Raw genomic sequence first — 72,089 nt, 5'->3', positions numbered from 1 at the left:
GACACTAGACCCCACCCCCCAGCACACACAGATTCCCAGGCACTCACAGCACCTGCTCTTAGCTTCAGCAGGCAAACACCACAGGGTCCTTGTGCTCTCTTGGTGTAAACACAGTTCACCCTCTTATACAGAAGAGGCTGTGTGGAAGATGAGATCTGTGTGTTTGGGTAATATCACAAAGAGGAGCTCGGTGTGTGGGGGGATATGATAAAGAGGAGCTCTAGGTATGGGGGATATGATGGAAAGGAACTGTGTGGGTGAGGGGAATATGACGAAGAGGAGCTGTGTGTGGAGGAAAATATGATGACGAGAAGCTGTGTGTGCGGAAATATGACGGAGAGTAACTGTCTGGGGAAATATTTTGTGCTGGAAGTGCACTGATGGGCAATTATTTGTTCAGGGGAGCAGCATGGTATATATCTATATTTATAGGGCAGTATAATGATACTTTTATGGTTGGCATGTGCTGCTCAAGATGGAGAAGAGGGAAGTCTGCAGAGACTACCACTGTGCATTCAATGTCTTCATGGCGTATGTGCTAAAAATGGATGTGAATGATCAGTATAATTTAATTTTCCAGGTCAGTACGAGTATGCAGATGTCAAACAAGTACAGTTTCTTTTATTTAAGTGGTGAAAAAAAGTCCAAAATTTGCATAAAAATGTTTTTTTTTTGGCTTTTATTGCCATTTTCCGAGAGATGTAACGTTTTCATTTTTTGGCATCTAGGGCTGTGTGAGGGCTTTTCCTTTTGTGCCCTTAGCTGACAAAAAATGTAATTCTGGCGTTTCTATTTCTTTGGTTTCCACTGTTTACAGATTGGATTAATTTATTTTATATTTTGATAGATCGGACATTTCTGAACACAGAGATTCCAAATAATATATATAATATATATATATATATATAATTTTATTTTAAACTAGACAAAATGAGGGTTAATTAATCTTTTACGGTTTATTACAATTTTTCATAATTTTTCATATTTTTTAAAACTTTTTTAATGTTAACTTTATTTCATAGTTCCCTTAAGAAACTTGAATCTACGATTGTTCAATTGCCTTTACTATACATAGCAGTGCTTCAGCACACAATGGCCTTCATAATGACATGAATAGGGGTCTTCAGCAGATCCCTAGTTGTCATCATATTTCATCAGCGCCCCACAATCACATGATATGGGCTCCGATGGGCAGGATTAATGCTGAACTCCCGTTCAGCACTTGTTAAATCTCACTGTCAGTAATTAACAGTGGCATTTAATTGGTGAACAGCCACGGGAGAAAAGCACTGCTTCACCCATGACTGTTAAATGCACATGATCACTGATTAGATGAGTCATCATTTGTTGAGCCCACATCAAAGACAGGGGCACAACAGGTGATGTAAATATATGTATTTTAAAGGGGTTAAAATTGATTTCTGTTGCGCATATTTCTTGCTCCACTGATGGACCACAATGCATAGACTGGCAGTGGGTATCTTGATCCAAACTTCCAGCTTTCTGTATGTCTATGAGGCTGTTTGCTCATGTCAAGTAGCCCACAGCCAACAGTCCAGTCATTGCAGTCCATGTATGGAGCGTGAAATGTGTTTGTCTGAAACAGGGTCAAGTCTGGGGCTATAGACCTACTTTGGCTGTGGCACACCATATGGAGCCAAAGATCACACAACATCAGCATAATGTAAGACGTAAATGCCGCCTAGCTGTTACCTAAAAGTTCCAGCAATGCATAAGTAATCATTTACATTTCAGTTTCTTTTGGACCTTCATTAGACTATATCACTTAGATACTAAAAATCAGGTAAGAACACATAACTGTTCTGTGGTCTGTTCATGGTAAAAGACAGAAAGAGGCACTCCTCCTCCTCAAAATTTGTATCCTCTTATATTACAATCATATTACATATCACTGTGTAGTTAACAAATGCGCATTTTGCCTTTCTACCCAGGTAATTCTCTTTTCCATTAGGTCTATGATACCACATGATTAGAAACTGACTAGCTGAATCCTTCTATGCGCTATGTAGAAACAGGAAGTGTCTTTTCCCTGCATGAGTCATTAATCTCTTCAACACCTGACTCAGGTGCTCTGCTCCTTTACCCTGCCAGGGACTTTGCAGTTAGTAGAATTGTAGTTCTATGATAACTCTTGCAGGGAAAAGAGACTTCCTGATTCTACATTGAACTTAGAAGAATTTCGCAAGTTATTTTTGATCCTGGAAAAGGGAAGAATTAACTGTGCAGAAGGGCAAAATGAGCAATTGTGAGTATAGAGTACTATACAATATAATGATTGCAATAAATTAAGGCCTGTTTCACTTACATTTTTGGTGGCCGTTGAAATCCGCTAAAATGGCGGAAAACGGATCCGCCTGGGTACGGATTACATCGTGTGCCACCGGTCTGCTATGGTTCACGGATCCACAGCCTGAAAAATTTAAAGGAGCCGGGACGTCATCCATCGCTGCCTCTATCGCGGGATCCCGGGGGCATTATCGCGGGAGTAGGGAGAGCGTAATTCTCGCAGGTATCATCGCGGGATTTTGCACAGAGGTATCGGTGTATAGCTGGTGGACGACATTCCCGGAGGAGAGAGAGAGAGATTTTCTTCCAGCAGCCAGACAAGATTCAGGGATAAAAAGGGAAAATGCGGATCTGCAGAGCAAAAAAACCGTTACAGGCTCCGTTCAGTGATCTCAGTGGACGCCAAAATTTTGGCGGATCCGCACAAATATGGACGCAACGGACGATCATCAGTCAAAATCCGCCCACAATGCAAGACAATAGGTAAAAAAATGGATCCGCAAAGAAAAATGGTGGATCTGTTTTTTTGGCAAAACGGCGGATTTTGACTGATGGTGACAAACGGAAGTGTGAAACAGGCCTAAGAGAAAATAAATATTGATGTGTATGCTTCTTTAAAGGTTTTTTCAGAGACTTAATATTGGATGACTTAGACTCTCACTGATGTCATATGATCTTTTCTGGGATGACACTTAGCATCCCCCACCAATTAGCTGAAATCTGCTCTGAAAGGATATACATTTTGATGGTATATAGCAACTACATTCATAGCTTAGTGGTCGCTGTTGGTTACTACACGTTATAACTTAATTAAGTCAATGAGATATAGTGCAGTACATAGCAGCAGTCACTAAGCAATGTACGTGGCTGAAGTGCACCTCCCCACACATAGCTTCCATCCTGGGCAGCATGGTGGCTCAGTGGATAGCACTGCAGCACTGGAGTTCTGGTTTCAAATTCCACCCATGACAACATCTGCAAGGAGTTTGTTTGTTCTCCCCGTGTTTGCGTGGGTTTCCTCCTGGTACTCCAGTTTCCTCCCACATTCCAAAAGACACAAACAGTTAGAGAATTTAGACTGTGAGCCCCATCGGGGACAGTGATGATAATGTGTGAAAACTGTAAAGTGCTGCGGAATATGTTAGCGCTATATAAAGATTATTATTATATTACTATTTTTATCCTGCCACTGATGTAGCAGATTTCAGCTGATAGGTTGGGATGCTAGGTGTTAGACACTGCCACTTATCTCATATCGATAACATAATATAAGTCAAGTCCTGGACAACTCATTGAAATGTTCAATATATGTGTAGTACTGTCTATTTAGAAAATCTTTGTTAACCTCGTTGTGCCAGTTATTGAGAAATTGCACATTTGCAGTAAAATATATGATACTCCAGAAGTCACTGACATCTATATATTTTATTCTTCCTGGATGCATGTGAGGAACTCTGAAGTCCAGTGTTTCATAGATAGTAAATTAAATAACGATTAATTAACAAGTCTGTAAAGTGAAAGTACATCATTTTAGGCCTGTTTCACATGTCAGTGGCTCTGGTATGTGTAGTGACAGTTTTCTCACGTACCAGAGACACTGATACACGTAGACCCATTCAAATGAATGGGTCTATGCAGATGTCAGCGTGTTTTCACTGTCCGTGTGTTCGTGTGCAAAACACGCAGACATGTCTATTTTGACCCGGACACATGGGCCACAACACGTGCATTACACGTGCACACGGAGAACAGTGCACACTGTTATCCGTGAGCACGGACGGCCACCGGAGAAGTAGCTCTACTGTTCCCATGCATGTGGTGCTGAACGCGGCTGTTATTCTCCCTGCTCTGCCGGCATCAGTGCGAGCAGGGAAGAATGAATTAAAAAAAAATGATGTGGGGTCCCCCTTATATTTTGAATCAATCCGGCAAAACTAACAGGTGCGGGCTGCTATTTTCAGTCTGGTAAGGGGCCATGAACATGGGGGCCCCCACAGCCTAAAAACAGCAGCCCGCAGCTGCCCAGAAAAGACGCATCTATTAAATGCACCTATTCTGGAGCTATGTCAGGTTCTTCCCACTTGCCCTGTAGCGGTGGCAAGTGGGGTAATAAGGGGTTAATGTCACCGTTCTATTGTAAGGTGACATTAAGCCCGGTTTAGTAATGGAGAGGTGTCAATAGGACACCTATGCATTTCTAATCCTATAGTAAGTAAAGGGTTAAAAAACACACAAACATAATAAGAATAAAGTCTTTCAATGAAATAATACAACACACTTTTTTTTTCCATCTTTACTATACTGCTAATCCCATCTTGAATCCCTCGATTTCCTGTAAAAAACTAAAACAAAAACAAACAATATACCAGACCTGTCCAGCGCTCAGTCAAGTCCCATGGTGTAAATCCATATCTGGGGGTTAATCACTTTACAGCCAGAGCGGTGCTAATATGACCACTTGGGCTGTAAACTACCGGGGGAATGAATGGGAAGCAGCTCGCACAGGCTCATTGACTAGCGGTGACATCACTGAGTCTGTGTTCACTGCCCGCATGAACTCCTGTGACCCCAGCACTGTGGGAAAATGTGTTTATTTAGCCCTTTTCTTACTATAGGATTATAGAATTAGTAATGGATAGGTGTTTTCTTGACTCCTCTGCATTACTAAGTTGGGCTTAATTTCACTTTACAATAGCAAGGTGACATTAACCCCTTATTACCCCACTTGCAACCACTACAGGGCAAGTGGGAAGAACCCGACAAAGCTCCAGAATAGGCGCATTTAACCCTAGCATGAGTGATGTAAAAAATCTACACTTTTACATTACGGGGGCCTTTTAGGTCCCCAAGCAAATCATATGGATAAATTTACATAAATAACTTTTACAAGTTTATTTCAAAATTGCAAAATAAGATATGAATAATGCACAGCAATTTAATTATAATTTTTTTCAGAAAGCACCAAGAAACATTTTTTTTCCAAATTTCAAACAAAGACATGAAAAACACACAAAGGTATATATGTAGGGGAAGTGGACTGACATACGGGCCTGTCTGCAGCAGGAAGGGTTAATGTGCAATATGCTGGACATGGACTGCTGTATGTGAAGGAGGGGACAGTTAGACAGGAGGGATGTTGTAGTACAGGGTTTTTGCCATTAGAGGGAGACCAAGGACAGCAGAAATTAAGGAAGGTGTAGTACTGTAGTTTGGCCACAAGATGGGAGCAGTGAGAGCAGGGCTTAACATCAGCTTATGGCTACGAAACTGCACAGTCATGGGGGGTGGGGTTACAAGAGCTCTAGGGGAAATTCCCAAGGAGGGGGATAAAAGGAAGACAGAGAGTTCTATAAGTGGTCAGGCTAGGGAGAGGAGCTTAGGAGTAGAGAAGACCCAAGGAGGAGAAGGATAGTGAAGAAGCTTCAGAGGGGACTGACAGCTGAGACAGTCAGGGGGGTGGCCCTGACAAGCGAAGCCTCAGACGGAGAGAGCCTGGGGGTACCACAAGATGGACAAACTCGGGCAGGTGAAGCGCTGTAGTGGTAGGCCAAGGGCAGCTGCAGTGAAAGAGCCGCGAGGGCCGTCATACAGAAGCAAGGAGGAAGCGAAGGTACCCGGGCCTGTGTGAGGAGAGTGTCAAGCTGCTGCTGTATGTTGCTGTGGTCGTCGTGAGGATGGCCAATAAAAGAGGACTTGTTGGACACAACTCTGTCTCTGTCTCGAGTCTGTTTGCGGCAAGCAGTGAACCACTCCCCAGTCAGCTCACCTCCCTACATATAAATCTAGAGTAAACTAGCTGCAGCTACATTTCTTTTCTAACTTTGTCTTTTCAATTTGACTGGTTTTCCAAGCAATTTTCACATGTTATCTTTTCTGTAGAATGTTCTTTACAGACATTTTTCTCACAAGTGGTACAATATCGCTGTTTTCCTCTATAAGTTTCTTGGACAAATGAAACAACGCTTTAGTTTTCTTTCTCCTGGCCTTGGAACATCCTGAAACTGTACAGCACACTGTTTCATTGCTTCTTTAGATTGCATTGGCAAGCATTTCATGTTGCTTCGCTCCATCATGTGAGGCATTACAAGTTCATGGCAAAGGTCCTTCAAGAATAGGTGTCTCCTGTCCTTCCTCATATCATCACAGGTCCTTCAGCAAATAGATCAGTGTATACTGTCCTCAGTACTCTCTACACTGCTCATTACTGTGTTCAGAAGAACCTGAGATGATGTCATGGCCTTATCACTCCCTCCTGAAATCATGACATCCTCGCATGGCAAGATCCAGCCCCCCGGCACCTCCACCAGCAACCCTAACTACAAATAAAGTAACTTGAGACACAAACACTGCTGAGTACTTGACAAAAATAGCAGGGGCCTAAAAGGCCCCCTTTCCGTACAGATGTGGTTTTCCCCGAAAAACATTGTTATACCAAAATGCCTATCAAAAAAATAACATGAACAACTGGATATTACCAACAACGACATACTTGAGGAATACCTAGAGTTTGAAAATTCTATCTAAAGTAATTTTGCAGATAGTAGCAAAAAAGTAAGCACAGGGGCCTTAAAGGCCCCCGCTACGCATTGTAGGGTTAATAGATGCGCCTTTTCTGGGCAGCTGCAGGCTGCTACGTGTAACAGAGCAGAACCAGCTCCTTCAGCAGGCAAAATACAAATATCCCCTTAAGAAGTTTCGTCTTTGAAGGTCTTTTCAGGTACAACACTCATTATTTTGTTAGACATTGGAGTTGTGTTTTTCAAATCGAGAGTTTTAAATACAATTTATAGAGAAAAATTGTTAGACAGTGCAAATTTAACCCCTGAACCCCCGGAGCTTTTTTCGGCTTTGCATTTTCGTTTTTCGCTCCCCTCCTTCCCAAAGCCATAACTTTTTATTTTTCCGTCAATATGGCCATGTAAGGGCTTATTTTTTGCGGGATGAGTTGTGCTTTTGAAAAACACCATTGGTTTTACCATGTCGTGTAATAAAAAATGTTAAACAAATTCCAAGTGTGGTGAAATTGCAAAAAAAAGTGCAATCCCACACTTGTTTTATGTTTGGCTTTCTTACTAGGTTCACTAAATGCTAAAACTGACTGACCAATATGATTCTCCAGGTCATTACGAGGTCATATGCACCAAACAGGTCTAGGTTCTTTTTTATCTAAGTGGTGAAAAAAATACCAAACTTGGCTAAAAAAAAAATGTGTCATTTTCCGATGCCCGTAATGTCTCCATTTTCGTGATCTGAGGTTGTTTGAGGGCTTATTATTTGTGTGCTGGGCTGACATTTTTAATGATACCATTTTGGTGCAGATACGATCTTTTGATCGCCCGTTATTGATTTTTAATGCAATGTTGCAGGGACCAAAAAAGCGTAATTCTGTTTTTTTTACTTTTTTTTATCACTACGCTGTTCAGCAATCAGGTTAATCCTTTTTTTTATTGATAGATCGGGCGATTATGAACGCTGCAATACCAAATATGTCTATGTTTGATTTTATTTTATTGTTTTATTTTGAATGGGGTGAAAGGGGGGTGATTTTATATTTTTTTATTTTTAAACATATTTTTTTTAACTTTTGTCATGCTTCAATAGTCTCCATGGGAGACTAGAAGCTGCCACAACCCGATCGGCTCTGCTGCATAGAGGTGATGATCAGATAGCCTCTATATAGCAGATATACTCACTATGGCCGCCGACCACTGGGTGGCACTCACAGCAAGCCGGCACTGACAACTAGAGTTGAGCGAAACGGGTCTAAAAAATTCAAAAGTCGCCGACTTTTGGCAAAGTCGGGTTTCATGAAATGAAACCCGACCCTAGGATGAGGTCGGCCACGAGGTCGGCGACTTACGCGCCAAAGTCGCGTTTCAAAAGTTTGTTTTGCGCTCTTTTTCAGCCAATCAGGATCCACGGACACTGTGGGCAACGTGATGACATAGGCACGGGTCACCACCATCTTTCAGAAGGGCATGCAAGTGATTGGCTTGCTTTGGTGGGCGTCACAGGGGGTATAAAAGGGCGTACACGCCGACCGCCATCTTACTTCTGCCGATCTTAGCATAGGGAGAGATTGCTGCTGATTCTGTAGGGAGAGCGTTAGGCAGGGAAGAAGACAAAAAAACTGCTTCTGCTGCTAGCGATTTGGCCTGCACAACACACCAGTCACTGTGTGTGCAGTGCAAGGGGAGGCTATATAGTGGTGTATCAGTGGTGTTGGTTGTTGGGCTGCCTTCTAAGGCTTCCTGACAGGCTGGCATTGCTGTTTACCCACTGCTCCGCAAACTGCTCTTTTAAAAGCAATCCAATCTCCCTTATCCTCTAGTCACTTTGGTCACAGCTGCGCCATCGAGCCTGTCACATAGCGCTCAGATATTCAATGGGCCTCAAACTGCTTAAGCAATCCCAATTTTTTTTTTTTGTCCTGCTGAGAAGAAAAAAAAACTGCTTCTGCTGCTGATAGCAATTTGGCCTGCACAACACACCAGTCACTGTGTGTGCAGTGCAAGGGGAGGCTATATAGTGGTGTATCAGTGGTGTTGGTTGTTGGGCTGCCTTTTAAGGCTTCCTGACAGGCTGGCATTGCTGTTTACCCACTGCTCCGCAAACTGCTTTTTTAAAAGCAATCCAATCTCCCTTATCCTCTAGTCACTTTGGTCACAGCTGTGCCATCGAGCCTGTCACATAGCGCTCAGATATTCATTGGGCCTCACACAATCCAAAAGTGTCCAGTGTCCAAAAGTGTGTGCACACATTCAAAATCTCCCTTATCCTCTAGTCACTTTTGTCACAGCAGTGCCATCGAGCCTGTCACATAGCGCTGAGATATCAGTGGGCCTCACACAATCCAAAAGTGTCCAGTGTCCAAAAGTGTGTGCAGATATTCAAAATCTCCCTTATCCTCTAGTCACTTAGGTCACAGCAGTGCCATCGAGCCTGTCACATAGCGCTGAGATAACAGTGGGCCTCACACAATCCAAAAGTGTCCACTGTCCAAAAGTGTGTGCAGATATTCAAAATCTCCCTCATCCTCTAGTCACTTTTGTCACAGCAGTGCCATCGAGCCTGTCACATAGCGCTGAGATATCAGTGGGCCTCACACAATCCAAAAGTGTCCAGTGTCCAAAAGTGTGTGCAGATATTCAAAATCTCCCTTATCCTCTAGTCACTTTTGTCACAGCAGTGCCATCGAGCCTGTCACATAGCGCTGAGATATCAGTGGGCCTCACACAATCCAAAAGTGTCCAGTGTCCAAAAGTGTGTGCAGATATTCAAAATCTCCCTTATCCTCTAGTCACTTTTGTCACAGCAGTGCCATCGAGCCTGTCACATAGCGCTCAGATATCAGTGGGCCTCACACAATCCAAAAGTGTCCAGTGTCCAAAAGTGTGTGCACACATTCAAAATCTCCCTTATCCTCTAGTCACTTTTGTCACAGCAGTGCCATCGAGCCTGTCACATAGCGCTGAGATATCAGTGGGCCTCACACAATCCAAAAGTGTCCAGTGTCCAAAAGTGTGTGCAGATATTCAAAATCTCCCTTATCCTCTAGTCACTTTTGTCACAGCAGTGCCATCGAGCCTGTCACATAGCGCTGAGATATCAGTGGGCCTCACACAAACCAAAAGTGTCCAGTGTCCAAAAGTGTGTGCAGATATTCAAAATCTCCCTTATCCTCTAGTCACTTAGGTCACAGCAGTGCCATCGAGCCTGTCACATAGCGCTGAGATAACAGTGGGCCTCACACAATCCAAAAGTGTCCACTGTCCAAAAGTGTGTGCAGATATTCAAAATCTCCCTTATCCTCTAGTCACTTTTGTCACAGCAGTGCCATCGAGCCTGTCACATAGCGCTGAGATATCAGTGGGCCTCACACAATCCAAAAGTGTCCAGTGTCCAAAAGTGTGTGCAGATATTCAAAATCTCCCTTATCCTCTAGTCACTTAGGTCACAGCAGTGCCATCGAGCCTGTCACATAGCGCTGAGATAACAGTGGGCCTCACACAATCCAAAAGTATCCACTGTCCAAAAGTGTGTGCAGATATTCAAAATCTCCCTTATCCTCTAGTCACTTTTGTCACAGCAGTGCCATCGAGCCTGTCACATAGCGCTGAGATATCAGTGGGCCTCACACAATCCAAAAGTGTCCAGTGTCCAAAAGTGTGTGCAGATATTCAAAATCTCCCTTATCCTCTAGTCACTTTTGTCACAGCAGTGCCATCGAGCCTGTCACATAGCGCTGAGATATCAGTGGGCCTCACACAATCCAAAAGTGTCCAGTGTCCAAAAGTGTGTGCAGATATTCAAAATCTCCCTTATCCTCTAGTCACTTTTGTCACAGCAGTGCCATCGAGCCTGTCACATAGCGCTCAGATATCAGTGGGCCTCACACAATCCAAAAGTGTCCAGTGTCCAAAAGTGTGTGCAGATATTCAAAATCTCCCCTGTCCTATAGACACCTTGTACCTTGTTTTACATTACTATATAGTTTGTTGGATTTTGTCTACATTTCTACCAAAAATGAGGAAGGCTGGTGGAAGAGGCCGTGGAATTGGGCGGGGGTTGGCAGCTGGTAATGATGGTGTTGGTGGTGGATCTGATGGTAGTGGCAAGAGCAAAATAGGACCGAATGCAGGAGGTGCTGACCCTGCGTCATCGTCTGGCTACATAAGGCCTCGAACGCTTAGTTTTCTAGGAGTTGGCAAACCGCTTTTAAAGCCAGAGCATCAGGAAAAAGTTTTGTCTTACATTGCTGACTCAGCCTCCTGCTCTATCGCTTCCTCTTCTTCAGTTGTAAAAAGTAAAAGCACTGAGTCGTCATTGGAGGCTCATGTTCATGAACCACACCTTTCCTTGTGTCCTTCACCCCAACCAAGATTGAAGGATGACGCAGGCCATACTACTGATTACTCCATGGAGCTGTTTTCACATACCATGCCTGGATTATCAAGTGAAATGGTGAATTACCCAGGCCAAGATGAATCTGACATGGAGTGCACTGATGCACAGCTGCTGATGGATGATTCTGCTGGTACATTCACTCAGAGCACTACATTGTCCTCGCAGTGTACAGAGCCAGATTCTGACCCTGATGAGACTCAGGTGCCCCTTCCCGCACACTATACCACCATACACGGTGACACAGAGGAAGGTGCACATGACATAGAAGAGGAGGTGATGGATGACCCAGTTGTTGACCCAGATTGGCATCCATTGGGGGAAGAGGGTGCTGCTTCCAATAGCTCAGATGAGGAGCATCCACAGCAGACATCGACATCGCAACAGCTGTTATCTGGCAGGCCCGGAGCACTCCAAAGACAGGTTCCAAACATCAAAAGAGTTGCTGGACAGCTTGTCCAGAGGGTTAAAAGATCACAGCGTGCTAGGCCGCAAAATGTCTGCCAAAGTAGGAAGAGTGCAGTGTGGCACTTTTTTGAACAAAATCCTCATGATCAGGCCAAGGTTATCTGTAAGAAGTGCGCAAAGACCTTTAGCCGAGGGAAAAATCTGAAAAATTTGAATACCAGTTGCATGCTTAGACATTTAAACACCATGCACTTGCAAGCATGGACACAACACCAAACCTCAAGTGCCACATGTGCAACTGATCACAACGAAGGTAGTCAGCAACGCTACATTGTTTCCCCCACTGTAAGCCCACCGGTTAGCACAGCAGCAAATGTTGAGGTGTCGTTGCAAGACCACAGCAGTCAGGGAATCCCACTGTTATATCAACGAAAGACTGATTCTAGGCCATCAGAAAGAACACCAACTCCATCACCATCATCAACCCTCTCTCAGTCCGCCCTGTCCACCGCTACTTCCACCATATGCAGCTATCAAGTCCAGCTCACCCTCCCAGACACTATGAGTAGGTCAAGAAAGTACTCAGTCTCTCATCCACGTACACTGGGTTTGAACGCCCACATTGCCAAACTAATCTCGTTTGAGATGATGCCCTTTCGGTTGGTGGAAAGCACAGCTTTCCGCAAACTCATGGCCTATGCAGTACCACACTATGACCTACCCAGTCACCACTTCTTCTCTCGCAAAGCCATCCCAGCCCTCCACCATCATGTGAAAGACCACATTGTCCATGCACTCAAGCAGTCAGTGAGCGGAAAGGTGCACCTCACAACTGATGCATGGTCCAGTCGGCATGGCCAGGGCCGTTACGTGTCCATCACTGCGCACTGGGTTAATGTGGTGGATGCAGGGTCCACAGGGGACAGCGGTGGTGGGACAGTGCTGCCTAGCCCACGGTATAGGAAACAGTTGGCTGTAGGCGTTCGACCCTCCTCCTCCTCCTCCAGAAGCGAAAGCTCGTCCACAGAGCGCAGTCGTTCGAGCACTCCATCTGCAGCTGCCACTGTTGCACACGATGTGTCCCCCTATCGAGCAGCTAGTGGAAAGCGTCAGCAGGCTGTGTTGCAGATGATGTGTTTGGGCGACAGACACACCGCCGAGGTGCTGGCCGAGTACTTGAAGCGACATACTGAATCATGGCTGGGCAGTGTACATCTTGAGGCAGGCAAGGTAGTTAGTGATAACGGCCGTAATTTTGTGGCAGCCATAGCCCTTTCAAAACTCAGCCACATACCTTGCTTGGCTCACACCTTGAACCTGGTGGTGCAGTGCTTCCTCAAAAATTATCCGGAGTTAACAGCCCTGCTCCATAAGGTGCGAAGACTGTGCGCGCACATCCGCCGGTCGCCTGTACACTCCGTTCATATGCAGAAGCTGCAGCGATTGCTCCACCTTCCCAACCACCGCCTCATTATCGACATTGCAACAAGGTGGAACTCCACCCTGCACATGGTGGAGCGGCTGTACGAGCAGAGGCAGGCCATAATGCATTTGTGGGAGGATACACGGCCAGGCACTTTGAGAGCAGACATGGAGTTGACAGGTGTGCAGTGGTCGAAGCTGAAAGACCTTTGTAAAGTCCTTCAATGTTTTGAGGAATGCACACGGCTGGTAAGCGCAGACGACGCCATCCTAAGCATGAGCATCCCACTTATGTGTCTGCTCATGCAAACTTTGACGCACCTTAAGGAGCAGGCGTCTGCAGCCAATGTTGATGAGGAGGAAGAGGAGGAGGGAATCCTTGATGACATTCAGCCATTGTCTGCTCAGGGACCTCTCCTGGACGAGGTGGAGGAAGAAGAGGAGGATGATGATGGGGATGATTACTTAGGGGAGGAGGATGCATCTCGTGGGGCAAGTGAAAATGTTGGCGTGGCAAGGTCTGGTACAGGGTTTGTGCGTGACTGGAGGGATGTGGATTTGCCAGAAAGTGCTCCTCCACCCAGCACTCGCAGTGCATCATTGACACCGGGAACATTGGCCCACATGTCAGATTATGCCTTGCGGATCCTAAAAAGGGACCCCCGCATTGCCAAAATGATGAACGATGACGACTACTGGTTGGCCAGCATCCTGGATCCACGCTATAAAGGCAAATTACAAAACATCATGCCACAGGAGAACCTTGACCTAATATTGGCTAATAAACAAGCAACTCTGGTAAATCGGTTGCTTGAGGCATTCCCAGCACACAGCAGCGGTGATGGTTCTCACACGAGCCGTACGGGCCGGGGGCAGCTTGGCAGAGGTGTTCGTGGTGCACACAGCAGAAGTGGCGTTGGAGACAGGGGTTTCATGACAATGTTGTGGACTGATTTTTCAAATACCGCTCACACAACTGGTAATACAGCATCGATGGAAAGTGACAGGAGACAGCAGTTGTCAACTATGGTTACAAACTACTTTTCCTCCCATATCGATGTTCTCCCACACAGGTCATTCCCCTTTGACTATTGGGCCGCTAAACTGGACACCTGGCCTGAATTGGCCCAATATGCCTTACAGGAGCTCGCTTGCCCAGCTGCAAGTGTGCTATCGGAAAGAGTCTTCAGTGCAGCTGGATCAATCCTGACAGAAAAAAGGACCCGTCTGTCAACCCAAAATGTGGATGATCTAACCTTCATTAAAATGAACCACGCATGGGTTTCCAAGGATTTTGTCCCACCTTCCCCTGATGACACATAGGGTGACAGAAAAATGGCTTGCTTTGGTCCACCTCTTCCTGGTACTTCACCTATTTCGCCTTTTGCATCAGCTGAATGTCCAACATCAACATATGCCACTTTCTAAAACTCCCTAACTGTGCTGCCTCCCCCCCCATGGCCGGAGTCACCACCTAGCGCACGACACCGTGCGAGTGCCGTTGCCCTGGACAGGTGGGTAGGCCGACTCTTGGGCGCGGGCACTGGCACAGGGTCCCTCATAGTGCAATCAAGTGTCTCTGACGGTGGTGGTGCACACCCGCCGTCAGACACACCACTGTACTATGAGGGGCCCAGTGCCAGTACCGACGCCCATGAGTGGGCCCCCTTGCTTGGGCAGGGCCCCAGCATTTGCAATCTTTACCTCTCCCTGCTCCTCCGCTGTGTAATCTGGGCCGTCAAATCCATACTGTGCCTGACACCGTCTGAGCCTGCCTCCTGATGTATAGACATATATTTTGAATGTGTACGCTATCCATACATGTTATCCGGGGATACGGTACCCTTTCTAACCTTTGTGCAATCACGTGCAATCCATACTGGGCCTAACACCGTCTGAGCCTGCCTCATGCTGTATAGACATATATTTTGAATGTGTACGCTATCCATACATGTTATCCGGTGATACGGTACCCTTTCTAACCTTTGTGCAATCACGTGCAATCCATACTGGGCCTAACACCGTCTGAGCCTGCCTCATGCTGTATAGACATATATTTTGAATGTGTACGCTATCCATACATGTTATCCGGTGATACGGTACACTTTCTAAGCTTTGTGCAATCACATGCAATCCATACTGGGCCTAACACCGTCTGAGCCTGCCTCCTGAGACATATATTTTGAATGTGTACGCTATCCATACATGTTATCTGGGGATACGGTACCCTTTCTCACCTTTGTGCAATCACGTGTAATCCATACTGGGCGTGAGAACGGCTGGCGAGCTGTTAAGCAAGCTACAGCACCTGTCCAGACAAGTACAGGGATTCCCTAGCGAGGAGACTTATTTGATTGTTTTCAATGTTGGGACAGCAATTTTTGGGGAGCATTATACTCTGGAGAATGATAGATGGGGCCCACCATACACTGGAACATTCCAAAGGTGGACATCAGACACTGGAGCAGCATTTACAGGGCCCATTATACACTAGAGCATTAGAAATGGGGCCCATTATGTTTGGAGCATTATTTGGGCCCATAAGACAGTGGAGCTTCATCCATGGGGACCATCATATACTGTAGCATTATGTGGAGCTCATCAAATACTGTTTCAAACATTATATGGGACCAATGATTCTGTATGGAGAAATAGATGGGCCTCGTCATGAGATGTAAAAAGTGAGGTATTTTTCATTGGATTATACCGCTATTTCTCTGCCGTATCGGAGCATGATGAGTTGTGGTATGTGTTAAAGGGGCGCTCTTTCGCCCAGGGCACATGAAAACCTGGAGCCAGCCCTCCCCCCCCCACAGTTTGTAGCCAAATAACCCCCATTTTTCAGTGCGTAACTTGTATTATGAAGTTAATTAAGGTTGACAAGCTTAAGAAAGAAGAATTGATGCTTTTGGCATTCAAATGGGCACTGTAGGTGTGTTTCCTGTCCTCCTCTCACTGCCGACTTTTATTCCCCATTGACTTACATTGGGTTTCGTGTTTCGGGACGACCCCGACTTTTCCCTATAATCGGACGATCTTGCTCGACCCGACTTTTGGAAAAGTCGGGTTTCACGAAACGAAACGCGACCCTAAAAAACCAAAAGTCGCTCAACTCTACTGACAACCATAGAGGTCCCCAGGATAGCACCAGTTGTCATGCTAACACACCGGTGACCCACAATCACGCGATGCGGGTCACCGGTGGGCGTATTTCTGACATGATTGCCGGAAGGGCTTGTTGAATGCCACTATCAGAGTTTGACAGTGGCATTTAACGGGTTAATAGCCATAGGTGGATCGTGATTCCACCTGCAGCTATTCCAGGCACATGTCAGCTGTTCAAAACAACTGACATGTCCTGGGAAAGATGTGGGCTCACCGCCGGAGTCCATATCAAAGGAAGAGAGTCTGACATCAGCGTACTATTACACCTGATGTTGGAAAGGGGTTAAATTAGGCATTCTTAAATGAAACAAAATTATCAAAGTGGTTAATTCAGTTTGACAAATCTGTCTAATTTTATGACTGGCTGATCTAAGTTTACACTACCTATTAGTTTGCTTACTTTGTGCCAGAAATGCGCACTACAATTATGGTGCATGATGTTGCACATTGGTTTATAAGGTTTTTCTATTAAATCACCATGCTTTTCAATGAGGCCAAGCATGTTCTCAGCTATGATGCAAAAAGCATCTAAAACACATTATAAATGTGAATCAAAATGAACACATCCAGCCCATGAATGGCAGCTTCTCGAGACTCACATCCAAAGATGGATGCGTTTGTTTTGATTTACTTGTCCTGTGCGAGCCTGTGTTTGGCTCTTTCACTTGGATCCACCCGACGCAAGCTGCAAGCCCTGTCCATTGAAAAGTATCCCAGAGGATTTTTTTGAGGATACACAGTCTAAAGCCATCAGGTGAGTGCATGAAGTTGTGTACCCATCAAAGACTAATATATATTGTGTTTACGCACTTAGGGCACTGCATTTTGTTTGTTCTTCTCTCCCAAACAGGTTTTTTTTTTCTTTTCGTACATTATAAATGTGGTGTGAGTCATGACAGACAGTTTTTGCCACAAATTATGTCACACGGTCGTCGATTCTCTCATGTGAGGGATTCGAGCCGATTAAGCTAATGTCACTCGGATCAACTATGTCAGAGTGACACCTTAGGCCAGTTTCACACGTCAGTGGCTCCGGTACGTGTAGTGACAGTTTTCTCACGTACCGGAGACACTGACACACGTAGACACATTCTAATGAATGTGTCTATGCAGATGTCAGCGTGTTTTCACGGACCGTGTGTCCGTGTGCAAAATACGCTGACATGTCCGTTTTTGTGCAACAGCACGGATCACACGGACCCATACAAGTCAATGGGTCCGTGTAAACACATACCGCACACGGATGGCGTCCATGTGCTGTCCGTGTGCATTTTCCAAAATATAGGGTTAAAGATTAAACTAATTGTATCAATACCAGCTAGGTGTCTAGACATTGTCTGCAAAAAAGTTGGCTCACAGTCTGGACAGTATTTGGAGTGAGGTGAAGTTGGACTCTTCTCATAGTGGTTGGAAGTTTGTTGTTTGGTCATTTTTCACAAAATTATGGCCCTACGTGTGGACACAGAACAGCTTATACGTCTGGTGGAGCAACATCCCGAACTTTGGGACACTCGATCTGACGGATACCATGACAGGCTGGCTATAGAACGTGCTTGGTTTGCTGTAGCTGAACAGCTCTACCCCAGACCTGGTTGGGTGACATATTCACCAGCCAAGCAGGCAAAGTTTGGTAAGTTACCCCATAGATCTTCCTTTTTAACAATCACATTCCAAAATGTTTTCATATGACCATATTTAACATGGTTATTTAGATTTGCAAGGTGACATGTGTAGCAAAAACACACATTAGATTAATATTTTGTGCATTTGTCTCTTGAATCATATCATATATATTACATTTAGTCCTAGGTTTAGAGTTTGATCCCTCTATGTAATATACAAATTCATCATTAACCATTCTTGGTGAAAATGTTAAAAACATGCAGTGTGTGTCTGTGGCAGTATTTTTGTGTTGCTCACTAGCTTCATGTCTGTCACACTTGTTTTAGGGATCCTACATTTGTAAAAAAAAAAAAGCATTTACCTTGCTAAATCAATGGCTACTTGTCAGACATGTGTTAACAATGTGAAGTTTTGTACTCTTCCATGGGCTAACAATAGTGTTATATCATATTTAACAGTCTGTACTGTATAAAACCATATCTGTACAGATGTCTCACATTTTGGGGGCTTTGGCCTAACTAGGCTGCCATATTTAGCCATGTGTGAATTTCCAGAGCAAATTGTAAAAAAAATTAGCCTTGCAAGTGTAAACTAGATGTGTATTTCCTGAAGGAAGTACAGATAGTGGTTTGAAATGGTGCCTGGGCTGCCCCTTTAAGAGAGACTTGCCTGCTGCCCCTGCAAGACTTTCAACTCAGGATCCGTTTTAAATGTGGGTGCCTCTCAGGGGTCACTTTGGCCTCAGGGTCTGATTTGGTGGGTGGGGCCCCTCAGGATCCGATTCGGTGGCCTGGGCTCCTCAGGATTTGAATTAGTGGCCGGGATTCCTCAGGGTCCAATTTTGTGGGTGGGGCCCCTCAGGGTCTAATTTTGTGGGTGTGGCCCCTCAAGGTCCGATTTTGTGGTGGCCCCTCAGGGTCTGATTTTATGGGTGGGGCCCCTCAGGGTCCGATTTTGTGGGTGGGGCCCCTCATGGTCCGATTTTGTGACCGGGGCACCTCGGGGTACGATTTTGTGGCCGGGGCCCCTCAGGGTCTGATTTTATGGCCGGGGCCCCTCAGGGTCTGATTTTATGGCCGGGGCCCCTCAGGGTCTGATTTTGTGGGTGGGGCCCCTCAGGGTCCGATTTTGTGGCCGGGGCCCCTCAGGGTCCGATTTTGTGGCCGGGGCCCCTCAGGGTCCGATTTTGTGGCCGGGGCCCCTCAGGGTCCGATTTTGTGGCCGGGGCCCCTCAGGGTCCGATTTTGTGGCCGGGGCCTCTCAGGGTCCGATTTTGTGGCCGGGGCCCCTCAGGGTCCGATTTTGTGGGTGGGGCCCCTCAGGGTCCGATTTTGTGGGTGGGGCCCCTCTGGGTCCGATTTGGTGGGCGGGGCCACTCTGGGTCCGATTTTGTGGCCGGGGCCCCTCAGGGTCCGATTTTGTGGCCGGGGCCCCTCAGGGTCCGATTTTGTGGCCGGGGCCCCTCAGGGTCCGATTTTGTGGCCGGGGCCCCTCAGGGTCCGATTTTGTGGCCGGGGCCTCTCAGGGTCCGATTTTGTGGCCGGGGCCTCTCAGGGTCCGATTTTGTGGGTGGGGCCCCTCAGGGTCTGATTTGGTGGGCGGGGCCACTCTGGGTCTGATTTGGTGGGCGGGGCCACTCTGGGTCTGATTTGGTGGGCGGGGCCACTCTGGGTCTGATTTGGTGGGCGGGGCCACTCTGGGTCTGATTTGGTGGGCGGGGCCACTCTGGGTCTGATTTGGTGGGCGGGGCCACTCTGGGTCTGATTTGGTGGGCGGGGCCACTCTGGGTCCGATTTGGTGGGCGGGGCCACTCTGGGTCCGATTTGGTGGGTGGGGCCACTCTGGGTCCGATTTTGTGGGCGGGGCCCCTTACGGTCTGATTTTGTGGGCGGGGCCCCTCAGGGTCCGCTTTGGTTGGCGGGGCCACTCTGGGTCCGCTTTGGTGGGCGGGGCCACTCTGGGTCCGATTTGGTGGGCGGGGCCACTCTGGGTCCGATTTGGTTGCCGGGGCCACTCTGGGTCCGATTTGGTTGCCAGGGTGGCTCAGCCTCCTTTTTGTAGGCCAGGGTCTATCAGCCTCCGATTTGGAGCCTTGGGTCACTCAGCTTTCGATTTAGCGCACCGACCCTTTAAGACTTATTTTGGTGCGCCGGCTCTTTAAGAATCACTTTGGCGCGTCGGCCCTTTAAGAGCCAGGGTGGCTCACTGGGCTTCTAAATCCACTTTGGCGCCCATTCTCTCTCAGGGGCATGCGTCATGTGATGAAGCTAGATTTGCATTTGTGCTGTGGGTTTTGCTTTAAGAGCTGATATTATGTGGCAGAAGCTCTGTCTTGGAGAGGTCATGTGACGTTCGTAGGCGTTGGCATAGTAACTGGGTGTGCCTGCACATATCAATGAGCTCAACTGCCATTTCAATCGCCTCAGGGCATGTTTTAAGCTTCCCATTGAAAAGCATTGGAGACAGTGCATTCCAATGACGGGAAAAAAATTTTTCAAACGCAAATTGCGCAAAAACTACAAATCCGATCGACACGAAAAATACTTAGCACACCTCTCATGGACGCTGGCTTCGAAACGACACCTCAACAGAGTCTGTGCGTGTAGCGGTTCGGGCTGTATTAATTGCGGAAATCAACTGAATAATAAGAAGAACTAGATGTGTATTTCCTGAAGGAAGTACAGATAGTGGTTTGAAATGGTACCCGGCTGCCCCTTTAAGAGACTTGCCTGCTGCCCCTGCAAGACTTTCAACTCAGGATCTGTTTTAACTGTGGGTGCCTCTCAGGGGCCACTTTGGCCTCAGGGTCTGATTTGGTGGGTGGGGCTCCTCAGGATCTGATTCCTTGGCCTGGGCTCCTCAGAGCTTGAATTGTTGGCCGGGATCCCTCAGGCTCCTATTTTGTGGGTGTGGCCCCTCAGGGTCCGATTTTGTGGGTGTGGCCCCTCAAGGTCAGATTTTGTGGGTGTGGCTCCTCAGGGTCCGATTTTGTGGGTGGGGCCCCTCAGGGTCCAATATTGTGAGTGGGGCCCCTCAGGGTCCGATTTTGTGGTTGGGGCCCCTCAGGGTCCGTTTTTGTGGGTTGGGCCCCTCGGGGTCCGATTTTATGGGTTGGGCCCCTCGGGGTCCGATTTTGTGTCCGGGGGCCCCACAGGGTCCGATTTTGTGTCCGGGGGCCCCACAGGGTCCGATTTTGTGTCCAGGGGCCCCTCAGGGTCCGATTTTGTGGTTGGGACCTCTCAGGGTCTGATTTTGTGGTTGGGACCTCTCAGGGTCTGATTTTGTGGTTGGGGCTCCTCAGGGTCCGATTTTGTGGCCGGGGCGTCTCAGGGTCTGATTTTGTGGTTTTGGCCCCTCAGGGTCCGATTTTGTGGGTGGGGCCACTCAGGGTCCGATTTGGTGGGTGGGGCCACTCTGGGTCCGTTTTTTGGGGCGGGGCTACTCAGGGTCCGATTTGGTGGGTGGGGCCACTCTGGGTCCGTTTTTTGGGGCGGGGCCACTCAGGGTCCGATTTGGTGGGCGGGGCCCCTCAGGGTCCGATTTGGTGGGCGGGGCCCCTCAGGGTCCGATTTGGTGGGCGGGGCCCCTCAGGGTCCAATTTGGTGGGCGGGGCCCCTCAGGGTCCGATTTGGTGGGCAGGGCCCCTCAGGGTCCAATTTGGTGGGCGGGGCCTCTCAGGGTCCGATTTTGTGGCCGGGGCGTCTCAGGGTCTGATTTTGTGGTTGGGGCCCCTCAGGGTCCGATTTTGTGGGTGGGGCCACTCAGGGTCCGATTTTGTGGGTGGGGCCACTCAGGGTCCGATTTGGTGGGCGGGGCCCCTCAGGGTCCGATTTGGTGGGCGGGGCCCCTCAGGGTCCAATTTGGTGGGCGGGGCCTCTCAGGGTCCAATTTTCTGGCCGGGGCCCCTCAGGGTCCGATTTTGTGAGCTGGGCCCCTCAGGGTCCGATTTTCTGGCCGGGGCCCCTCAGGGTCCGATTTTGTGGTTGGGGCCCCTCAGGGTCCGATTTTGTGGTTGGGGCCCCTCGGTCCGATTTTGTGGTTGGGGCCCCTCAGGGTCCGATTTTGTGGCCGGGGCCCCTCAGGGTCCGATTTTGTGGCTGGGGCCCATCAGGGTCCGATTTTGTGGCCGAGGCCCCTCAGGGTCCGATTTTCTTGGGGGCCCCTCAGGGTCTGATTTTGTGGCAGGGGTCAATCAGCCTTCGATTTGGAGGCCGGGGTCGATCAGCCTTCGATTTGGAGGCCGGGGTCGATCAGCCTCCGATTTGGAGCCTGGGGTCACTCAGCTTTCGATTTGGCGTGTTGGCCCTTTAAGACTCATTTCGGTGCACCTGTCCTTTAACAATCACTTTGGCGCGTCGGCCCTTTAAGAGCTAGTTTGACTCACTGGGCTTCTTCTAAATCAACTTTGGCGCACATTCTCTCTCAGGGGCATGCGTCATGTGATGAAGCTAGATTTGCATTTGTGCTGTGGGTTTCGCTTTAAGAGCTGATATTATGTGGCAGAAGCTCTGTCCTTGGGGCGTCATGTGACGTTCGTAGGCGTTGGCATAGTAACTGGGTCTGCCTGCGCATATCAATGAGCTCAACTGCCATTTCAATCGCCTCAGGGCACGTTTTGCCATTTCCCATTGAAAAGCATTGGACACAGTGCATTCCAATGACGGGAAAAAAATTTTCAAACGCAAATTGCGCAAAAACTACAAATCCGATCGACACGAAAAATACTTAGCACACCTCTCATGGACGCTGGCTTCGAAACGACACCTCAACGGCGTCTGTGCGTGTAGCGGTTCGTGCTGTATTAATTGCCATAGTCAACACCTACCTTCATGTTTTCCAAAATTACCACAATGTAACTAGTTAGTTGATTTGGTGTTTGTTGTCAATTATTTAGATTTATGCCACAATGTCTTTTCTCCTAGGATGTATGACAACCTGGATGACTCAGATGATTCGCCCACCCCAGACAGATCATTGGCATGTACCTCAGCCTCGGAGACCGAACCCCCAGTGGACCCTACTCCACCAACACAGCCTGAACAGGTGTCTGATGCCGGTGAAGCCTCCACTAATGCTGCTGAGGAAAGCACACAACAATCTGGTGAAGCAACATCACAAGAAGTAGCCCCAGTGCCACAGGCAGCATCAACACAATCAGCCCCAGCACCACAGGCAGGATCAACAGCCAATGTCCCTCGCTATCTTGCCCACACTCTCAGAGATCGATGAAACAGGCGACATGAAGACACGTGAATGTTGCCTGAGCTGATTGATGCACGAGTTTTAACCATCATGAATTCCTTGACACTCAAAAATTCAGTAGAGCGGCTTTGTAGGTCCCTCTCCCCCTGCCTAGCAAAAGTTCCTGAAGAACGGCAGGAACGTATACAGGCTGCTATATTGACACTCATTGCTGCATGTCAGGGAGTGCAGGAACCCAACCATGTTCTAGGGCCCATAGAACAATGGCGAGCTGGCCAGCTTCCCATACAAATGGCATCTGATACCAACATCAGAGATGTGCCAAATGTTGGAACACTATCCTCACAGGCCGAACCTATCACAGCAACACAACAAGCTGAGAGCATGGGTGCATCCATTCCTTTGCCTCCAGCTCCTTCCTCAAGCCAACATTATGGCCCAATGTCCGGCCCTTATTCTGACCCTCCTGCTCCTTCCTCGAGCCAACATTATGGCCAAATGTCTGGCCCTTATTCTGGCCCTCCTCCTTCCTCAAGCCAATATTATGGCCAAGTGTCCGGCCCTTATTCTGGCCCTCCTGCCTCGAGCCAACATTATGGCCCAATGTCCGGCCCTTATTCTGGCCCTCCCTGTTCCTGCCTCTAGCCAATGATATGGCCAAATTGGCGGCCATGCTTCTGGGTCTTTAGCTCCTGCCTCAAGACATTCTTTGCAAAAAAGGTCTCGCAGTTTTTTGGTTCCTCCTTCCCGTGCCTCCAGACATCATTATGTCCAAGGGTCTGCCCCCACCAGCACCTACAGCCAACAATCTCAAAACGTGCCTTCCATCATCTCTGTGGGGGATAGTAGTGCTGTTAGTTTTGCCCATCCACAGCCCTATTCTCTACCAACAAGGCAGCAGACACCTGTGTTTGAGCATTTTGTTACACACAGCCATTTGACAAGAGGTGAAAATACTACATCACAATCCTATGCCACCCAGATATCTGAGTCAGAAAGTACTTCAGTTCAACCACAACATGTCCAGTCGTCCTTTTTAGGAGTGTCTTTAGAACCACAACCTTATCCACCATCTCCATCTGTTTTCCCTACAATGTTCACATCCACACCTCATCAAACACCAACACTCCTGGGCCAATTGTCTAAAAGTCAAATGGACACACACTCTGCCAGCCCAGAATATGAAAGCACACTCAATCCCAGTGACGAGTCTTTCCCTTGTAACTAATCTTGCTTAATATGTTGAGTACCCAAAAAATGCAGCTAGAACAACATTCCCAAAAATTATAAAGGTGCTTTGTTCTAATAGGCCATCACATTGAGTTTTTGGCTCCTGTATAGCCTTTCATTATCTGTAATAGTTTGGATATCGGCCTAAATGTTTGGTATATGTCTGGGTGTGTGTGGGTTTGCACCCTTTTTTTTGGGGGGGGGATGGAGGTTGGAGGTGAGACTCTTGTTGTATTGTAAGCTAAACACATAGCTTTCTATTTTTTCATTTTGGAATGGAAAACACATTTTGAAGCCATATGTTGGAACCAAAAATAAACAATTTGTTTAATTGTTCCTATGTGTTTTGTTTTATTTTTACAAATGAATCTGTTACATCAAACAGGCATCAAAACATTCACATTTAGTACATAGTTTATTGTGTAAAAACTAAAATGTAATGGCACACAGCAATTGCTAACAATGTAGATATAGCCGATCATCTTTATTAAATATGTGTACGTTTTGTTCACATGGCCAATAATATACATTACTGGAAATATACTATAATTAAAGAAGAACACAAGGTTTGTAGGTTTTTTATAATTAAAGAAAGTACAATCATGGGCACACAGTTTGCTCACACTTTGTCAGACTGTTACGGCTCATTCACACTAGTGTCAACTTGTGAAATACTACACAAATCCTAATGTATTGGCATTTACACCTATGTTGAGCAATGATAAATTCAGACACTATTATTTAGCTAGCTCGCATTGGCTTAGGATACTAATGAAAACAAGTTTCAGCGTGCTGCTATAGTAATTTTTAAGAAGATGACAAGACACAATAGAACTCCCTGGCTTAAACAAGTTCAGCAATCCAACACTTACATTAGGCGAGTGCTGTTGGTAATGGACACACCAACTGCATTGTGAAAGGTGGCAAATCATGTGATGCAGATAGTAAGCACAATGACAGCTGGCAATATCAATGAGATATATGTATGTATCGTATTTGCATACATACAATAATATATATATATATATACACATATTTTTATCATAGAAAAACATATGCTGACACAATACATACATAGATGTGTATATTTTCAACACTCACAAGGCAATCATTACTCTGGCGGGTTGGGTGCTAGAACATCAGGAGATGACAGGATAGAAGACATGCTTTGCACACAGTTCAAATATTTTTCATGTGCAGATATATATATATGTCACAGACTCAAGTGTGCAAAACTATTGAGCTTGGGAAAAGGCAATTTCTTTTGTAATTATCAATGTTAGTATGTATGTTCAAGCTGATCATCCTGTGTCACACTAACATTCCATACCACACACAATGCTTCAGGGTGGTCTTTATTTTTGCAGACACATTCTTTCTTGCTGCCAAAACATACTTTCCTACAAGTAAACATTAGCCTAAACCAAGACATAAATGAACCAAAATGAGGTATTAGTTATTTGGTATAGTTAACCATAAGACTTTGAGAAGGCCATGTATCTGTTACTAACATAAAATTTAAGGCCGCAACCAACATCAAGGGTCCTAATTGTCTTGTGAGTCCATAACAAAATTATTAGCCAAATGGCACAAAAATTTCATAAAGACACTTAGAAAATTCAGACATATGTAAAGCTAACATTAGTTGTTCAGCTCAGTTTGCCATGGCACACTACCCTCTGGTGTTATAAAATAATCAGTAAAAAGATTCCTGACTTGAAGGCCAGACTGAGCAACTTGGGTAGCATGCTGGCCTTCCTCTGGTAATGTCCCATTTACCACTCTCTCCTCATCCAAATCATCCAAGGATGGTTCTTGTTTTCTTGAAAAATTATGCAAAATCACAGCTGCCTTTATGACTGCCTGGACATTGTCTGGATGCATCTGGATTTGTGTTTCAAAGATACGCCATTTACTAGTAAAGATCCCAAAAGCACACTCAACCAATCGATGTGCTCTCATGAGTCGCATGTTAAAAATTCGCCTACGGGTGTCCAAACTTCGACGTGGAAATGGGCGAAGAGCATGCCTGGACAGTGCAAAACCCTCATCAGCAACCATAATAAATGGTGCAGGTGGGGATGAGGCTCCAGGAAGCACACATGGTTGGGGAATATTAAAATTTTGCGCAGCAAGATGACTATCTAATCTGGAATATCGAAAGATGCGAGCATCAGATGCACTCCCTGTATGTCCCAATATCAGCAATTACAAAGCAGTATTTGCTGTCAGCTACAGCCAGCATCACTACAGAAAAATATTTTTTGTAATTAAAGTAACGAGACCCTGATTTTGGGGGCTTCTTCACACGAATGTGTTTACCATCAAGGGCACCTATGCAATTAGGGAACTCTGTGGCTTTCATGAACCCCTGGGCAATTCTTACCCAGTCTTGTGTGGTTGGCTGAGGCATGAATCGGCTCTTCAGCTTGTCCCATATGAGCTCACAGGTTGAGCGCACAATCCCGGATATGGTTGACGTTCCAAGGAGGAACTCAAAATGGAAGAAAATGAATTGCCAGTAGCCAGGAATCTGTTCACAAAACAATAGTTTAGGTGTCTAACAATAAGAAAAAGGTACAGAATATGATGGAAAGGAAAACTGTCAGGATCCTGACAGCGCCGGCGTACAGCCTCCGCTGAGCAGGGACTCACCCGCACTGTAGGGACCCCTGAGGACAAGAACAGCTGGAAAGTTCAGATGCACAGGACCTGAACGCTGAAGTTTTAGCAAGCAGGCACAGGACCTACGGTCATGTGAACATTAAATAGCCGCCCTCTGCCAGAGAGAGGCAGAAACAATTAACTCCCTGTCTGACCAGGACGGGCCAAAGCAAAACCCTGTCCTGGATCATGACAAAAACAATACTAACATAGTGAAGCTCAGACAGCACATATAATTATAACAGATATGTTGAATAAAATCTAAAGAACAACCAAGAAGGAAGCACATACAGTTTTGGCTAAAGGTTGTGCAACCAAGTATTAGGCTGAGGGTGCCAATACTTTTGTCTGGCCCATTTTTGGAGTTTTGTGTGAAATGATCAATGTTTTGCTTTTTGCGTCATTCTCTTTTGTGTTTTTTCATTTAAGACAAATTAAATGAAGATAATAATACCAAAGAATTTGTGTTTGCAATCATTTTCAGGAAGAAACAGTATTAGCTGACAAAATTGCAGGGGTGTCAATACTTTTGGCCACAACTGTAGGTGTAAGTTAGAATAGCCAGGTCAGAAATTTGGCATGTTACTAGTTTGGTTGAGGGTAATAGGATTAGGTTAATAGTAATACGTCATAGCCAAATTGTTTTTTGGCCTGTAGTTGTAGGAGAATGTTAAGCAAGACATGTATAGCATAGCGTTGACAGACTGCATTAACGCTACCCCCATAATGCGATCGCGTTATGTGATCCCGCTAGCACAGATGCTTCATCTGCGCTAGCAGTGACGGACCCTCAGACGCTGCAGACCGCGTCCAAAGGTACGTCACAGAATGACGGCACATTGCTAACGCATGCCGCTTATAACATGCGTTAGCGATGCGCTTGTCTATAGGAGTGTATGGGTGCATTAACGTATCCGTTACATAGCATTAATGCCGCTATGTAACGATGCGTTAAACGCAGCACCCGAACACTATGTGAACCCAGCCTTAGTGGTTGGGTGAAGCCATTTATTGGCAAACTACTATGTTTTCTCTTTTTAAATCATAATGCCAACCCAAAACATCCAAATGACCCTGATCAAATGTTTACATACCCTGGTGATTTTAGCCCGATAATATGCACAGAAGTTGATACAAATGGGTTTGAATGGCTACTAAAGGTAACATTCTCACCTGTGACAAATGCCAGGAAAATTGTTCAGGATGCAAAGAAAAACCCACAAATAACATCAGCTGAAATACTGGACTCTCTAAAAACTACCAGTGTGGCTGTTTCAAGATGCACAATAAGGAGACACTTGAAGAAAAATGGGCTGCATGGTCGATTTGCCAGAGGAAAGCCAAATGACCCTGATCAAAAGTTCACATACCCCTTTTCTTAATACCAGGTATAGCCACTTCTAATGTAACATCTATAGGTACTGTCACACTTAGCGATGTACCAGCGATCCCGACCAGCGATATGACGCGGTCAGGATCGCTGGTATATCACTAAGTGGTCGCTAGTGAGCTGCCACACAGGCAGATCTCACCAGCGACATCGCTGGGGACGGGGGTCGCTACTTACCTGTCACACCAGGCGATCCTGCGTCCTCCCGCCCGGCTCCACGCGTCGCTCGTCCTCACAGCAGGAAGCGCCGCAGGAAGCTGACGATGAGAAACAGTCCTGAACGTTCTCGCGTGATCAGCGATAACCAGCGGGGGAGCGGGTCAGAGGTAAGTATCAGACACAGAGATTTCGCTAGCAATATCGCTATAATGTCACTAGTTATAGCGATATTGCTAGCGATATCTCTTAGTGTGACATGCCCTTATGTCAGCTTGAAGTCTTTTGTGGTAGTTGTGGATGAGGTTCTTTATTTTCTCAGATGGTAAAGCTGTCCACTCTTCTTGGTAAAAAGCATCCAGTTCCAGTAAATTCCTGGTCTGTCTAGCATGAACTGTGCTTGAGATCTCCCCAGAGTGGCTCAATGATATTGAGGTCAGGAGACTGAGAGGGTCACACCAGAACTTTCACTTTGTTCTGCTGTAACCATTGACAGGTCAACTTGGCCTTGTGTTTTGGATCGTTGTCATGTTGGAACCAGTACGACCCATACGCAGCTTCCTGGCTGATGATTGAAAATTTGCCTTCAGTATTTGCTGATGACATGCTACATTCATCTTTCCTTCAACTTTGACCAATGCACTTCCAGACACAACTTAAAAATGTGTTTTATTGCTGCTGAAGCAGTGCTTAGGAAACATGAAGAGATCTATTGGCTTATCTTTTAAAGGACTACACAATCATAATAATGATTGGGAAGTTTAAAGTATCTGGCAGGTTCCCTTTAAAAGTTAAAAATGAAACAACAAATAGTTGCAGTAGGATAACTGAAGATATAATTAAAACCAGCCAAATAACTAAACATGTGCGTAGTTATAAATTTATAGTTTGAGCATTGAAATGTCTCATTTCTGTATATTTTTGCATTGCTTGACAGGGAAAAAAAACTGTTCTGATTAAATAAGTACTTTATTCTTTTGTATTAAATGACTTTCAGCTCTCACTCATAATGGTAATTATATCTTTATAGAGTTGAGCGACTTTTGCTTTTTTAGGGTCGCGTTTCATTTCGTGAAACCCGACTTTTCCAAAAGTCGGGTCGAGCAAGATCGTCCGATTATAGGGAAAAGTCGGGGTCATCCCGAAACACGAAACCCAATGTAAGTCAATGGGGAATAAAAGTCGGCAGTGAGAGGAGGACAGGAAACACACCTACAGTGCCCATTTGAATGCCAAAAGCATCAATTCTTCTTACTTAAGCTTGTCAACCTTAATTAACTTCATAATACAAGTTACGCACTGAAAAATGGGGGTTATTTGGCTAAATTTGTGGGGGGGGAGGGCTGGCTGCAGGTTTTCATGTGCCCTGGGCGAAAGAGCGCCCCTTTAACACATACCACAACTCATCATGCTCCGATACGGCAGAGAAATAGCGGTATAGTACAATGAAAAATACCTCACTTTTTACATCTCATGACGAGGCCCATCTATTTCTCCATACAAAATCATTGGTCCCATATAATGTTTGAAACAGTATATGATGAGCTCCACATAATGCTACAGTATATGTTGGTCCCCATGGATGAAGCTCCACTGTCTTATGGGCCCAAATAATGCTCCAAACATAATGGGCCCCATTTCTAATGCTCTAGTGTATAATGGGCCCTGTAAATGCTGCTCCAGTGTCTGATGTCCACCTTTGGAATGTTCCAGTGTATGGTGGGCCCCATCTATCATTCTCCAGAGTATAGTGCTCCCCAAAAATTGCTGTCCCAACATTGAAAGCAATCAAATAAGTCTCCTCGCTAGGGAATCCCTGTACTTGTCTGGACAGGTGCTGTAGCCTGCTTAACAGCTCGCCAGCCGTTCTCACGCCCAGTATGGATTGCACGTGATTGCACAAAGGTTAGAAAGGGTACCGTATCCCTGGATAACATGTATGGATAGCGTACACATTCAAAATATATGTCTATACAGCATGAGGCAGGCTCAGACGGTGTTAGGCCCAGTATGGATTGCACGTCATTGCACAAAGGTTAGAAGGGGTACCGTATCCCCGGATAACATGTATGGATAGCGTACACATTCAAAATATATGTCTATACAGCATGAGGCAGGCTCAGACGGTGTTTGGCCCAGTATGGATTGCACGTCATTGCACAAAGGTTAGAAAGGGTACCGTATCCCAGGATAACATGTATGGATAGCGTACACATTCAAAATATATGTATATACAGCATGAGGCAGGCTCAGACGGTGTTAGGCCCAGTATGGATTGCACGTCATTGCACAAAGGTTAGAAGGGGTACCGTATCCCCGGATAACATGTATGGATAGCGTACACATTCACAATATATGTCTATACAGCATGAGGCAGGCTCAGACGGTGTTTGGCCCAGTATGGATTGCACGTCATTGCACAAAGGTTAGAAGAGGTACCGTATCCCCGGATAACATGTATGGATAGCGTACACATTCAAAATATATGTCTATACAGCATGAGGCAGGCTCAGACGGTGTTAGGCCCAGTATGGATTGCACGTCATTGCACAAAGGTTAGAAAGGGTACCGTATCCCTGGATAACATGTATGGATAGCGTACACATTCAAAATATATGTCTATACAGCATGAGGCAGGCTCAGACGGTGTTAGGCCCAGTATGGATTGCACGTCATTGCACAAAGGTTAGAAGGGGTACTGTATCCCTGGATAACATGTATGGATAGTGTACACATTCAAAATATATGTTTATACAGCATGAGGCAGGCTCAGACGGTGTTAGGCCCAGTATGGATTGCACGTCATTGCACAAAGGTTAGAAGGGGTACCGTATCCTCGGATAACATGAATGGATAGCGTACACATTCAAAATATATGTCTATACAGCATGAGGCAGGCTCTGACGGTGTTAGGCCCAGTATGGATTGCACGTCATTGCACAAAGGTTAGAAAGGGTACCGTATCCCTGGATAACATGTATGGATAGCGTACACATTCAAAATATATGTCTATACAGCATGAGGCAGGCTCAGACGGTGTTAGGCCCAGTATGGATTGCACGTCATTGCACAAAGGTTAGAAGGGGTACCGTATCCCCGGATAACATGTATGGATAGCGTACACATTCAAAATATATGTCTATACAGCATGAGGCAGGCTCAGACGGTGTTAGGCCCAGTATGGATTGCACGTCATTGCACAAAGGTTAGAAGGGGTACCGTATCCCCGGATAACATGTATGGATAGCGCACACATTCAAAATATATGTCTATACAGCATGAGGCAGGCTCAGACGGTGTTTGGCCCAGTATGGATTGCACGTCATTGCACAAAGGTTAGAAGGGGTACCGTATCCACGGATAACATGTATGGATAGCGTACACATTCAAAATATATGTCTATACAGCATGAGGCAGGCTCAGACGGTGTTAGGCCCAGTATGGATTGCACGTCATTGCACAAAGGTTAGAAGGGGTACCGTATCCCCGGATAACATGTATGGATAGCGTACACATTCAAAATATATGTCTATACAGCATGAGGCAGGCTCAGACGGTGTTAGGCCCAGTATGGATTGCACGTCATTGCACAAAGGTTAGAAAGGGTACCGTATCCCTGGATAACATGTATGGATAGCGTACACATTCAAAATATATGTCTATACAGCATGAGGCAGGCTCAGACGGTGTTAGGCCCAGTATGGATTGCACGTCATTGCACAAAGGTTAGAAGGGGTACCGTATACCCGGATAACATGTATGGATAGTGTACACATTCAAAATATATGTCTATACAGCATGAGGCAGGCTCAGACGGTGTTAGGCCCAGTATGGATTGCACGTCATTCCACAAAGGTTAGAAAGGGTACCGTATCCCTGGATAACATGTATGGATAGCGTACACATTCAAAATATATGTCTATACAGCATGAGGCAGGCTCAGACGGTGTTAGGCCCAGTATGGATTGCACGTCATTGCAAAAAGGTTAGAAGGGGTACTGTATCCCCGGATAACATGTATGGATAGCGTACACATTCAAAATATATGTCTATACAGCATGAAGCAGGCTCAGACGGTGTTAGGCCCAGTATGGATTGCACGTCATTGCACAAAGGTTAGAAAGGGTACTGTATCCCTGGATAACATGTATGGATAGCGTACACATTCAAAATATATGTCTATACAGCATGAGGCAGGCTCAGACGGTGTTAGGCCCAGTATGGATTGCACGTCATTGCACAAAGGTTAGAAGGGGTACCGTATCCCCGGATAACATGTATGGATAGCGTACACATTCAAAATATATGTCTATACAGCATGAGGCAGGCTCAGACGGTGTTAGGCCCAGTGTGGATTGCACATCATTGCACAAAGGTTAGAAGGGGTACCGTATCCCCGGATAACATGTATGGATAGTGTACACATTCAAAATATATGTCTATACATCATGAGGCAGGCTCAGACGGTGTTAGGCCCAGTATGGATTGCACGTCATTGCACAAAGGTTAGAAAGGGTACCGTATCCCTGGATAACATGTATGGATAGCGTACACATTCAAAATATATGTCTATACAGCATGAGGCAGGCTCAGACGGTGTTAGGCCCAGTATGGATTGCACGTCATTGCACAAAGGTTAGAAGGGGTACCGTATCCCCGGATAACATGTATGGATAGCGTACACATTCAAAATATATGTCTATACAGCATGAGGCAGGCTCAGACGGTGTTAGGCCCAGTATGGATTGCACGTCATTGCACAAAGGTTAGAAGGGGTACCGTATCCCCGGATAACATGTATGGATAGCGTACACATTCAAAATATATGTCTCAGGAGGCAGGCTCAGACGGTGTCAGGCACAGTATGGATTTGACGGCCCAGATTACACAGCGGAGGAGCAGGGAGAGGTAAAGATTGCAAATGCTGGGGCCCTGGCCAAGCAAGGGGGGCCCACTCGTGGGCGTCGGTACTGGCACTGGGCCCCTCATAGTACAGCGGTGTGACTGACGGCGGGTGTGCACCACCGCCGTCAGAGACACTTGATTGCACTATGAGGGACCCTGTGCCAGTGCCCGCGCCCAAGAGTCGGCCTACCCACCTGTCCAGGGCTACGGCACTCGCACGGTGTCGTGCGCTAGGTGGTGACCCCGGCCATGGGGGGGGAGGCAGCACAGTTAGGGAGTTTTAGAAAGTGGCATATGTTGATGTTGGACATTCAACTGATGCAAAAGGCGAAATAGGTGAAGTACCAGGAAGAGGTGGACCAAAGCAAGCCATTTTTCTGTCACCCTATGTGTCATCAGGGGAAGGTGGGACAAAATCCTTGGAAACCCATGCGTGGTTCATTTTAATGAAGGTTAGATCATCCACATTTTGGGTTGACAGACGGGTCCTTTTTTCTGTCAGGATTGATCCAGCTGCACTGAAGACTCTTTCCGATAGCACACTTGCAGCTGGGCAAGCGAGCTCCTGTAAGGCATATTGGGCCAATTCAGGCCAGGTGTCCAGTTTAGCGGCCCAATAGTCAAAGGGGAATGACCTGTGTGGGAGAACATCGATATGGGAGGAAAAGTAGTTTGTAACCATAGTTGACAACTGCTGTCTCCTGTCACTTTCCATCGATGCAGTATTACCAGTTGTGTGAGCGGTATTTGAAAAATCAGTCCACAACATTGTCATGAAACCCCTGTCTCCAAAGCCACTTCTGCTGTGTGCACCACGAACACCTCTGCCAAGCTGCCCCCGGCCCGTACGGCTCGTGTGAGAACCATCACCGCTGCTGTGTGCTGGGAATGCCTCAAGCAACCGATTTACCAGAGTTGCTTGTTTATTAGCCAATATTAGGTCAAGGTTCTCCTGTGGCATGATGTTTTGTAATTTGCCTTTATAGCGTGGATCCAGGATGCTGGCCAACCAGTAGTCGTCATCGTTCATCATTTTGGCAATGCGGGGGTCCCTTTTTAGGATCCGCAAGGCATAATCTGACATGTGGGCCAATGTTCCCGGTGTCAATGATGCACTGCGAGTGCTGGGTGGAGGAGCACTTTCTGGCAAATCCACATCCCTCCAGTCACGCACAAACCCTGTACCACACCTTGCCACGCCAACATTTTCACTTGCCCCACGAGATGCATCCTCCTCCCCTAAGTAATCATCCCCATCATCCTCCTCCTCCTCCTCTTCTTCCTCCACCTCGTCCAGGAGAGGTCCCTGAGCAGACAATGGCTGAATGTCATCAAGGATTCCCTCCTCCTCTTCCTCCTCATCAACATTGGCTGCAGACGCCTGCTCCTTAAGGTGCGTCAAAGTTTGCATGAGCAGACGCATAAGTGGGATGCTCATGCTTAGGATGGCGTCGTCTGCGCTTACCAGCCGTGTGCATTCCTCAAAACACTGAAGGACTTTACAAAGGTCTTTCAGCTTCGACCACTGCACGCCTGTCAATTCCATGTCTGCTCTCAAAGTGCCTGGCCGTGTATCCTTCCACAAATGCATTATGGCCTGCCTCTGCTCGCACAGCCGCTCCACCATGTGCAGGGTGGAGTTCCACCTTGTTGCAATGTCGATAATGAGGCGGTGGTTGGGAAGGTGGAGCAATCGCTGCAGCTTCTGCATACGAACGGAGTGTACAGGCGACCGGCGGATGTGCGCGCACAGTCTTCGCACCTTCTGGAGCAGGGCTGTTAACTCCAGATAATTTTTGAGGAAGCACTGCACCACCAGGTTCAAGGTGTGAGCCAAGCAAGGTATGTGGCTGAGTTTTGAAAAGGCTATGGCTGCCACAAAATTACGGCTGTTATCACTAACTACCTTGCCTGCCTCAAGATGTACACTGCCCAGCCATGACTCAGTTTGTCGCTTCAAGTACTCGGCCAGCACCTCGGCGGTGTGTCTGTCGCCCAAACACATCATCTGCAACACAGCCTGCTGACGCTTTCCACTAGCTGCTCGATAGGGGGACACATCGTGTGCAACAGTGGCAGCTGCAGATGGAGTGCTCGTACGACTGCGCTCTGTGGACGAGCTGTCGCTTCTGGAGGAGGAGGAGGAGGAGGAGGGTCGAACGCCAACAGCCAACTGTTTCCTATACCGTGGGCTAGGCAGCACTGTCCCACCACCGCTGTCCCCTGTGGACCCTGCATCCACCACATTAACCCAGTGCGCAGTGATGGACATGTAACGGCCCAGGCCATGCCGACTGGACCATGCATCAGTTGTGAGGTGCACCTTTCCGCTCACTGACTGCTTGAGTGCATGGACAATGCGGTCTTTCACATGATGGTGGAGGGCTGGGATGGCTTTGCGAGAGAAGAAGTGGCGACTGGGTAGGTCATAGCGTGGTACTGCATAGGCCATGAGTTCGCGGAAAGCTGTGCTTTCCACCAACCGAAAGGTCATCATCTCAAACGAGATTAGTTTGGCAATGTGGGCGTTCAAACCCAGTGTACACGGATGAGAGACTGAGTACTTTCTTGACCTACTCATAGTGTCTGGGAGGGTGAGCTGGACTTGAGAGCTGCATATGGTGGAAGTAGCGGTGGACAGGGCGGACTGAGAGAGGGTTGATGATGGTGATGGAGTTGGTGTTCTTTCTGATGGCCTAGAATCAGTCTTTGGTTGATATAACAGTGGGATTCCCTGACTGCTGTGGCCTTGCAACGACACCTCAACATTTGCTGCTGTGCTAACCGGTGGGCTTACAGTGGGGGAAACAATGTAGCGTTGCTGACTACCTTCGTTGTGATCAGTTGCACATGTGGCACTTGAGGTTTGGTGTTGTGTCCACGCTTGCAAGTGCATGCTGGTTAAATGTCTAAGCATGCAACTGGTATTCAAATTTTTCAGATTTTTCCCTCGGCTAAAGGTCTTTGCGCACTTCTTACAGATAACCTTGGCCTGATCATGAGGATTTTGTTCAAAAAAGTGCCACACTGCACTCTTCCTACTTTGGCAGACATTTTGCGGCCTAGCACGCTGTGATCTTTTGACCCTCTGGACAAGCTGTCCAGCAACTCTTTTGATGTTTGGAACCTGTCTTTGGAGTGCTCCGGGCCTGCCAGATAACAGCTGTTGCGATGTCGATGTCTGCTGTGGATGCTCCTCATCTGAGCTATTGGAAGCAGCACCCTCTTCCCACAATGGATACCAATCTGGGTCAACAACTGGGTCATCCATCACCTCCTCTTCTATGTCATGTGCACCTTTCTCTGTGTCACCGTGTATGGTGGTATAGTGTGCGGGAAGGGGCACCTGAGTCTCATCAGGGTCAAAATCTGGCTCTGTACACTGCGAGGACAATGTAGTGCTCTGAGTGAATGTACCAGCAGAATCATCCATCAGCGGCTGTGCATCAGTGCACTCCATGTCAGATTCATCTTGGCCTGGGTAATTCACCATTTGACTTGATAATCCAGGCATGGTATGTGAAAACAGCTCCATGGAGTAATCAGTAGTATGGCCTGCGTCATCCTTCAATCTTGGTTGGGGTGAAGGACACAAGGAAAGGTGTGGTTCATGAACATGAGCCTCCAATGACAACTCAGTGCTTTTACTTTTTACAACTGAAGAAGAGGAGGCGATAGAGCTGGAGGCTGAGTCAGCAATGTAAGACAAAACTTTTTCCTGATGCTCTGCCTTTAAAATCGGTTTGCCAACTCCTAGAAAACTAAGCGTTCGAGGCCTTATGTAGCCAGACGATGATGCAGGGTCAGCACCTCCTGCATTCGGTCCTATTTTGCTCTTGCCACTACCATCAGATCCACCACCAACACCATCATTACCAGCTGCCAACCCCCGCCCAATTCCACGGCCTCTTCCACCAGCCTTCCTCATTTTTGGTAGAAATGTAGACAAAATCCAACAAACTATATAGTAATGTAAAACAAGGTACAAGGTGTCTATAGGACAGGGGAGTTTTAGAATTTCTGCACACACTTGTGGACAGTGGACACTTGTGGATTGTGTGCGGCCCACTGATATCTGAGCGCTATGTGACACACTCGATGGCACAGCTGCCTGTGACCAAAGTGACGAGAGGATAATGGAGATTTTGAATCTCTGCGTACACTTGTGGACAGTGGACACTTGTGGATTGTGTGCGGCCCACTGATATCTGAGCGCTATGTGACACGCTCGATGGCACAGCTGCCTGTGACCAAAGTGACGAGAGGATAATGGAGATTTTGAATCTCTGCGTACACTTTTGGACACTGGACACTTGTGGATTGTGTGCGGCCCACTGATATCTGAGCGCTATGTGACACGCTCGATGGCACAGCTGCCTGTGACCAAAGGGACGAGAGGATAATGGAGATTTTGAATCTCTGCGTACACTTGTGGACAGTGGACACTTGTGGATTGTGTGCGGCCCACTGATATCTGAGCGCTATGTGACACGCTCGATGGCACAGCTGCCTGTGACCAAAGTGACGAGAGGATAATGGAGATTTTGAATCTCTGCGTACACTTTTGGACACTGGACACTTGTGGATTGTGTGCGGCCCACTGATATCTGAGCGCTATGTGACACGCTCGATGGCACAGCTGCCTGTGACCAAAGTGACGAGAGGATAATGGAGATTTTGAATCTCTGCGTACACTTTTGGACAGTGGACACTTGTGGATTGTGTGCAGCCCACTGATATCTGAGCGCTATGTGACACGCTCGATGGCACAGCTGCCTGTGACCAAAGTGATGAGAGGATAATGGAGATTTTGAATCTCTGCGTACACTTTTGGACACTGGACACTTGTGGATTGTGTGCGGCCCTCTGATATCTGAGCGCTATGTGACACGCTCGATGGCACAGCTGCCTGTGACCAAAGTGACGAGAGGATAATGGAGATTTTGAATCTCTGCGTACAATTTTGGACACTGGACACTTGTGGATTGTGTGCCGCCCACTGATATCTGAGCGCTATGTGACACGCTCGATGGCACAGCTGCCTGTGACCAAAGTGACGAGAGGATAATGGAGATTTTGAATCTCTGCGTACACTTTTGGACACTGGACACTTGTGGATTGTGTGCGGCCCACTGATATCTGAGCGCTATGTGACACGCTCGATGGCACAGCTGCCTGTGACCAAAGTGACGAGAGGATAATGGAGATTTTGAATCTCTGCGTACACTTGTGGACAGTGGACACTTGTGGATTGTGTGCGGCCCACTGATATCTGAGCGCTATGGGACACGCTCGATGGCACAGCTGCCTGTGACCAAAGTGACGAGAGGATAATGGAGATTTTGAATCTCTGCGTACACTTGTGGACAGTGGACACTTGTGGATTGTGTGCGGCCCACTGATATCTGAGCGCTATGTGACACGCTCGATGGCACAGCTGCCTGTGACCAAAGTGACGAGAGGATAATGGAGATTTTGAATCTCTGCGTACACTTTTGGACACTGGACACTTGTGGATTGTGTGCGGCCCACTGATATCTGAGCGCTATGTGACACATTCGATGGCACAGCTGCCTGTGACCAAAGTGACGAGAGGATAATGGAGATTTTGAATCTCTGCGTACACTTTTGGACACTGGACACTTGTGGATTGTGTGCGGCCCACTGATATCTGAGCGCTATGTGACACGCTCGATGGCACAGCTGCCTGTGACCAAAGTGACGAGAGGATAATGGAGATTTTGAATCTCTGCATACACTTTTGGACACTGGACACTTGTGGATTGTGTGCGGCCCACTGATATCTGAGCGCTATGTGACACGCTCGATGGCACAGCTGCCTGTGACCAAAGTGACGAGAGGATAATGGAGATTTTGAATCTCTGCGTACACTTTTGGACACTGGACACTTGTGGATTGTGTGCGGCCCACTGATATCTGAGCGCTATGTGACACGCTCGATGGCACAGCTGCCTGTGACCAAAGTGACGAGAGGATAATGGAGATTTTGAATCTCTGCGTACACTTTTGGACACTGGACACTTGTGGATTGTGTGCGGCCCACTGATATCTGAGCGCTATGTGACACGCTCGATGGCACAGCTGCCTGTGACCAAAGTGACGAGAGGATAATGGAGATTTTGAATCTCTGCGTACACTTGTGGACAGTGGACACTTGTGGATTGTGTGCGGCCCACTGATATCTGAGCGCTATGTGACACGCTCGATGGCACAGCTGCCTGTGACCAAAGTGACGAGAGGATAATGGAGATTTTGAATCTCTGCGTACACTTGTGGACAGTGGACACTTGTGGATTGTGTGCGGCCCACTGATATCTGAGCGCTATGTGACACGCTCGATGGCACAGCTGCCTGTGACCAAAGTGACGAGAGGATAATGGAGATTTTGAATCTCTGCGTACACTTTTGGACACTGGACACTTGTGGATTGTGTGCGGCCCACTGATATCTGAGCGCTATGTGACACGCTCGATGGCACAGCTGCCTGTGACCAAAGTGACGAGAGGATAATGGAGATTTTGAATCTCTGCGTACACTTTTGGACACTGGACACTTGTGGATTGTGTGCGGCCCACTGATATCTGAGCGCTATGTGACACGCTCGATGGCACAGCTGCCTGTGACCAAAGTGACGAGAGGATAATGGAGATTTTGAATCTCTGCATACACTTTTGGACAGTGGACACTTGTGGATTGTGTGCGGCCCACTGATATCTGAGCGCTATGTGACACGCTCGATGGCACAGCTGCCTGTGACCAAAGTGACGAGAGGATAATGGAGATTTTGAATCTCTGCGTACACTTTTGGACACTGGACACTTGTGGATTGTGTGCGGCCCACTGATATCTGAGCGCTATGTGACACGCTCGATGGCACAGCTGCCTGTGACCAAAGTGACGAGAGGATAATGGAGATTTTGAATCTCTGCGTACACTTGTGGACAGTGGACACTTGTGGATTGTGTGCGGCCCACTGATATCTGAGCGCTATGTGACACGCTCGATGGCACAGCTGCCTGTGACCAAAGTGACGAGAGGATAATGGAGATTTTGAATCTCTGCGTACACTTGTGGACAGTGGACACTTGTGGATTGTGTGCGGCCCACTGATATCTGAGCGCTATGTGACACGCTCGATGGCACAGCTGCCTGTGACCAAAGTGACGAGAGGATAAGGGAGATTGGATTGCTTTTAAAAAAGCAGTTTGTGGAGCAGTGGGTAAACAGCAATGCCAGCGTGTCAGGAAGCCTTAAAAGGCAGCCCAACAACCAACACCACTGATACACCACAATATAGCCTCCCCTTGCACTGCACACACAGTGACTTGTGTGTTGTGCAGGCCAAATCGCTAGCAGCAGAAGCAGTTTTTTTGTCTTCTTCCCTGCCTAACGCTCTCCCTACAGAATCAGCAGCAACCTCTCCCTATACTAAGATCGGCAGAAGTAAGATGGCTGTCGGCGTGCACGCCCTTTTATACCCCCTGTGACGCCCACCAAAGCAAGCCAATCACTTGCATGCCCTTCTGAAAGATGGTGGTGACCCGTGCCTATGTCATCACGTTGCCCACAGTGTCCGTGGATCCTGATTGGCTGAAAAAGAGCGCAAAACAAACTTTTGAAACGCGACTTTGGCGCGTAAGTCGCCGACCTCGTGGCCGACCTCATCCTAGGGTCGGGTTTCGTTTCATGAAACCCGACTTTGCCAAAAGTCGGCGACTTTTGAATTTTTTCGACCCGTTTCGCTCAACTCTATATCTTTACCATTTGCATTTTATGATTGGTTGCAAGTCTTCAGTTATTAAAGTGTCACAAGAGGTAGGTAGCCTAGCAACCAAGCAGCTGGCCTATCCGCCACTGAAAGGGCGTCCATTTTCTGGATGTCATTTACAGCTTTTAAATTTCTTTGCTGAAATCAGGACATACAGGATATTAAAGTTGGGGAACCTAATACGCGTAGAAGTGTCTCAGAGGGCAGCTGAAATGTTAGCCAGACCTGGAGATATGCAGTGAAGGAATAATGGGTCTGCCAAGCTGGACCATGTTAATAAAGTGGTAGCTTCAGAGGGCTCCCTTACACCGTTCACACAGAGTGCAGTTAGGGTGTAGTGGTCACAGTGAAACACATTGACATGTGTGGCCCTGAACCAGGAAGATGGAAATCCCCATAGCCTGCTGTAAACCAGCAACATTTACCACAAGTTTTTTGCCGCTATCTATAACCACCATGTATGTGTCTCTATATTGCAAAATAGAAGGAAATACTGTATATTCCAGAACTGTACCTGCTACTATGTGTACATAGTCCCAACACTTAATAAAGAAGAGTGTATTTTTCTAAAACTGCCTGGCTTATTCTACAACCATGTGAAGGGCCCCCAAGCTCCACCAAGACATGGCAGAGTCCACCTAGAGAGTGACATTTAGGACAAGGTCACACATTCAGTATTTGGTGAGTATTTTACATCAGTATTTGTACAGTGGTTACGGAACGTATTCAGACCCCTTTAAATTTTTTCTCCTCGTTTCATTGCAGCCATTTGGTAAATTAAAAAAGGTCATTTTCTTCTCATTAATGTTCACTCTGCATCCCATCTTGACTGAAAAAACAGAAATGTAGAAATTTTTGAAAATGTATTAAAAAAAGAAAAATTGAAATATCACATGGTCATAAGTATTCAGACCCATTGCTCAATATTGAGTAGAAGCACCCTTTTGAGCTAGTACAGCCATGAGTCTTCTTGGGAATGATGCAAAAAGTTTTTCACACCTGGATTTGGGGATCATCTGCCATTTTTCCTTGCAGATCCTCTCCATTCTCGTCAGGTTGGATGGTGAATGTTGGTGGACAGCCATTTTCAGGTCTCTCCAGAGATGCTCAATTAGGTTTAGTTCAGGGCACTGGCTGGGCCAGTCAAGAATGGTCACAGAGTTGTTCTTAAGCCACTCCTTTGCTATTTTAGCTGTGTGATTCGGGTCATTCTCTTGTTGGAAGGTGAACCTTTGGCCAAGTCTGAGGTCTACAGCACTCTGGAAGAGGTTTTCATCCAGGATATCCCTGTCATTGGGCGCATTCATGTTTCCTTCAATTGCAAGCAGTTGTCCTGTCCCTGCAGCTAAAAAACACCCCCATGGCATGATGCTGCCACCACTATGATTCACTGTTGGGATTGTATTGGTCAGGTGATGAGTAGTGTCTGGTTTTCTCCACACATACCACGTAGAATTATCACCAAAAAGTTCTATCTTTGTCTCATCAGACCACAGAATCTTATTTCTCTTAGGCTGGGAGTCTCTCATGTATTTTTAGTAAGCTCTGTGCAGGCTTTCATATGTCTGGCACTGAGAAGAGGCTTAGGATTAGGTTCCTGCTCGGCAATAGGTGCGGAACCTATTTAAGGACATAAGGGCAGACAGGGTGTTGTCAGATCTGCCTAGGGCAGTGTTTCTCAACTACAGTCCTCAAGACCAACCAACAGGTCATGTTTTTAGGATTTCCTTAGTATTGCACAGGTGATGGAATTAATGCCTGAGCAGGTGTTGAAATCACCTGTGCAATGCTAAGGATATCCTGAAAACTTGACCTGTTGGTGGGTCTTGAGGACTGGAGTTGAGAAACACTGGCCTAGGGGGTCTCCACTTTCCCCTTTCCTAGTGTTTGGGTACCCCCACCCTCTTCCCGTTGTTGTGTACTTAGCTTCTCCCTCTCCCAGGGTGACACATCAAGTGCGGTGAAAGATGCGGGCTCAGCATGTGAGCCCGCATTAAAGGCAGGGATACGGCCATGGACTAGCCTCTTCTTCAGCCAGATTGATTTTCTCATGGATTCTTCTCTGATACACCCTTGATGGATGGGATAGTCTTGCCTTTTCACGCCAGTCGCTGCCATCTTGTCATCAGTGTTCAGCGCCATGTTTGTTTTCACTGGATCTTTCCTCATATCTAACAAGTGTTCTTGATGTATGGATTAGAGTTGAGCGAAACGGGTCGAAAAAATTCAAAAGTCGCCGACTTTTGGCAAAGTCGGGTTTCATGAAACGAAACCCGACCCTAGGATGAGGTCGGCCACGAGGTCGGTGACTTACGCGCCAAAGTCGCGTTTCAAAAGTTTGTTTTGCGCTCTTTTTCAGCCAATCAGGATCCACGGACACTGTGGGCAACGTGATGACATAGGCACGGGTCACCACCATCTTTCAGAAGGGCATGCAAGTGATTGGCTTGCTTTGGTGGGCGTCAAAGGGGGTATAAAAGGGCGTGCACGCCGACCGCCATCTTACTTCTGCCGATCTTAGTATAGGGAGAGGTTGCTGCTGATTCTGTAGGGAGAGCGTTAGGCAGGGAAGAAGACAAAAAAACTGCTTCTGCTGCTAGCGATTTGGCCTGCACAACACACAAGTCACTGTGTGTGCAGTGCAAGGGGAGGCTATATTGTGGTGTATCAGTGGTGTTGGTTGTTGGGCTGCCTTTTAAGGCTTCCTGACACGCTGGCATTGCTGTTTACCCACTGCTCCGCAAACTGCTTTTTTAAAAGCAATCCAATCTCCCTTATCCTCTCGTCACTTTGGTCACAGGCAGCTGTGCCATCGAGCGTGTCACATAGCGCTCAGATATCAGTGGGCCGCACACAATCCACAAGTGTCCACTGTCCACAAGTGTACGCAGAGATTCAAAATCTCCATTATCCTCTCGTCACTTTGGTCACAGGCAGCTGTGCCATCGAGCGTGTCACATAGCGCTCAGATATCAGTGGGCCGCACACAATCCACAAGTGTCCACTGTCCACAAGTGTACGCAGAGATTCAAAATCTCCATTATCCTCTCGTCACTTTGGTCACAGGCAGCTGTGCCATCGAGCGTGTCACATAGCGCTCAGATATCAGTGGGCCGCACACAATCCACAAGTGTCCAGTGTCCAAAAGTGTACGCAGAGATTCAAAATCTCCATTATCCTCTCGTCACTTTGGTCACAGGCAGCTGTGCCATCGAGCGTGTCACATAGCGCTCAGATATCAGTGGGCCGCACACAATCCACAAGTGTCCAGTGTCCAAAAGTGTACGCAGAGATTCAAAATCTCCATTATCCTCTCGTCACTTTGGTCACAGGCAGCTGTGCCATCGAGCGTGTCACATAGCGCTCAGATATCAGTGGGCCGCACACAATCCACAAGTGTCCACTGTCCACAAGTGTACGCAGAGATTCAAAATCTCCATTATCCTCTCGTCACTTTGGTCACAGGCAGCTGTGCCATCGAGCGTGTCACATAGCGCTCAGATATCAGTGGGACGCACACAATCCACAAGTGTCCACTGTCCACAAGTGTACGCAGAGATTCAAAATCTCCATTATCCTCTCGTCACTTTGGTCACAGGCAGCTGTGCCATCGAGCGTGTCACATAGCGCTCAGATATCTGTGGGCCGCACACAATCCACAAGTGTCCAGTGTCCAAAAGTGTACGCAGAGATTCAAAATCTCCATTATCCTCTCGTCACTTTGGTCACAGGCAGCTGTGCCATCGAGCGTGTCACATAGCGCTCAGATATCAGTGGGCCGCACACAATCCACAAGTGTCCACTGTCCACAAGTGTACGCAGAGATTCAAAATCTCCATTATCCTCTCGTCACTTTGGTCACAGGCAGCTGTGCCATCGAGCGTGTCACATAGCGCTCAGATATCAGTGGGCCGCACACAATCCACAAGTGTCCAGTGTCCAAAAGTGTACGCAGAGATTCAAAATCTCCATTATCCTCTCGTCACTTTGGTCACAGGCAGCTGTGCCATCGAGCGTGTCACATAGCGCTCAGATATCAGTGGGCCGCACACAATCCACAAGTGTCCAGTGTCCAAAAGTGTACGCAGAGATTCAAAATCTCCATTATCCTCTTGTCACTTTGGTCACAGGCAGCTGTGCCATCGAGCGTGTCACATAGCGCTCAGATATCAGTGGGCCGCACACAATCCACAAGTGTCCAAAAGTGTACGCATAGATTCAAAATCTCCATTATCCTCTCGTCACTTTGGTCACAGGCAGCTGTGCCATCGAGCGTGTCACATAGCGCTCAGATATCAGTGGGCCGCACACAATCCACAAGTGTCCACTGTCCACAAGTGTACGCAGAGATTCAAAATCTCCATTATCCTCTAGTCACTTTGGTCACAGGCAGCTGTGCCATCGAGCGTGTCACATAGCGCTCAGATATCAGTGGGCCGCACACAATCCACAAGTGTTCAGTGTCCAAAAGTGTACGCAGAGATTCAAAATCTCCATTATCCTCTCGTCACTTTGGTCACAGGCAGCTGTGCCATCGAGCGTGTCACATAGCGCTCAGATATCAGTGGGCTGCACACAATCCACAAGTGTCCAGTGTCCAAAAGTGTACGCAGAGATTCAAAATCTCCATTATCCTCTCGTCACTTTGGTCACAGGCAGCTGTGCCATCGAGCGTGTCACATAGCGCTCAGATATCAGTGGGCCGCACACAATCCACAAGTGTCCACTGTCCACAAGTGTGTGCAGAAATTCTAAAACTCCCCCGTCGTATAGACACCTTGTACCATGTTTTACATTACTATATAGTTTGTTGGATTTTGTCTACATTTCTACCAAAAATGAGGAAGGCTGGTGGAAGAGGCCGTGGAATTGGGCGGGGGTTGGCAGCTGGTAATGATGGTGTTGGTGGTGGATCTGATGGTAGTGGCAAGAGCAAAATAGGACCAAATGCAGGAGGTGCTGACCCTGCGTCATCGTCTGTCTACATAAGGCCTCGAACGCTTAGTTTTCTAGGAGTTGGCAAACCGCTTTTAAAGGCAGAGCATCAGGAAAAAGTTTTGTCTTACATTGCTGACTCAGCCTCCAGCTCTATCGCCTCCTCTTCTTCAGTTGTAAAAAGTAAAAGCACTGAGTCGTCATTGGAGGCTCATGTTCATGAACCACACCTTTCCTTGTGTCCTTCACCCCAACCAAGATTGAAGGATGACGCAGGCCATACTACTGATTACTCCATGGAGCTGTTTTCACATACCATGCCTGGATTATCAAGTCAAATGGTGAATTACCCAGGCCAAGATGAATCTGACATGGAGTGCACTGATGCACAGCCGCTGATGGATGATTCTGCTGGTACATTCACTCAGAGCACTACATTGTCCTCGCAGTGTACAGAGCCAGATTTTGACCCTGATGAGACTCAGGTGCCCCTTCCCGCACACTATACCACCATACACGGTGACACAGAGAAAGGTGCACATGACATAGAAGAGGAGGTGATGGATGACCCAGTTGTTGACCCAGATTGGCATCCATTGGGGGAAGAGGGTGCTGCTTCCAATAGCTCAGATGAGGAGCATCCACAGCAGACATCGACATCGCAACAGCTGTTATCTGGCAGGCCCGGAGCACTCCAAAGACAGGTTCCAAACATCAAAAGAGTTGCTGGACAGCTTGTCCAGAGGGTCAAAAGATCACAGCGTGCTAGGCCGCAAAATGTCTGCCAAAGTAGGAAGAGTGCAGTGTGGCACTTTTTTGAACAAAATCCTCATGATCAGGCCAAGGTTATCTGTAAGAAGTGCGCAAAGACCTTTAGCCGAGGGAAAAATCTGAAAAATTTGAATACCAGTTGCATGCTTAGACATTTAACCAGCATGCACTTGCAAGCGTGGACACAACACCAAACCTCAAGTGCCACATGTGCAACTGATCACAACGAAGGTAGTCAGCAACGCTACATTGTTTCCCCCACTGTAAGCACACCGGTTAGCACAGCAGAAAATGTTGAGGTGTCGTTGCAAGGCCACAGCAGTCAGGGAATCCCACTGTTATATCAACCAAAGACTGATTCTAGGCCATCAGAAAGAACACCAACTCCATCACCATCATCAACCCTCTCTCAGTCCGCCCTGTCCACCGCAACTTCCACCATATGCAGCTCTCAAGTCCAGCTCACCCTCCCAGACACTATGAGTAGGTCAAGAAAGTACTCAGTCTCTCATCCGCGTACACTGGGTTTGAACGCCCACATTGCCAAACTAATCTCGTTTGAGATGATGCCCTTTCGGTTGGTGGAAAGCACAGCTTTCCGCGAACTCATGGCCTATGCAGTACCACGCTATGACCTACCCAGTCGCCACTTCTTCTCTCGCAAAGCCATCCCAGCCCTCCACCATCATGTGAAAGACCGCATTGTCCATGCACTCAAGCAGTCAGTGAGCGGAAAGGTGCACCTCACAACTGATGCATGGTCCAGTCGGCATGGCCAGGGCCGTTACGTGTCCATCACTGCGCACTGGGTTAATGTGGTGGATGCAGGGTCCACAGGGGACAGCGGTGGTGGGACAGTGCTGCCTAGCCCATGGTCTAGGAAACAGTTGGCTGTAGGCGTTCGACCCTCCTCCTCCTCCTCCTCCTCCAGAAGCGACAGCTCGTCCACAGAGCGCAGTCGTACGAGCACTCCATCTGCAGCTGCCACTGTTGCACACGATGTGTCCCCCTATCGAGCAGCTAGTGGAAAGCGTCAGCAGGCTGTGTTGCAGATGATGTGTTTGGGCGACAGACACACCGCCGAGGTGCTGGCCGAGTACTTGAAGCGACAAACTGAGTCATGGCTGGGCAGTGTACATCTTGAGGCAGGCAAGGTAGTTAGTGATAACGGCCGTAATTTTGTGGCAGCCATAGCCCTTTCAAAACTCAGCCACATACCTTGCTTGGCTCACACCTTGAACCTGGTGGTGCAGTGCTTCCTCAAAAATTATCCGGAGTTAACAGCCCTGCTCCAGAAGGTGCGAAGACTGTGCGCGCACATCCGCCGGTCGCCTGTACACTCCGTTCGTATGCAGAAGCTGCAGCGATTGCTCCACCTTCCCAACCACCGCCTCATTATCGACATTGCAACAAGGTGGAACTCCACCCTGCACATGGTGGAGCGGCTGTGCGAGCAGAGGCAGGCCATAATGCATTTGTGGGAGGATACACGGCCAGGCACTTTGAGAGCAGACATGGAGTTGACAGGTGTGCAGTGGTCGAAGCTGAAAGACCTTTGTAAAGTCCTTCAGTGTTTTGAGGAATGCACACGGCTGGTAAGCGCAGACGACGCCATCCTAAGCATGAGCATCCCACTTATGCGTCTGCTCATGCAAACTTTGACGCACCTTAAGGAGCAGGCGTCTGCAGCCAATGTTGATGAGGAGGAAGAGGAGGAGAGAATCCTTGATGACATTCAGCCATTGTCTGCTCAGGGACCTCTCCTGGACGAGGTGGAGGAAGAAGAGGAGGAGGAGGAGGAGGATGATGGGGATGATTACTTAGGGGAGGAGGATGCATCTCGTGGGGCAAGTGAAAATGTTGGCGTGGCAAGGTCTGGTACAGGGTTTGTGCGTGACTGGAGGGATGTGGATTTGCCAGAAAGTGCTCCTCCACCCAGCACTCGCAGTGCATCATTGACACCGGGAACATTGGCCCACATGTCAGATTATGCCTTGCGGATCCTAAAAAGGGACCCCCGCATTGCCAAAATGATGAACGATGACGACTACTGGTTGGCCAGCATCCTGGATCCATGCTATAAAGGCAAATTACAAAACATCATGCCACAGGAGAACCTTGACCTAATATTGGCTAATAAACAACCAACTCTGGTAAATCGGTTGCTTGAGGCATTCCCAGCACACAGCAGCGGTGATGGTTCTCACACGAGCCGTACGGGCCGGGGGCAGCTTGGCAGAGGTGTTCGTGGTGCACACAGCAGAAGTGGCGTTGGAGACAGGGGTTTCATGACAATGTTGTGGACTGATTTTTCAAATACCGCTCACACAACTGGTAATACTGCATCGATGGAAAGTGACAGGAGACAGCAGTTGTCAACTATGGTTACAAACTACTTTTCCTCCCATATCGATGTTCTCCCACACAGGTCATTCCCCTTTGACTATTGGGCCGCTAAACTGGACACCTGGCCTGAATTGGCCCAATATGCCTTACAGGAGCTCGCTTGCCCAGCTGCAAGTGTGCTATCGGAAAGAGTCTTCAGTGCAGCTGGATCAATCCTGACAGAAAAAAGGACCCGTCTGTCAACCCAAAATGTGGATGATCTAACCTTCATTAAAATGAACCACGCATGGGTTTCCAAGGATTTTGTCCCACCTTCCCCTGATGACACATAGGGTGACAGAAAAATGGCTTGCTTTGGTCCACCTCTTCCTGGTACTTCACCTATTTCGCCTTTTGCATCAGTTGAATGTCCAACATCAACATATGCCACTTTCTAAAACTCCCTAACTGTGCTGCCTCCCCCCCCATGGCCGGGGTCACCACCTAGCGCACGACACCGTGCGAGTGCCGTTGCCCTGGACAGGTGGGTAGGCCGACTCTTGGGCGCGGGCACTGGCACAGGGTCCCTCATAGTGCAATCAAGTGTCTCTGACGGCGGTGGTGCACACCCGCCGTCAGACACACCGCTGTACTATGAGGGGCCCAGTGCCAGTACCGACGCCCACGAGTGGGCCCCCCTTGCTTGGCCAGGGCCCCAGCATTTGCAATCTTTACCTCTCCCTGCTCCTCCGCTGTGTAATCTGGGCCGTCAAATCCATACTGTGCCTGACACCGTCTGAGCCTGCCTCCTGATGTATAGACATATATTTTGAATGTGTACGCTATCCATACATGTTATCCGGGGATACGGTACCCCTTCTAACCTTTGTGCAATGACGTGCAATCCATACTGGGCCTAACACCGTCTGAGCCTGCCTCATGCTGTATAGACATATATTTTGAATGTGTACGCTATCCATACATGTTATCCGGGGATACGGTACCCTTTCTAACCTTTGTGCAATGACGTGCAATCCATACTGGGCCTAACACCGTCTGAGCCTGCCTCATGCTGTATAGACATATATTTTGAATGTGTACGCTATCCATACATGTTATCCAGGGATACGGTACCCTTTCTAACCTTTGTGCAATGATGTGCAATCCATACTGGGCCTAACACCGTCTGAGCCTGCCTCATGCTGTATAGACATATATTTTGAATGTGTACGCTATCCATCCATGTTATCCAGGGATACGGTACCCTTTCTAACCTTTGTGCAATGACGTGCAATCCATACTGGGCCTAACACCGTCTGAGCCTGCCTCATGCTGTATAGACATATATTTTGAATGTGTACGCTATCCATACATGTTATCCAGGGATACGGTACCCTTTCTAACCTTTGTGCAATCACGTGCAATCCATACTGAGCGTGAGAACGGCTGGCGAGCTGTTAAGCAAGCTACAGCACCTGTCAAGACAAGTACAGGGATTCCCTAGCGAGGAGACTTATTTGATTGTTTTCTATGTTGGGACAGCAATTTTTGGGGAGCACTATACTCTGGAGAATGATAGATGGGGCCCACCATACACTGGAACATTCCAAAGGTGGACATCAGACACTGGAGCAGCATTTACAGGGCCCATTATACACTAGAGCATTAGAAATGGGGCCCATTATGTTTGGAGCATTATTTGGGCCCATAAGACAGTGGAGCTTCATCCATGGGGACCAACATATACTGTAGCATTATGTGGAGCTCATCATATACTGTTTCAAACATTATATGGGACCAATGATTTTGTATGGAGAAATAGATGGGCCTCGTCATGAGATGTAAAAAGTGAGGTATTTTTCATTGTACTATACCGCTATTTCTCTGCCGTATCGGAGCATGATGAGTTGTGGTATGTGTTAAAGGGGCGCTCTTTCGCCCAGGGCACATGAAAACCTGCAGCCAGCCCTCCCCCCCACAACTTTAGCCAAATAACCCCCATTTTTCAGTGCGTAACTTGTATTATGAAGTTAATTAAGGTTGACAAGCTTAAGTAAGAAGAATTGATGCTTTTGGCATTCAAATGGGCACTGTAGGTGTGTTTCCTGTCCTCCTCTCACTGCCGACTTTTTTTCCCCATTGACTTACATTGGGTTTCGTGTTTCGGGATGACCCCGACTTTTCTCTATAATCGGACGATCTTGCTCGACCCGACTTTTGGAAAAGTCGGGTTTCACGAAACGAAACGCGACCCTAAAAAAGCAAAAGTCGCTCAACTCTAGTATGGATCATTCCTGCCAACTTCACCGAACGTAAAGTGGCTGAGAGCAGAAATCACGACCGAGCTGCTGTCCGGTTTTCGTTCTGTCACTTTATAGACAAGGTGTGTCCCAGTCTCAGTGTGTTGTAGAGTGTGGCACAACTCCTCTTCCATTCTGTCTCTAGCTAGTTCTGGACTATCCCCAAGCCTTCTGATTCTATCAATCTCAGGAATTTCTCGTCCACCTTGGCAGTGCACCCAGGACTGGCCATCACCTTATATCTATATGGTTCCCTGTCCATCTTCTCCTGTGCCTCAGAGGACATGATATGTCCGGAAGCCCCTTTGCCAGACTTTAGGCTCCTGATGTGACAGGAGCAACCGAACAGGATCCCAGTAATGCCTCTCACTTCCTGGAACAAGCAAAACATACTGCCCCCAGCAACTGACAGCATCTAAACTTGATTTTTGCTAGGCATTCACTAACTGACACTGAACTCCCTTTAACCAGGAAGTGCCACCCTTTTATTAACACTAGTGCCCACCGATTGGGGCTTGTTCTATCCTTAACCATTTCTTATCTTATATGATAAACCTATTATCCTTTTTCTATATCTTATGCTATTCTAAGCTTATCCTATGCTACTCACATTATGCTTTAACACTTTACATACTGTACATCACAATTATACATTACATAAGACACACATTATTTCTACATATAAAACCACACGACCATATTCACATGGTATGCCTGTTGTCTTCAGAGGTAGGAACAGGGTAAGACAGTCCTCATCTCTACACATATACACATCAGTCATCCAAACCCATTGATATCGGCAAGTTCAGCCAGCATTAGTAAAATGTGTATGAGTGTCTTTAGATATCTGTATGTACCCCCAACTTTACTCTAATGACAGCTTTACACTCCTCCACATTCTCCTAAGCAGCTTCATCAGGTAGTCACATGGAATGGTTTTCCAACAGTCTTGAAGAAGTTCCCAAAAGTGCTGGGCACATTTTGAGTGCTTTGCCTTCACTCTGCAGTCCAACTCATCCCAAACCTTTGAAACTGGGTTAAGATAGCAAGATTGTGGAGGCCATATCATCAGATATAGTAAGCCATCTTTCTATTTCTCGGCCACAAAGGCCTTCCACAGCCTGTAGGTGTGTTTTCCATAATTGTCCTGTTGCAAGACAAATGATAGTCACACTAAGTGCAAGCCAGATGGGATGTCATACTGTTACAGAATGCTATGGTAGCCATGTTGATTAACTGTGCCTTCAATTTGGAATAAATCATCAACACTATCACCAGCAAAGCACACTCACACCATCAAACCTCCTCATCCATTCTTCACAGTGTGTACCACACATGTAGGAACCATCTGCTCCCCCTTCTGCATCTCACAAAGACATAGTGATTGGTATGAAAATATTCAAATTTTGACTCATCCGACTACAGTACAGATTTCCACTTGCTGGGGTGATCTCTTAAGGTGAGAGCTTAGTGATTGCCTGCCCCTGACCTGATAAATATGAGCCAAGTGCATGCATAGAAGAAAGATATCGGATGCACCCCTCTCTCGGCAAGAGCTGGCACAGAACTGAACTTTACCAGTATAAACAAAAGATCATGTAGCAGGCAGGAAGAGGGCATTGCACAACTTCTCAGCAGCCATTGCATCAATCTGTGTTAGGTACGTGCTAGGTCAATTCCATATATGGTCTTCAGTGTATTCACTTCTCACTCCAAGGATTCCAGGGCATAGTTCCAGGATGTAGGCGCCATCTTGCCACACCACATATATTACTAGTTTATGTAAGGTTAATAATTAATATCATTAGCCATTCTCTCCTTTACACACTGATCTAATATCCAGTCCTTGTGTTGCTCAGCCCAAGCAAGTCTCTTATTCATGTTTACAATCCTCTGTAATAATTTCTTTGCAGCAATTTGCCCACAAATGTCTGCTTCTTGCAGTCTCCTCTGTACATTTAATCTTGATATGTGTCTGCTACCTGATTCTAGTGCATCATTTAAGAGTGATGTAATCTGTAGTTCTGTCAGTTTGTGGTTTCTGATGCTTGTAACTCTGATCAACTTATCCTCTGCAGCAGAGGTAATTCTTAACCCTTCTTTCTTAAGGCGGTGTTCATTAGACCTAGTTTCACCACAGTGATTAATGATTTTTATGCCTCCACTTCTTGATACCTGCAAGGTTCAGAAATATTCTGAATTTACCTTCACATTTTAAAGTAATGATGGACTATCATTTCTCTTTACTTAGATGAGCAGTTCTTGCTATATTCTGGCTTAAAACAGTTGTTCAATAGGTCTCTGAACTGTATTGAACTGTATATTGACATTGCTTCTGCAAAACACACCTGATGGTTTCATACACTTTCTAAATTCCGGTGGCAACACAAGTGAACTCATGATAAGACATACTTGTACATTAAAAGTAATTTCAAATGATTATCTGATGAAGCTGCATGAGACAATGCCATGGGTGTATACAGTTTTGGCTTGATTCACGTCTCTTTAGTCTTCTTTTTTATATGTGTTCTCTCATGGTTTTGCTGCCTTTAGTCTGAATCTACAATGTGCATATTCCGATAAGAATTATAACAACCATTGCATGAACACATGTGACCAAACTTTTGACTGTTACTGTAAGTGCAGATGTGACGTCACCAACGCTATACACCTCCAAAAGTGAGCAGCCCTGGATAACCCCTTTAAAACCTTTGTCTCATCTTTGCTCAGAAGTGCATTGCTTCTCTGCTTCCCTGTTCTTAACCCCTTTCTGACATCTGACGTACTATCCCATCAACGGGACCCAGGCCCTTATGACCGGGGACAGGATAGTACGTCATCGCGACCAGCGGTGCTTCTGGGGGGGGGGGGCGCTGCAGATCGCGGCTGGGTGTCAGCTGATTATCACAGCTGAAACCCGGCACGTTAACCCCATGATCAAACATGATCGCAGTGTACCGCCCTTTATCACCCCCTTAGTTAGGGAAAAATAATAAAATAAAAAAAAATGTATTTCCATTTTCCCATTAGGGTTAGGGCTAGGGTTAGGGCTGTGTCGGGGTTAGGGTTGGAGTTAGAATTCGGGGGTTTCTACTGTTTAGGCACATAGGGTGCTCTTCAAACGCAACATGGCGTCTGATCTCAATTCTAGCCAATTCTGCATTGAAAAAGTCAAACCGGGCTCCTTCCCTTCCAAGCTCTGCCCCACATATGTGGCATCAGCCTACTCAGGACAAATTGCAAAACAACTTTTGGGTCCAATTTCTCCTGTTACCTTTAGGAAAATAAAAAATTGGGAGCAATAATATCATTTTTGTGGAAAAAAAATATGACTTTTTTATTTTCACGCCCAGGCGTTATAAACTTCTGTGGAGCACTTGGGGGTTCAAAGTGCTCACCACACATCTAGATAAGTTACATGTGGTGTCTCGTTTCCAAAATGGGGTCACTTATTGGGGGTTTCAACAGTTTAGGCACATCAGAAGCTCTCCAAACGCGACATGACACCCGCAGGCCATTCCATCAAAATCTGCATTCCAAAACATCACTACTTCCCTTCCAAGCCCCAATGTGTTTCCATACAGAAGTTTTCACCCACATATGGGGTATCAGTGTACTCAGTATAAATTGGACAACAGCTTTTGGGGTCCAATTTCTCCTGTTACCCTTGGGAAAATAAAAAAATTGGGGACTAAAAGAACATGTTTGTGTAAAAAATATGATTTTGTTCTTTTCACGCCCAGGCGTTATAAACTTCTGTGAAGCACTGAGGGGTTCAAAGTGCTCACCACACATCTAGATAACTTCCTTGGGGGGTCTAGTTTCCAAAATGGAAATACTCAGGACAAATTGCAAAATAACTTTTTGGGGTCCTCTTACCCTTGGAAAAATAAAAATTGGGGGTGAAAAGATCATTTTTGTGGAAAAAATATGATTTTTTTAATTGTACGGCTGTATGTTATAAACTTCTGTGAAGGCCTTGGGGGTTCAAAGTTCTCACCACACATCTAGATAAGTTCCTTGGGGGGGTCTAGTTTCCAAAATGGTGTCATTTGTGGGGGGTTTCCACTGTTTTGGCACATCAAGGGCTTTCCAAACGCGACATGGCACCTGATCTCCATTCCAGCCAAAAAAGTCAAATGGCGCTGCTTCCCTTCTGAGCTCTGCCATGCACCCAAATAGTCGTTTACTCCCACATATGGGGTATCAGCGTACTCAGGACATATTGCACAATAACTTTTGGGGTCCTGTTACCCTTGGGAAAATAAAAATTTGGGTGAAAAGATCATTTTTTTGGAAAAAATATGATTTTTTAATTGTACCGCTGTACGTTATAAACTTCTGTGAAACCCTTGGGGGCTCAAAGTTCTCACCACATATCTAGATAAGTTCCTTGGGGGGTCTAGTTTCCAAAATGTGGTCTCTTGTGGGGGTTTTCCACTGTTTAGGCACATCAGGGGCTGTCCAAGCGAGACATGGCGTCCGTTCTGAATTCCAGCCAATTTTGCATTGAAAAAGTCAAACGGTACTCCTTCCCTTCTGAGCTCTGCCATGCGCCGAAACAGTGGTTTCCCCCACATATCAGGTATCAGCGTACTCAGAACAAATTGCACAATAACTTTTGCATCCAATTTCTCCTGTTACCCTTGGTAAAATAAAAAAATTGGGCCTGAAATAATTTTTTTGTGAAAAAGTTAAATGTTCATTTCTTTTAAACATTCAAAAAATTCCTGTGACGCACCTGAAGGGTTAATAAACTTCTTGAATGTGGTTTTGAGCACCTTGAGGGGTGCAGTTCTTAGAATGGTATCACTTTTGGTTTTTTTCTATCATATAAGACCCCTCAAAGTGACTTCAAATGTGATGTGGTTCGTAAAAATAAAATTGCGTTGCAAAAATGAGAAATCGCTGGTTAGCTTTAAACCCTTATAACTTCCTAACAAAAAAAAATTTTGGTTCCAAAATTGTGCTGATGTAAAGTAAACATATGGGAAATGTTATTCATTAAGTTTTTTGTGTGCCATATCTCTGTGATTTAGGGGCATAAAAATTCAAAGTTTTCAAAATTTTTGCGAAATTTCTGTTTTTTTTCACAAATAAACGCAAGTTATATCAATAAAATTTTACCATTAACATGAAATACAGTATGTCTCGAGAAAACGTCAGAATCACCATTACCCATGGAAGTGTTCCAGAGCCATTACCTCATAAAGGGACAGTGGTCAGAATTGTAAAAATTGGCCCGGTCATGTACATGCAAACCACCCTTGGGGGTAAAAGGGTTAAATACTGACTTAAATACTGACCGCTCAAACCAGCGCCATGGTCGCACTACAGGTCTTAACTGCGAGATCTCCTACCATAGAATCATATAATATTAGAGATGAAAGGGACCTCAAGGATTGTCGTGTCACACCACTGCTCAATGCAGGATTCACTAAACTATCTTAGACTGAAGCCAAAAAAGACAGATGTCTGTCCAGTCTCTATTTGAAGACTTCCATTGAAGGAGAACTCAACACCTCTAGTGGCAGCCTTTTCCAGTCGTTGATTACCCTCACTGTCAAAACATTTTTGTAATATCTAATGTGCATCTTCTCCCTTTCAGTTTCATTCAATTGCTTCTGATGTTTCCATGTGCAAATGAGAATAAGGATGAGCCCTCTACACTGTAACATCCCTTCAGATATTTGTAGACAGCTATTAAGTCTCCTCTTAGCCTTTCGTTTTTGCAACCTAAACATTTCCTTATCCTTTAACCATTCCCCATAAGACATATTCATACTTTGCTGTCCGTTCATCATCTTGGTATCTCTTTTCTGAACTTGCTCCAGTTTTTCAATGTCTATTTTAAAATGTGGTGCCCAGAACTGGACACAGTTTTCTAGATGAGGCCTGACCTAGGAGGAATAGAGGGGGATAATTACATTACATGATGTAGACTCTATGCTTTTCTTAATATATCCTAGAACTGTTTGCTTTTTTTGCTGCTGCATCACACTGTTGACTCATTTGCAGCCTGTGATATATCAATATACCCTAGTGTTTTTCACACATGCTGTTGTTTAGATCTATTCCTCTTATTCTGTAGATGTAATTTTTGTTTTTCTTGCCCAGATGTAGAATCGTGCATTTCTCCCTATTAAATACCAATCTATTAGTCGCTGCCCATTGTTCAAGCTTATTTAGATCCCTCTGAATCTTTTCTTTGTCTTCTCTTCAGTTCACTTATCTAGATCATTTATAAAAATGTTGAACAACAATGGGGGACAGGACAGAGCTTTGTGGTACCCCACTTGAAACCCTCTTCCTATTGTATGTGCAACCATTTATTACCACTTTTTGAGTACGATTACTGAGCCAGTTGAATCCACCTAACGGTAGCCTTGACAATCCCATACTCATTCATTTGTTTTGGCCTATGCTACTAGTAGAAATGAACAAACCCGTGATGTCAGTGTTTGGCTGGTTTGGGCTTTTTCTCTGGTTTGGCTCACAAACTTGATCCGAACTTGACACCGATCCCCATACTCACTATAAATCAATGGTGATCCACACTTCAGAGCTGTAAAATAGCTATAAAATGGTCGTAGTAAGGGCTAGGGGGCTACAAAAGGAAGCAAAATGGGGGTCAGAGCAAGACAATTGCCCTGCAAACAAATGTGGTTAGAAAAATGACTTAATGAGGTTATTTCACCATAGGAATCATGGTAAAATAGGAAGTAAATTAATTAACAGTGCCCACACAGAGACTGAGATCTTCTACCTTCAGTCCAGTTTAAAATTTCTCCTGCAGACCATTTGGCACAGTACCCTCTGTGACAGAGTCACTGGCACTGTATGTGAGGGGAGATATGTATCACGAATATTGCTTTCTTCCGTGATCTAGAAACCCATAGGTTTCTCTTCAGCATGCTATGTGCTGAAGGGGTTAATCAGTCATGATAAGTGATGTTTTTTTTAGATGAGTAGGTCAGAGATGGATGGGATGCCTACACACCATATCTCCACCTCAATGCAGTGGCTGGGGAGGTAAATGTTGAGCCACTGTTTTTTTTCTCTGTTGTGTGTTTGGAGTGGAAAGTGTCATGATCCTATGGTTGGTTTGGGACTGGTGCGCTGGGAGTTAATCATTGCAGCCTCTCTCTGGATCTGGGAGGGCTTTTTATAGCCTTGGGTTGCTTTAGTCCTTGTCAGTTATACTCCTGCCCTCGGCTGAGTTAAGTTGACCCCTGTGTGCCTGTTCTCGTGTGTGATTATTTGGTTCTGACGCGGTCTGTTTCCCCATTGTGTATTTGCCTGCTGATTTGGTACTGTCTGTTTGCTGGCCTTTTTATTGGACTTTTGCATGGTTATTGACTATCCCTTCTGTCTGCCCCCTTGGTACTGTTATTGCCTCTCTCAGTTTTCTGACTCCTCTGACTTGACCCTGATTACTTGCCTGCTCCTTGTGCTCTTACCCGGTCACCCTGGCTTGCATTACCCTTCTGTGGTGGTCCAGTCGGACCCTAATGCGTCCCGCTAGCTCCTCTGGGCATACTGCTGTTGGCTCCGCCCCGGTCCCGCCCCCTCACCGGCAGTCGCATACTGTCCCATCTATTCCCCGGATGCTGTGAACCCCATTTGTGTGTTCTGCCCTGGACTCGTACGTACCAGTGGGTACCCATTACGCGGTCCATGATAGAAAGATTCCCGTCATGGCTCCAGGAGGACCTGAGAACTTTTGTGTGTTACCTGTGGGTGAATCCTGCAGGAAAAAGGACTCTATTGAACTTTATCTTTATTTTGTTTTTCCCTTAGGCCAGAAAGGCCACTTTTACTTTTTTCAACCCTGCTATTGTTTATGCTGTGCTCTAATAAACCAGCAGGTGATTAACCACAAGAGTAGTGTTGAGCATTCCGATACCGCAAGTATCGGGTATTGGCCGATATTCACTGTATCGGAATTCCGATTGTCATGATACCAGTGCTGGGTGACCGGGACTCCTGGGGTTAATGTTGTGACCTCAGTGCAGACTCTCACCTGCACACCTGGGACCTTTTATGGTGGCTTCTCATTGGTTCTGGGGAGGCTTCTTATAGCCTCAGGAAGCTCCCATCCCCCGTCAGTTATACTTTCGCCCTTGGCATTGTGTGGTGACCCCTGCGTGTGTTAGTGCTGTGTTCTGGTTGCTTGATTCTCTGTGTACGACTCAGTCTGTTCTCTGGAATTTGCTTTGGATTCTGCCTGGTACCTTCTACGTCTGTTTGGTTTTGATCTCTGCTTGTCCCTGACTATCCGTTCTGTCTCATCCCTGGTACTTTACTGATATCTTGTGTATGACCTTTGGCTTTGTCTGACCTCCCGTCTGTTTATCCCTCCTGTACCTCGCTTGCCTGTACTGTGCATGACCCCTGCTTTGCCCGACTTTGAGTTTTCTACCTTCTTTGAAAGCAGGACGCTAAGCCCCGCCCCCTTGCAGTCACATGACCGTTCACATGACCGTAGGTCCTGTGCCGGCTTGCTAAACTTCTACATTCAGGTCCTTTACATCTTTATTTTCTGGCTGTTCTTGTCCCCAGGGGTCCCTACGGTGCGGGTGAGTCCCTGCTTAGTGGAGGCTGTACGCCGGCGCAGTCAGGACCCTGACACCGATACTGAGTTCCGGTACTTTTAGCATTTCGAATACCGGAATCGGAAGTTCCCATAATGCTATGAGCCAGTTTGATTTGATTCAGTCAATGACAATCCTCTGAAGTGTGGGCACATCCTGTAAGGCATGTAGGCATGTTAACTAATGGCATGGCTGTGATTGACTGCTGAAGTGATGTCATGATGCACTATTAAAGCCGCCGCCGCCATTTCGGGTTCACTCTGCTGTGAATTCAGTTAGGGACAGGCTGCTGTTCAAGACTGTGAGGGACAGTTAGAGATAGCGATTTTCAAAATCATAGTGTGCCTTACTCAGGCTACATAATCCACCACTGTAGCTTTCTTTTGCCTTGCAGCAGTGTTCACAGCTGTCTGCAAGGTCTGTGTGAGTGCAGCTCACGCTGAGTAGTGTGTCCTGCAGCCACGTCTGGTTGTAGGCCGCTCAGTGTGTGTCACTGCCTCATACATATTTTTCTTTTTTTGCTGCTCATTTTTCATTCTCCTATTAGTGTGCATCCATCCGTATCCATCTACATTAGTTGGTTACAAACACTATAGGAGTAGACAGCGTTGCCTCTCTGCAGCCTTTCAGTGCTAGTACCCAGTTTGCTGCACTGTTCACGGCTGTCTAAGAGGTCTCTGTGTGTGAGTGCAGGTCACACTGAGTAGTGTGTCCGGCAGCTACGTCTGGTTGTAGGCCGCTCAGCGTGCATCACTGCCTCACACACATTTTTCTTTTATTGCAGCTCATTTTTTATTCTCCTATTAGTGTGCATCCATCCGTATCCATATACGTTGGTTGTAAACACTATAGGAGTAGACAGCGGAGCCTTTCTGCAGCCTTTCAGTGCTAGTGCCCACTTATCTACACTGTTCATGGCTGTCTAAGAGGTCTCTGTGTGTGAGTGCAGAACTAAGAGAGAAGGGGAGGGCACCGCTGTAAGGGATCACCAATTACATGCTAAAGATCAGCAAAGTAAACCAAAGAAAAGAGGCATGTAAAAGAAGGGATCACCAAAACAATATAATTGAATACAAAAATATAAACCTTTAATGGAACCAACAAGAACAAAACAACACTAAGTGCAAGTTAAAAACAATTAAAACCGCATAAATGCGACCATTACATACAGACCCCCAAAAAGGGTACATGCCTCTGTACAAACCCCACAAATTGCAATACAAATGTTAAATCACAAAATCACATTAGAAGGCCACCAAAAGCACCTAACACTCAAAAATCTATGGTTACTGCAAGATAAGCAGAAGAAAAGGTCCAAGGAGCCTAAATGCAGTTACCCCCCAAAGAGAAAAACACCATATGACCTGCTCTGGGTAAGGAGATGCTGGTAGGAAGAGGTTCAATCCTGCAGAGAGTGTAGGTGGAGTGGCGTGGGGAGAGGCAGAGGCATAAGTAACGCCCAACGCGTTACGCCAGAAAAACTGGCTTCATCAGGAGCGATATAGTGTTGTGAATCATTGGTGTATATATACCTTATTCAATAAACGTAGATCGGGAGCAGGTGTGGGTCAGAGAACTCACAAGTGAGCCAGACGCAGAGCGGCGTCGGAGCGCCGGAAGTGGAACGGCAGATCTGCGCAGCCACAATGGACCGAAATGAGGTCCAACAGTGGGCACACAAAAGATGGCGTCCAAAAAACTCCACTGCGCATGCGCGAGATGACGCAGCCTTCAAGGAGCAGAGCACGGCGATGATGAGTCATCAACCACGTGATCTTGCAGACTGGAGGCCCTGGTAATGTAGAGGTAGCGAGAGCAGGATGTTAAGCCTGCATAATGCCACAGATAAGCAGCGCATGCGCTAGAAGATAGTTTGGCCAGGGAAACATAAAAGGATATATGGTACTCTCCCCACAAGAGAGGGTGACACAGTGGAAAACATTATCATCCCGGCATAACCCCATAGGCACACATAAACAGTATGGACATGGGGTATCAAAAAGCGACCACATGTGTGCAATATGAATAACAAATATATAACAGCATCATTTGTCCAATAGTGTAAATCCTGTCTTAAAACAAAAGACTAACAGGCAGATCTATTTATATGATTTTTTCTATAAAAAATATTATTAAAAAACCATGGTTTTTTAGATAGTCAAATAATGCTCTCTAAATTTTATTTGGAAATAAGCATTGGATCACCTGATAAGAGTAAACACCAGAGCTGGTAATGTAACATAGCAGCACAACATGACAATAAGACTAAGATCACGGAGCAATGACGGAAGGGCAATGGAAGAATACAAGGTTAATGTACATTTAATACATCACAGCAATCCAGAGTGAAAAAACAGTTAAGGGTATGGGGAGAAGGGGGGGGAGTTTGGAATAGGAGAAGGGAAGGGGGAAGGGTAGGGGTAGGGTAAGGATGAGGGTAAAAGGAAAATTAAGGTAATAAAGAGTCCAAAAAGGACGGCAGACAAATGGATCTTATCGGAGATTAAATATACTTCAGTTGTAGGTTAATGGCTGCCATTAAGTAGCCATAAGTCCAGTAAATGTTGACCGAAGGAAGCAAGTCATCAAAGGGCCAAGTCCTTGATCCCAGTAGTGGTATCTCCCAGCCAAGAAAACATCCATGATCCAGATTTTTTCCCCATAGTCTCGACAGGGATAAGGGGCAATAATGGCCAGTTTGACCAGCCAGATGTAGATGCCCAATCCACCAAGTAGGTTCCAGAGGTCTCTCCCCGATGTCAAGACAGCCCAGCAGAGCCAAAGAACGAGAGCATCAAGAGCTGGTAGAAGGGCTGTTGGAAAAAAAGAGAACAACAAACAATTAAGGCCAGGGGGGCTACAAGTGAACAGCCCAGATCTAAATATCATAATTGTTTGTAAAACCCTGTGAAGAGTAATTCTTCATTAAGACCATTAGGGGAGAGGCTGCCCAGATCATGAATCCATTTGGATTCACATCTGAGAAGCCTCAGGCCTATATCGCCCCCCCTGATGTTCACAAGAACCTCTTCCAAAACCAATGCTCGTAGACCAGTGGGGCGTCCACGATGATTCTCTAAAAAATGCGCTGCCACTGGAGTAATATGTTTACCCTTTGCTCGATCTCTATTGGCAGTGGAGATGTTAGTGAGATGTTGCTGTAATCTCCTTCTCAGTTCTTGGGTTGTCTGCCCCACATAAATTTTTGGACAGTTACAAATAAGGGCATAAACTAAGTTGCGGGACTTACAGTTGAAGTATGCCTTTTTAGGTACGATGTGAAATGGATAACTAGGCATTCTAGTACCAAATTGGGCAACCATATATTGGCAAACATTGCAGTCCCCACAAGGGTAGGTTCCAAATAACCTGAAACCACTATTAAGTCTAGCCGTAGGGCGTACATAGTGGCTATGGCATAAACGATCCTTCAGGTTGCGGGCCCGCCATGCTGTCAAGCTGGGGGAATTAGAAATATATGGAGCCAATTTGGCTTCACTTAGTAAAATGCCCCAGTTCTGACCCAGAATTTTACGGACATCATGCCACTGGTTATTGTAGGTAGTCACTACACCCAAGGGTCTAGAAGACTCACGTGTTTTCCTCTGCAGTAATTCTACACGTGTGCTTGTCCTCGCTCTTTGATAAGCGGCCGAGATGACTTTATTAGGGTAACCACGGTTCTTGAAGCGATCTGTCAATGTTCTTGCTTCCGACTGAAAGGCCAATGGATTGTTACAGTTTCTTTTAGCTCGAAGGAACTGACCTGTGGGGATACCGTTTTTTAGATGCAAGGGGTGAAAACTGTTGTAATGGAGGAGGCTGTTGGTGGCTGTTGGCTTACGATATAGACTGGTAGAGATATACGAGCCTTCCAAAGAAAGACTGAGGTCTAAAAATTCCACAGTGGTACAGGAAATGTTAGATGTTAGCTTGATATTGAAGAGGTTCTGGTTCAGCCCATTAATAAATGTTTGGCAGCTTTCTTCAGTGCCTGTCCAAAAAAGTATAACATCATCAATGTACCGCAGCCATTTAAAGCAATGTCCTTTAAAGTCTTCTTGAGGATACACAACCAACTCCTCCCACCCCAAAAACAAATTTGCATACGAGGGAGCACAGCGTGCTCCCATAGCGGTCCCCATGGTCTGCCTATAAAAGTTCCTGTCGAACACGAAATAATTTTTGTCAAGAATAAAGAAAAGAAGATCCAGAAGAAAACGATTATGTTCCCCATCACCCATAAGATTCTTATTCAGATGGAAGGAAATAGCCTGCAACCCCAGATCATGATTTATACTCGTATACAGAGACTGTGTGTGAGTGCAGCTCACGCTGTAGTGTGTCGTACAGCTACGTCTGGTTGTAGGCCGCTCAGCATGCGTCACTGCCTCACACATATTTTTCTTTTATTACAGCTCATTTTTCATTCTCCTATTAGTGTGCATCCATCCGTATCCATCTACATTGGTTGGTTGCAAACACTATATAGGAGTAAATAGAGGAGCCTTTTTTCTGGCTTGTGCCCTTCAGCTGCAGCCAGATTAGTATTACCCTATTTTTTGGAGCCTCATCTTTTGCATTGTAGGTTACCTTCCTGCATTGCAATAGCTCCAAAAAGTTTGTGATACTATCGCTTTCAAATCTTTGGTCACATCCTTTTAGTTTTTTTGAAAAAAAAAAACAAAATAAAGTTCACCAAACTCCATTTGACAGTTGTGTAGGCCACATTAGCTCATATTAAAGTGTAATCCACACACACTTTATAAAATTAGTGTTTCTTATACCTGTTAGCAGTTGTTCAGGAATAAGCACACTAAGCCCCCCTTTGTACTTTTTCTGCCTATCTTTATCAGTCAACCAAGATGAAGAAGGCAGGGAGTAAGGCACGTGGGTATGGGTGTGGAGTTTCAGCAGGGAGAGGACATGGGGATTCTGCAGGGACAGGACGTGGGGATTCTGTGCCTGCTGCGGGCACCAGTGAGTCAGCATCCCCAGTTTTACTAGGCAGCAGTCCTTTATGCGCAGCTTTGTAGGATCTCGCTGTACCCCACTGCTGCGGGAGGAACAAATTGAAGCCGTTGTCGGATGGATGGCAGCTAATGCATCGACTTCAATGACTTCCACGTCCTCTCAGGGCCAGAGCACTGAAGAGCAACCATCTGTCTCTTCACCACCTGCAAAAGTGCCCAGGCAGTCAGAGAGCCCTGGACAGGAGCAATCACAGTCTCTACTTCTGTTCTCTGAATCTGTTGGCTTGGAAAGAGGGGGCCAGCCAAGCAGCATTCAAGAATGTGAAGAAGAGGGAGTATGCAGTGATGCGCAACTTCTTTGTCCCTTTGAATCTGGAGAGGCGGGTGGGCCAGTGCCTATGGTCAGCACACCTCAGTACTCATCAGATGATGACGAGACTCAGGTGCCACTTTCTGGTGCGTATGGTGCTGGCAAGACAACCCAGGAGAAGCAGGTGTTTGAAGAGGGGAGTGTAGATGATGAGGTCCTTGACCCATCATGGCGTGAGGAACAGGAAGGTGGTGGGAGCAGCTCTGAGGAAGAGATTCCCTGAACGGCCAAAACAGGAGGGAGAGGGAGGGGGCAGACTTGGTTGCCTGTAGCCTCCACTTCGGCACCCATTAGGAGCATTCCTCTTCCAAAAGCCAAAACGGGCGCTCCCAAGACTTGCAGTGCGTGGTCCTTTTTTGACACAGTTGCAGACGACATTTGCTTTGTCAAATGCAAGCTGTGTCATCAGAAAGTCAAAAGAGGGAAAAATGTCAGCAACCTCAATACCACAAATATGTGGAAACATGTGCGGACCAAGCACGAGCTGGAGTTACACAGACACACTGAAGACGTAGGCCAACGTACAGCACCACCTACCACCTCTTCAGCTCGTGTTGGTGCCTTTTCCTCCAGCTCACACACAGCTGGTTCAGCTTCCTCACAGGATCGCCAAGGAAGAATCTCTGGCACTGTTGTCCAGAGACCAAGTGACATTCCACCCACAGCACCACGTTCCCAGTCATCCTCACACTCCCAGGCCACTCTACAGACATCCGTAGCACAGGCATGGGATAAAAGGCAGCCATACTCGGCAAACCATCCCTGAACACAGGCTCTGAATGCTGGCACTGCCAAACTACTGGCCCTTGAAATGCTCTCATTCAGGCTGGTGGAGACTGACACCTTCCGGAACTTCATGGCATTGGCAGTCCCACAATACACCGTGCCCAGCCGCTTTTATTTCAGCAGGCAAGCCGTCCCTGCCCTGTAAAAGCATGTGGAGGGAAAAATAAAACATGCGCTACTAAACGCCATCAGTAGCAAGGTCCACCTGACCACCCATGCGTGGACCAGTAACCATGGACAGGGACAATACCTTTCCCTCACTGCCCATTGGGTCAATGTTGTGGAGCCGGGTACAGATCTGGAGAGTGGCGCTGTACGTGTTCTGCCAACTCCACGGATTGCAGGAATCCAGTCAGTACACATTGACTCCTCCTCATACTCCAGTTCCTCAGAATCAGCGCTGCAGGAGCCTGTTACGACCGATATGAGCACAGCCGTGGCTAAACGTCAACAGGCCGTACTCAAATTAATTTCTTTGGGGAATCGAAGCCACACAGCACAGGAGCTCTGGAATGCCATCAAGCAGGAGAGCGACGTGTGGTTTCTGCCAGCGAATCTCCAGCCAGGCTTGTTAGTGTGTGACAATGGCCGAAATCTGGTGGCAGCTCAGGGACTAGGCAACCTCACTCACATCCCATGTCTGGCACATGTGCTGAACTTGGTTGTGCAGAGCTTTCTGAGGGACTATCCAGATCTTGATGCACTGCTGCGCAAGGTCCGCATAGAGTGCGTTCACTTGCGGCGTTCCAGCACGACAAGATCGCTCCTTGCTGCTCTGCAGCGCCGATTACGCCTTCCGGAACATCGCATCATATGTGACCTACCCACCAGGTGGAATTCAATGTTACATAAGTTGGAGCGGTTGTGTGAGCAGCAGGCAGCAGTCATGGAGTACCAGCTGCTCCAGGCGCAAACAAGTCGCACTGTGCGCCGGTCACACTTCAGCACCACTGAGTGGGCCTCTATGAAGGACATCTGCCTCGTTTTGCATGCCTTCGATGATTCCACGTGGATGGCGAGTGCAGATGATGCACTAGTCAGCATGACTGTCCCCCTTATCTGCCTGCTTCAAAAAACACTGCAAGCACTAAGGGATGAGGTTTTGGAAGAGGTGGAGGATGAGGAGTCACAAATGCCATCTGCTTCTGGACAGTCTGCGCTACATGGTTCCTCACAAAGGCCTAGGCAGGGGACACTTTGTGAGGAGGATGAGGAGGAGTCAATGGAGGAGGAAGACATCTCTCCAGAGGAGGGAGGTACACAATGCTCTAGTCAGTATGTACAGCGAGGGTGGGGTGATGCAGAGCAGGCAAAGATGACGCCTCAAGCAGGGGACAGCGTTTCTTGGGCAGTTGGGAGTCTGCAGCAAATGGTTGATTTCATGCTGCAGTGCCTGAAAAACGAACGCCGCATCGCCCACATTCTCAACACGGCTGATTATTGGGTGTACACCCTCCTAGATCTTCGCTACCGGGACAACTTACAAAGCCTCATAACACCGTTGAACCGGGAGCGTAAAATGCAGAAGTACCAAGACACACTGGTGCAGTCCATCATGTTCTCCTTTCCACCCAAGAGCAGTGCTGCTAGTGCTTTACAAAGCAGTTCTGTGCATCGAGGCAGTGGAGGAAGCTCTGCACAAAGAGGGAGCAGAGGCAGTGCCTCAGCACAAGGCAAGACCAGTATGGCCCAAATGTGGCAAAGTTTTGTGTGTCCGCCACAAATGTCTACACCATCACAGACGGCTCCAGTCAGCAGGAGGCAACGTTTCCGTCAGATAGTGACAGAATACATGTCTTATCCTGTCACTGTACTCCCAGACGGCTCTTCCCCCTTCAAGTTTTGGGTCTCATAGCTGGATACATGGCCAGAGGTTAGCCAGTATGCATTGGAGGTGCTGGCTTGCCCTGCTGCCAGTGTATTATCAGAACGCGTCTTTAGTGCCGCAGGTGGTGTACTAACAGACCGTCGCACGCGACTATCCTCCGATAACGTTGACCGGCTTACTTTTCTGAAAATGAACAAGGCCCGGATCTCACCAGAATTTGCCAGTCCTCTTCCAGAATAAATAATTGGCTGGCAACAGTATCCAGGTCTCCTGTTGTGTTCATCTTTCTACCACCTGAACTGTAATCCCTGGGCTTCAACACAGCCAGTTGTTGCTCAGAAGTGCTGTCCGCACAGAGAAAAACACTAGCTCCTGTTTTAGTGGGGTTCAGTAACGCCAGCTGCTCCCCTGCTGTGTGGACGGCAAAGTCTCCTGCTCCCTCCACATTCAAACTACTACAGATTTTTAACTGTGCTCCACTTAGGCCTCTGGCTCCACTGTCTCTAGTATTTCCCCTGGCATCCAACCCCGCCAGTTTCTGCTCAGAAGTGGTGTCCGCACAATCCACACTTGTTCCTGTGTTACTGGGGCTCAGTCACGTCAGTTGATCCCCTGATGTGTGTCCGGCAATGTCTCCTGCTCGGTCCACATTCCCACTACTAGTAGTGGGAATGAGGACTGAGCAGGAGACATTGCCAAACACACATCAGGGGAACAGCTGACGCTACTGAACCCCAGTAACACAGGAACAAGTGTTGATTGTGCAGACGCCACTTCTGAGCAGCAATTGGCGGGGTTGGAGGCCAGGGGAAATACTAGAGACAGAGTGGAGCCAGAGGCCTAATTAGAGCACGTTTGAAATCAGTAGTAGTCTACAACAGATATTAAACTTGATGAAATTAGGCCTCAGCCTACACCCTGATTGACCCTGGGCTCCAACATCGCCAGTTGCTGCTCAGAAGTGTCTTTGGCACGGGTACTCCCTCCTGCCCATCCTGGTTCCAGCACGCCTGCTGTTTCTGGGGAATGTCAACATCACTTTGCCACCAATACGTTGTCCTGTTGTGTTGCAGTCGAGTTAGCCGAGCCTATGGTGCCTGCAGCTTAGGTGCTTCCTATGTGGGCTGTGGGTTCTGGTAATAAAGGCTGGTTCCGTAGTGCCAATAGGACAAGCACCCCCTGTAGGACTGTGGGTGTCGGTAACTGCGGTCGTCTCGCGGCCTTGCAGCTTTGTCTTTTTCATGGGTACCTTCTGCTACCCATCCAGGTTCCAGTACCGTCAGCTGGTTTTCGGCAGTGCCTTTGGCCGAGGTGCCTCCTTCTTGGTATCCGAGTTCCAGCAACGTCTGCTGGTCCTTGGTAGTGCTTTCTAGCACAGGTATCTCCTGCTTAGTAACCAGGTTCCAGCACCGTCAGCTGGTCCTCGGTAGTGCCATTGCCTCTTGTTCCTTCTGCTGCCCCTCCGGGTTCCAGCACCGTCAGCTGGTTCTCGGTAGTACCATTGACTCTTGTAGCTTCTGCTACCCATCCAGGTTCCAGCACCGTCAGCTGGTTCTCGGCAGTGTCTTTGGCACGGGTACTCCCTCCTGCCCAGCCTGGTTCCAGCACGCCTGCTGTTTCCGGGTAGTGTCAACGTCACTTTGCCACCGACTCGTTGTCCGGTCGTGCTGCGGTCGGGTTAGCCGAGCCTATGGTGCCTGCAGTTTAGGTGCTTCCTATGTGGGCTGTGGGTTCTGGTAATAAAGGCTGGTTCCGTAGTGCCAATAGGACAAGCACCGCCTGTAGGACTGTGAGTTTCGGTAACTGCGGCCTGCTCGCAGCCTTGCAACTTTGTCTTTCTCATGGGAACCTTCTGCTACCCATCCGGGTTCCAGTATCGTCAGCTGGTTTTCGGCAGTGCCTTTGGCATAGGTGCTTCCTTCTCGGTATCCGAGTTCCAGCAACGTCTGCTGGTCCTTGGTAGTGCTTTCTAGCACGGGTACCTCCTACTTAGTAACCGTGTTCCAGCACCGTCAGCTGGTCCACGGTTGTGCCATTGGCTCTTGTTCCTTCTGCTACCCATCCGGGTTCCAGCACCGTCAGCTGGTTCTCGGCAATGCCTTTGACCTAGGTGCCTCCTTCTCGGTATCCGAGTTCCAGCAACATCTGCTGGTCCTTCGTAGTGCTTTGTAGCACAGGTACCTCCTGCTTAGGCCTCTTTCACACTTCAGTTTTTTACAATCAGTCACAATCCGCCAGGTTTTGAAAAAAACGGATCCTCAATTTTCTTTTGAGGATCCGTTTTTTTCCCCATTGACTTCCATTAATGGCGGATTGTGACGGATTGCCGTCCGTTGCATCCATTTTTTTTGCGGATCCGCCAAAAGTTGCTGTCCATCACCATCCTCAAAGATTTCAAAATAGAGCTTGCAACGTTTTTTTCTTTGGCGGATCCTCCAGACACTAATTTAACCCGAAATTCTTTCTGGGTGCCGGACAAAAAAAAAAAATTCTCTCTCTCTCTTTTTCCAGGCTGCGATTGCTTTAAAATTCTTCATTTGTCGGATCCGTCAAAAAAAATGGACAGGTGTCATCCGTTGTCATCAGTACTAAAACGGATCCGCCATCCGTCCTTTTGGCGGATGTTGACTGATGCAAAAAACTGAAGTGTGAAAGAGGCCTTAGTAACTGTGTTTCAGCACCGTCAGCTGGTCCATGGTTGTGCCATTGGCTCTTGTTCCTTATGCTGCCCCTCCGGGTTCCAGCACCGTCAGCTGGTCCTCGCTAGTTCCATTTGCTCTTGTTCCTTCTGCTAACCATCTGGGTTCCAGTATCGTCAGCTGGTTCTCAGCAGTTCATCAGCTTTCTTGTACCTTCTGCTACTTTTCCAAGTTCGAGCTTGTGGAAATGGTTTTTGGTTCTCACTCTGGATCTCCCTGACGACGACAATGAAGACAACGACCCTGAAGACGAAACTGAAGATCAAAAAGATGACCCTGAAGAAGATGACCAAGAGGACAAAGAGCATGAAGACAACCACCAAGATGCAGAACAACATGAGACAGAAGAGCAAGAAGCAGAAAAACCAAAAGCAGAAGAACATTAAGCATAAAACTAAAAATCAGAGCAAATGATATTATCTAAATTATAAACAGAAGAAGACTAAGCAGTGTATGGGGGTGAGTCCGTTCCTCCTCGTGGTGCCCCTGGAAAATCCCTGCTGCTGCAGGCCAAACTGAACGTGGACAAATCCTGTTGTAAATCTTTTGTGACAGGCAGAATGGAAGGTGTAATCTTCAAACTTTTATAGATAACAACTACAGGAATGCCTGTCACAAATAAGAATATGATGAAGAAGAAGAATAGGAAGAAGATGAAGAAGTAGAATATGAAGAATAATAATTGAATAAGAAGAATATGAAGAATGTAAAAAAAAAGAATAATAGGAAGAAGGTGAAGAAGAAGAAGATGAATAAGGTGAAGAAGAAGTTGATGAAAAAGATGCTGCTGCTGCTGCTGCTGAGGATCATGAAGGAGAAAGTGTGGGAGAAGTAAAAAAGAAGGTGAAGAGCATGGAAGTAGTGAAACATACATATCTGACAAAATATAAGAGGTTAACATAGTCAATATGTTTGTAACTCCGAACGTCTTTAATAAAAAAAAATTAATTCCTGCTATTCCATTTGATTGGGCTAAACCTCTATGGGTTTAATGTCTCCTCCACCTCCCCCAATACATTCTACATTATTATTAGTTGTTTTACTTCATGTAGAATTAACCTACAAGGAAAGAAAGGGTTTTTTTTAATTCCGATATTTCTGTCCCATTGACTTGAATGGGACTTCCGGGATCTGAATCGGCAATACCCGATACTTTTTGGATATCAGCCGATCCAATCCGATCCAATATTTTTCAATATCAGATGGTATCGCTCAACACTACACAAGAGTCATTCCTGAGGTTACCTTTGCAAGCAGCTGAGCGAGTCAACCCCTCACACCCCACAGCAGCTGATTCAAGTATCAAGCACAGAGCAAGGGGAACAATACCTCACTCACATTTT

The 72,089-nt window shown here is 46.8% G+C and overlaps 1 long non-coding RNA gene across 1 annotated transcript; it reads left to right on the top strand.

The window, feature by feature from the left end:
- The first annotated feature begins 16,429 nt into the window (after positions 1 to 16,429).
- On the top strand, positions 16,430 to 24,597 carry LOC141093126 (uncharacterized). The gene is made up of 2 exons (XR_012232985.1): positions 16,430 to 16,960; positions 22,752 to 24,597. It is a non-coding gene; the product is annotated as an uncharacterized lncRNA (long non-coding RNA).
- Positions 24,598 to 72,089: the final 47,492 nt, after the last annotated feature.

The sequence above is a fragment of the Dendrobates tinctorius genome, unplaced genomic scaffold, assembly GCF_039654945.1.
Source record: "Dendrobates tinctorius isolate UK_male_01 unplaced genomic scaffold, ASM3965494v1 ptg000062l, whole genome shotgun sequence".
Classification (NCBI taxonomy): Eukaryota; Metazoa; Chordata; class Amphibia; order Anura; family Dendrobatidae; genus Dendrobates; species Dendrobates tinctorius.
This window is presented reverse-complemented; position numbering and strand designations above follow the sequence as displayed.